The sequence below is a fragment of the Hemicordylus capensis genome, chromosome 1 (genome assembly GCF_027244095.1).
Source record: "Hemicordylus capensis ecotype Gifberg chromosome 1, rHemCap1.1.pri, whole genome shotgun sequence".
NCBI lineage: Eukaryota > Metazoa > Chordata > Lepidosauria > Squamata > Cordylidae > Hemicordylus > Hemicordylus capensis.
Window position 1 is genome coordinate 181,067,140 of NC_069657.1, and position 72,089 is coordinate 181,139,228.

General features: G+C 43.6%; 1 protein-coding gene across 1 annotated transcript; it reads right to left on the reverse strand.

Annotated features, from left to right (window-relative positions):
* Positions 1-27,781: 27,781 nt before the first annotated feature.
* On the reverse strand, positions 27,782-51,555 carry RND3 (Rho family GTPase 3). Its single transcript, XM_053283573.1, has 5 exons — positions 50,945-51,555; positions 49,990-50,077; positions 39,453-39,562; positions 35,063-35,197; positions 27,782-29,727 (listed from the first exon to the last, which is right to left on the reverse strand). Exons 1-5 carry the CDS (start codon positions 51,092-51,094, stop codon positions 29,476-29,478), a joined length of 735 nt encoding a protein of 244 aa, XP_053139548.1. The 5' UTR covers positions 51,095-51,555; the 3' UTR covers positions 27,782-29,475.
* Positions 51,556-72,089: the final 20,534 nt, after the last annotated feature.

The following is a 72,089-nucleotide window of genomic DNA, read 5'->3' on the forward strand; positions in this document are numbered from 1 at the left end:
GGTAGACCTAACAGATGAGGTGCAACCCTGCAATTAGACAGCTGGTGTGCTGTAAGTCCTGCTTTTCATAAGGGATCTCAATTGTTTCTGTTACCTTGTGGTCCCCCATCTGTTGTGTGCACATGTCACCACCTCTTTTTCTGTGTATCTGTTGAAAAGTTGCTTTCTTTAAAAAGAAAAGAAAAATTCTAGACACAAGTTTTGAAGCACATTACCAATGATCATTTTCATTAGCCATCACTTTGTAACTTTAAAAAAGGATTTTCTCCAATCTCTTGCTCCCCCATTCTTTATATATACCTCCAAAAATTGAGCTAAATTAAGACAGGGTAGTAAAATGACAGGATGTGTGTATGAAAAAAATAATACATCTGTCAGAGCCTTTGCAGATAATCATTTGTTTGTGTCAGTGAATAAGCAAGCTAAAAATTGATCCAGATACTTTTCTCCAAGAAGCAGTGTCATTTGGGTGGAATATTTTGTTATCGGCTATATACATGTTCTCCTGACAATGCTTCCATAGAAAAATTGTTGAGTGGCATGCACTATTGCACATGTACCATCACTACCAATAAGAGAAAAACCTCCTTCCTTTTGCCCACATTAGTTTTGACGTTTTCAGATATTAAATATAACTTTAATAGAAACTAGTGCAATTTTAAAAAAATAACTCGAAGTTCTACACATGTGACTGAGTCACCACAGACGATGTTACCTCACACAGTACTCTCCACTGCAACTGTGAGACGAGAAATCAAGTGATGTATTTTGATCCCTCTCATGTGCTCAGATATTCAGTGATCTGAAGTTAAGTGGGTACTATAAAGAAAAAGGCCTTTTCAGTCATAGTGCCCACTCTGCAGCTGTGACCACCAACTAGGGATGTGCACAAACTGATTTTTTTTATTCGATTTTTGCCCGAATTGAATCATCCCTGATTTGTTTTGTATCCGAATCTGGTCTTTAAAAAAATGAAAGCGGGGAATCTGGGGGAATTAATAGAAGGAATCTGAATCTTGAATCGATTCAAATCAAATCTGGCATGATTTGATTTGGACCTGAATCTATCCCAGGGACCACAGGGGTGGTTTGTTCTGTCTCCAAATAGGGATGTACGAACTGGTTTGATGTCGAGCCAGTTTGACGTCGGACCGGTTTGGTTTGACGGTTCAGGGTCGAACTGAACCATCCCCTGTTTGGTTCAATCCCAGACCGAACACCCCCCGACTGTTTGGGGGTTTGCGAGTTGTTGGGTTTCCCCCCTCGGAATTTTTTTTAAGGCACTTAGCCCCTCTGGGGGAGTTGTTGGAGGCAGCAAGGGGGTCCGCAGACGTTCCCCCTCCCCCCGCCGGCCTCAATGCAGCTTAGACCAGCCCATTCGGCCATGGACTGAACTGGGCCAGCCAGTTCCGTGCACATCCCTATCTCCAAATCGCCCGAATCAGCTAGATTCAGGTACAAATCGATTTGTACCCAAATTGATTCACACATCCCTACTGCCAACCTACCTGGTCAGGATGTGTTGACTAGAATCTTTTGGCCACATGCCAGGAAATCAAGGGGCAAGTCCCTTTAAATTCCCTCAGTTTTTAATAAGTTTTCCTAAGGCAGAGACTGGGCCTGGGGTGGAGCCTAATCTAAAAGCTGTCTATTCATGTAGGATGCACAGCTGTTTAAAAGACAGCAGGCAACATCCAGACTAGTCAGTCATTATTAAGCACCACTGAAATCTATTAGACAAGTTAGACCAACTTCAGTCTCATTCATTTCAATGGGACTCTGTCTGGATGTTGCCCACCTTTTGCATTGGGCTGCACTTTCTGCCTTGGCCTTTGCCCTTGGTTTCTGCATGTGGCACCAGAAGAGGGCTGGCTGGCTGGTTCTGTCTCTCTCTCTCTCTCCACTTTCTGCAGGTCTACTTTTATTTATGTTTAACATAAATAAATTTGGCCCAACTCTGCCAATTTTTGAACTTTATTCTATTTGTGCACTAAGAATATAAATTTGTATGCTAATGCCACTGGGTTTCCCAGTGCATTAGCAGAAAACAACAACAACTATATTCCACTATAGACCTATTTATGCTTCCACTCAGATACAAGACCTGTTTACTTCAGTACTGGCCAATCTTACTTGTAGGGCTAAGGCCATAACCACTTTGTGAGTTTTCTTGACTGCCCTGCTGGCAGTACAATGTGGGATATACATTTTCAAGTTAGTGCATACATGTACAAACTGCCCCTAAGAATCAGACGAAATATGGAGGATGGCACAACAATGACACACAAATGACAGCACCTTGCATAATGAGCAGGGAACCACCGATCCAAGCAAGAGGCATCTGTGCTGCTTATGAGCCACTCCAAAGCCTGCTCGTGCTGTTTGCGAAGGTGCTACTAAGGAGTGCATCATCACAATTGCAGTGCTACTCCCATTGAGAATGATGGGAGTCACATCACAACTGTGGTTCCGCATGCTTTAGTAGGCATGAAGCAGCTCTGCCTTCACAAACTGCGCAAGTGGGTTTTGGAATGGCTTGCAAGCAGCATGCGTGCCCCTTGCTTGGATGAGCAGCTCCCCGTGCAGTATATAAGCCAGCGTAGTATAGTGGTTAGAGTGCTGGACTAGGACGAGGGAGACCCGAGTTCCAATCCCCATTCAGCCATGATACTTGCTGGGTGACTTTGGGCCAGTCACTCTCTCTCAGCCTAACCTACTTCACAGGGTTGTTGTGAGGAGGAACTTAAGTATGTAGTGCAGCGCTCTGGGTTCCGTGGAGGAAGAGTGGGATATAAAATGTGAAATAAATAAATAAATAAATAAAGCCACCTCTCTAGCAAAAATATTGACTTGCTGTCTATCATGAACTTGGACGACGGCTAGAACAACGCTGGAGGAAGAGCCGTGCCAAATCCGATCGAACACGGGCTAGAGCCCATTTTAGAGACTACTCTGTGGCGGTGGGGGCAGTGAAGAAATGTTTTTTCTCCGCCTCCATTGCATCTGCTCAGTGCAGACAAACAGAGCTGTTTCGTGTGGTAAAAACCTTGCTCCACACATCCCCCCAGGTAATGGGGGAGGAATCATCTACAGCCCATTGTGATCAGTTTGCTTGCCACTTTGCAGATAAAGTCGCTCGCATCCGTGCTGACCTGGACTCCAGAGTTTGGACTCCAGTTCCGGTAGACGTGCCTCTGGTACCATCTGGTCCTGTTGTGTTGGATTCTTTTCAGTTGGTGCAACCTGAGGATGTGGACAAGATCCTGTGCTGTGTGCGGGCGACATCATGCTCTCTTGACCCTTGCCCTTCATGGTTAATAAAAGCTGCTAGGGAGGGTACAGGCAGATGGTTGGAGGTGATCATTAATGCTTCATTAAGGGAGGGCAGGATGCCATTGTGCCTCAAGGAGGCGGTGGTAAGACCATTATTTAAAAAGCCCTCCCTTGATCCCTCCAACCTGGACAACTATAGACCTGTGTCTAACCTTCCCTTTTGGGGCAAGGTGATAGAGCGTGTGGTGGCATCCCAGCTGCAGAGGGTCTTGGATGATACGGATTATCTGGACCCTTTTCAATCTGGCCTTCACCCCAGATATGGAACTGAAACTGCCTTGGTCGCTCTAGTGGATGACCTTCGCCAGGAGCTAGACAGGGGGAGTGCGTCCCTGTTGGTTCTGCTGGACCTCTCAGCAGCATTCGATACCATCGACCATGGTATCCTTCTGGACCACCTCTTGAGTATGGGAAGTGGATGTACTGTGTTGGAATGGCTCCATTCCTTTCTTGAGGGGAGGGTCCAGAAGGTGGTGCTGGGAGACTACTGCTCGGCCCCGTGACCATTGGCCTGTGGGGTCCCGCAGGGTTTGATTCTGTCTCTCATGCTGTTTAACATCTACATGAAGCCGCTGGGAGAGGTCATCCAGAGACTTGGACTGAGTTGTCAACAATATGCGGATGACACTCAGCTCTATCTCTCCTTGTCACCGGATCCTAGGGAGGCAGTGGATGTCCTGAATCGGGGATTGGAGGCCATGATGGGCTGGATGTGGGCTAATAAACTGAGATTGAATCCAGACAAGACGGAGGTAATGTTGGTCAGTAGGAGAGCCAATCAGGATGAGGAGATTTTACCGGTTATGGATGGGGTTGCACTCCCCTTGAAGGAGCAAGTACGCAGCTTGGGGGTACTACTGGACCCAGCTCTGCTTTTGGAAGCTCAGGTGGAGGTGGTGGCCAGGGGTGCCTTTGCATGGCTTTGGCTAGTGTGCCAGCTACGTCTCTTTCTCGAGAAGGCAGATCTGGCCACAGTTACCCATGCCTTAGTCACATCACGGCTGGATTACTGCAATGCGCTCTACGTGGGGCTGCCCTTGAAGAATATCCAGAAACTGCAGATTCTACAAAATGCGGCAGCTAGGGTTCTATCTGGAGCTGCCCGGTGTGATCACATCACACCTATTTTGAAAGAGCTGCACTGGTTACCAGTGTATTTCCGGGTCCAATTCAAGATGCTGGTTTTGACCTTTAAAACCCTTAATGGTTTGGGCCCGGGATACCTGAGGGACCGCCTGCTCCCAAGGGTTTCTGGAGATCATCTGATGGGGCTCTGCTCGGGGTGCCAACAATGAGAGAGGCTAGGTTGTTGTGCACTCGGGACAGGGTCTTCTCTGTTGCTGTCCCCAGCCTTTGGAATGCTCTCCCAGTAGCCATTCGCTCCTCAGACTCCGTCACAGTTTTTAGGAAGCTGGTTAAATCTTGGCTCTTTATCCAGGCCTTTACATAATTGTTTTGTTGCTGCTTCTGTGTATTTTTATCCATGTATAGTTTTTGTATTTGTATATTGTATATTTTAATATCAGATTGTTTTTATATTTTTAGCTAAATTACTTTTAATTCATTTTTATTATGTGTTTTAACTTTTGTAAACTGCCTTGTGATTGTTTTTAATGAAAGGTGGTATATAAATCTAACAATAAAATAAATAAAATAAACCTGGCAAACAGCATCCTTGGCATACAGTAGCCTTGTTCACACAATTGTCTGAATCTAGGTTTAATGTGAGGTACCAACACTGAAGTGAATGTGTGAACCCATGCCAAGGTGGGAATCTTGAGCCATAAGCCACCTTGGTATGGGTTCACACAATCACTTCAATGTTGGTAACCCGCAGTAAACCTCAATTCAAACAAGTGTGTGAACAACCCTGCTGAATGAGGTCATTCACACAATCAAAAACTGTGTTCTACCTGGTTTTGGGTGCTGTGTGTGCTCCCAATTTTTGGTTGTATGGAAGCAAGGTAGGAGGAAAAGCTACCCAGGTTTTCCTCCCACTTTGCTTCCACACAATCACTTCTACCCAGGTTCTCATCTGCCTTGCTTCCACACAACAGGAAATTGGGAGCACACACAGCTCCCAAACCCAGGTAGAACACAATTTTTGATTGTGTGAATAACTCAATGAGGCTATTCACACACACGGAGGAAAACGAGTTTAGGGAGCCCAGCACAGTTTCCCCCACGCGTGTGAATCACTGGGAGCTGTATAGCTCCCGGGGGCTATCCCGCCTAATCCACCCCCCACCATTAAACAAGGTTAGCGGAGCGAGCACTCTACTAACCCTGTTTTGTTAGTTGCGAGGCTCCGCGCCACAACAAATCACAAGAAGACCCCTGACCGTGGGGCTAAAGCAAGCCTCCTGGCATGGTGATCTCCCAGAATGCCTCATGCACTCACACGGGTCATGCTGGGACTTCTGGGGGTGCCCCCCAATCCCCACTGCCCCTACCGGCTCCATAACAGAGCCGGTAATCGTGTGAGTGGCCCTGCAGGGTGGGCTAGCCACTCATGTGCAGGGAGAGTGGGCTTGACCCGCTCTCCCTGCCAGATCCCATCTGGCTCTCTGCACTGCTCGTGTGGAGAGAGCCTCTATGTGTTGCCTATCGCTTATGTTACTTAATGCTCCAGGAAGTACTTACAATAATTACAAGGAACACAAATGACTACTTTACTGCCCTAAGAGATTCCTCAGTTTACTGCCCTACCTGCTTACAGAACAAAAGACAATACAGCAGCATCTGATACTAGAACAATACTTGTAAGCCTGTACTTTGCAATTACATCCCCAGTTTTATCTCAGAGGAAATGCTTGAGAAGCTGATGTTTGATTAATTAAGAATGCTTCCTCTCAGAAAAGGAGCAGTTGATAAGCAAACTGATTTTGGCTTCCACCGATCTTAGATTTTGCATGACACAGCACTGTTATTTTTGCTTTCCTTCCGAATACATAATGAAGGCAGCACTCGTGCTGTGCAGGGGTCCTGGAATTCTTTTGACAATTTTTCATTCATCCAAGTGATTAGAATGCTTCAGCACTCCACACAATAGTAAGACCAAGGCAGCGATATAAAATAAACTTTCCCCCCCAATCATCTGCCACCAAGAGAAGATGTGTAAAAAATGAACATTTATCTTGAAATAGTTCATCGGTCATCACTTATGTTGCCCATTTAAAAAATATTTGTTTGTTTGGCACTCTGAATGTAAGCCCATTCACTTGCGGATTAGACCCACTGCTGTACTTTCAATGGTACTTCCTTCCAACTACGTGTGCTTAGAATAATTCATCATAAGAAAATAAAAGGAGCTCTGCTGGGTCAGACCAAAAGTCCATCCAGCCCAGCACCATTTACCATTTTAACAGTGGCAGCCAAATGCCTCGAGGAAGCCTAGAAGCACAGGAACATAACAAGCTACCTTGGCTGCTAAAGCAAAGTTGTGTCGTTGAGTCAGTGTTGACTCCTGGGCGCTTTCCAGACTAGCTGCTGGGACAGCAGCAAAATGCCTCCGTTCAGGCAAGTCACATTTGGAACGTAAACAGCAGGGGCGGGCAGTCTCGCAGCAACTAACAACCAGAAAAACCAGCAACTTTTTCACGCCGGATGTACGACGTCCTTGCTCTATATCACAGCTATTAAATTTGCAACAAGGCATTGGAAACGTGAATGGCACCCTGCTGTCCCTGTAGGGACTGTGGTGTCATGGCGCAGGAAGTGTGGAAGCACACTTCCGAGATATGTCCTGACCCCGTTGTAGGGTCTAGTCTGGAAAGCGCCCTGGCGACCACAGAGCCCTGTGGCTGTCTTTGGTAGAATACAAGAGGGTTTTACCATTGCCATCTCTCACACAGTGTGAGATGATGCCTTTCAGCATCTTCCTATATTGCTGCTGCCCAATATAGATGTTTCCCATAGTCTGGAAAGCGTACCTGCGGGGATTTGAACTGGCAACCTCTTGCCTGATAGGCAAGTTACTTCCCCACTGCGCCATTCGGTGGCTTACACCTTGACTGCTAAGACTGCTATAATGAATCAAACCATTGGTTCATCTAGCACAGTCTTGTCTACACTGACTGGCAACAGCTCTCCAAGGTTTCAGGCAGGAGTTTTCCCCAGCCCTACTTTGAGATGTATCTCAAACAACAGAATTATGATGCAATGATGATACACACCACATTATACTTAGGTTTTTCCTCACAAGCAACAACCCTGTGGAGTTGGCCTGTATCTCAAACAGCAGAATTATGATGCAATGATGATACACACCACATTATACTTAGGTTTTTCCTCACAAGCAACAACCCTGTGGAGTTGGCTTGTATCTCAAACAACAGAATTATGATGCAATGATTGATGATGCACACCACATTATACTTAGGTTTTTCCTCACAAGCAAGAGACAATCTCCAAAGGTCCTGGCATATAACCCCCTCCCCCATTTTTCTTGACAAACTTTGTGTCTTTAGCAGGATACCACAGGCACTTGTTAAAGCTAACACTGCAGGTTTTTCTGAGATGGAGCTCTTTATAGGAGCACTTCAGCGTAAACTGAGATCACAAGGCAAGCTTTCACAGTGCAAAAACGAGCATGCCAGCAAGCAGAACTCATGGTAAAACTCTCTTGAAACACCTTGTAACAATGCACAGGCAGCTATGTTACACTGCTTGAGTCAACTCACACTGCTGTACTACCCAGGCTGTGGGAATTGACTCTCAGTTCTATATACATGCATGCATTTAAGATTGAGTGCCAAAGAATCTTTATGATTGTTTTTCTTTCTTTTGGGGCGGAGAGAGGAGCGTATAATGCAAACATTAACACCTGTTAGGCACCTGAGACCATAGTTGGGCAGCTAAATAAAAGCCTGATTCTTTAATATGTTTCTCCCCCCCCCACATGTGGCTTCTGTAGTTTTTGCAATTCATTCAATTTCTCATTCAATTTCTCACCCTGACACTTGGTCTGCTGCTTCCACCCGCCCGCCGCCGAATCCTTTCATCCATGCGGGTGTCCGTGTGTGTCATCCCTTCAGCAAAACTTCTGAGGTGTGAATTCTCATTCTATCATAGCAAATGAGATTTTTTTCAATTAGACAACTTTCATGACCCCACTTTCACTTTTTCACACTCTCAATTACTATGAATATGAGGAAGTAATCAATTTAGCACACTTCACCTTATGAAGACAAACCTCAGAATTCACCAAAATTCACCCCTCTGCCCAATCACTCTCAAATTGGGGTGGTAGCCTCCACCCATTAGGCACTACCACCCCACCCCACTCTTTGGGGGCAGATCCACTTTCTGCCCCCAAACTTCCCCAAAGTAACTAAAACTTCAAAAATTCTCAAAAAAATCAGCCCTTTGTCCAATCCCCCAGAAATTGGGGTGGTAGTCTCCACCCATTAGGCACTACCACCCCACCCCACTCTTTTGGGGCAGATCCACTTTCTGCCCCCAAACTGCCCCAAAGTCACTAAAACTTCAAAAATTCTCAAAAAATCAGCCCTTTGTCCAATCCCCCTGAAATTGGGGTGGTAGCCTCCACCCATTAGGCACTACCACCCCACCCCACTATTCTGCCCCAGTCCCCACTTTCTGCCCCAATCTGCCCCAAAGACATGAAAACTTCAGAAATTCACCAAAAACCAGCCCTTTGCCCAATCCCCCTGAAATTGGGGTGGTAGCCTGCACCCATTAGGCACTACCACCCCACCCCACTCTTTTTGCCCAGATCCCATTCTATGCCCCCAAACTGCCCCAAAGTCACTAAAACTTCAAAAAATCCCCCCAAATCAACCATGAACCGAATCACCCGAATTTTTCATGCTCAAAATTCGGGTGATTCGGCTCGGGCACAAAAAATATCAGGGGACATTGGGGGTGATTCGGTTCAGCCCCGAATCACCTGAAATTGCTCATTTCGGGCACAGATCATTCTGTGCCCGAAATTTTTTGCACATCCCTACTTTTGTGTTCACATATATCCTTCTCTTGATCTATCATATATACCTTTTCAAAATGATGCTAATCGATGAGATGCTTCACACAACTGGTGTGAAGCACCAGATGGGGTTTGTGCAGGGAGAGTGGGAGAGTGGGTTTAGCCCGCTCTCTCCCCACACACAAGCAGTCACTCTTTGCTGGGCGGCTGGATCGGCCACCCAGATGAGCAGCTGCTCTGGTTGGGTGCTTCCATGCTGGGCTGCAGCTCCATCAGAAGCTTTGGGGGTTGGGGGAAGGGAAGCACTACCACGTGGTGCCCCGGCCCCCTGAACTCCCCCTTCCGTCTCCCCCCCAGTGGGTCAGCCCCTTTAGCCTACCTTGAAATGATTAAGAAATCTTGTTTTTAATACTAGTTTTGTTGTCATAGCAAAAAAGAAAAGAAAAGTGAAATCATAAATTCCTTATTCAGAATTTCTGTGAGGTCTAAGAACAAACTGAAGATACTTTGGGATGAAGTGAAGTTTGAATGCATGAACTGCCATTTTTAATAAGAAATATTTTTTTTAAAAAAAAAAGTCATGAGTAATACGAGAAATAAAAGCAAGGAACCTGTGTGCCTTTGCTTTTGAAAATGGTTATGCTAAAACTGATTTATTTCCCGTTATAGAAGGTAAAAAAAGATAGTGTAGGAACCACTGATTACCAAATACGTGTTAGCAGGAATCTTTTAATTAGAATTTAATATGCCACTTCCATGTAACAGAAACCTATGCAAAACACACTCATATGTTTTGGTTTAATGGCTTTTTGAATATTCCTATAAATGAGAATAATCCCACACTATGTAGCACTTCCAGCCATGTGATTAGCTTGGATTTTACATGTTTAGCTTCCTGATAGGCCATAAGAGGGTATCGATGGGTGAAAAGACTTAATATTTTCTTAAGCACTGAGCAATTTTTTTTTTAAAAAGTGAATGGGCAGTTGGATTTATGATGGACTTTCCCCCTTCAAATGTAAAGGCAGTAACCTTTAACTTCAAGGTGAAGGGAAGCTGGCCTCTTACAAGGATCTGTGTGGCACAAAAACGTATTGTCTGAGCAATGCATTCTAATGTAGGGGACACTAGAGCAATTAATAAAATGAAAGGACCGTTTCTCACAGATGGATATGCAGGGGAATAATGGAACAGCAACACTACACTGAGCTGTCATGCATCAGATACTACATCTGTTATGGAAATCAGTGGTCGCAGGGGCCTTTTGTTCAGGCTAAAGCCCTCCCAACAGGGATTTGGCTGCAGTCGATTTTCTTGTTATTAAACATGATTTCAGGCTAGTTGAGAGCAGATGCTACTACAGCATTTGGTACGACTAATAACCAACGTTCAACTGTGCAACATCCTTTAGGATGCTTGGTATGATCTGAAAGACTCGTCTTGGTTAAAAGATAGTGTGTTCTGCTCATTTTTGGTTTTGCACATGAATGCAGCTGACAGGAAAGCAGCCTGTGGTCTTCCCTCTCTAGCCAGAGTGAGAAAAAACAATGGCCTGGACAGTGTCTCTCAGCAGAGATCAAGACAAATACCCATTTTAGGATATCTAGAAAGCATGCCTAGCCAGGCCCCTTCTCTCTAAAGAATGACACACTCAGGGTATATATGCATTCTTAAATTAGGATTATTAGGAACATTACCAGTAAGAAGAACAAGAATCTGCATTGAACTTGGCAGGCCCTTCAGACCGCATTGAGATTCATATGGCACTGGCTTTTCCTGCTGTGAGTTCCGTTGAAAAGACTTCCCCCTCGCAGGATTCCACTACTTATTGACACATGGAAAGCCTCCTTGTCCTTTTTTTGAAACGCAAGAGAGAGAAAGGACCACCTGGATTCATGCAGTGCTGCCATTCATTCATGTGTGTCTGCATGTGTGTTTTACACGCACATACACACAATGCCATTTTTAGATTTCTCCATACTGTGGTTGAAATGACGATGATGATGGGGGAAATTAGCAAGGGAAAAAATTACATTATTCATGTATTACATTTATATCCCATCCTTCCTCCAAGGAACTAAGAGTGGCATATATGTTCTGCCCCCACACTTTATTTTCACAACAGCTATATGAGGGAGATTAGGCTGAGAGACTGTGAGAGAGCCAAGGTCACCTAGTGAGCTTCATGGATGGGTGGGGATTTCTCTTCACTTCAATACAAATATAAATCTCCTCACTTCAATATTAAAAAAACAAGAATCCAACTCCAGCAGTGCAATACATCAGGCTAGATCATGCACTGGAACTCTAGTATCCTAAAGCGATGGTGGACAGGGCCAGTGTCCATATTCCATAAGGCAGAAAATGGATAGAGAGATGTGTGTGGCATGGGCAGGATAGGGATATAGGACTGGAGAAGATTTAAGGTCAAATTGCATGTTAAGTAAAACATATCATTAGAGCTGTTGTGCATAGGTTTTCTCAATAGCATCAGCAATGGACCAATCCTAACTCGAGCCGGGACACAGGGGAGGAGGACTTTAACCATGTGTCCTGCCATGGTCCCAATCTGGGTGCCCCTACCTCCCATGGCTGCTATTTGTTCCAGGAAAAAATCTATTGGTGCCAAATCTGTTTCCTGTATCTGGTGATCCCAGATACGGTGGAACTTCAGTTTGCTTACTGGGGTTCTTCTGGTGGTCATCTATCCATTCACACAAATGGGCTTCATGCTGTTGTGAAGTGGAATCCAGAACTTTCCAAGCTTTATTCTCTCCAGATTTGCATAGAGGCCCCTCCCTTTATCTCCCTAGGTCTTGTGCTCTGCATCCTCTTTCTCAGTTCCGGAGACTGCCACTACATAGCTCTGCAGTGGGGAACAGCGGGTGGGTCTGTGAATGGTCAGATGACCACCAGCAGAACCCCAGTTACAGGCAAGCAACCTGAAATTCTTCTGAGACAGATGGGCACATCACAAGCTTCTGTCACCACAGGAGGAGAGAAGCAGAGCTTAGAGGCCCACTGACAGTTTGAATGGACAGTCAGCTGAGTTGTCTCAGTATGTTAGTGGAACAGAGACTGCAAAACGGACCTCCTGAAGGCTGAGTTCTTCCATGCACAAACATCTAGAGCATAATGTCTTATGAACAATGTTGGGGATGACCAAGTCGCCACTTGACATACGGATTCCAGTGGCTCAGTCGAAGGCTGTGGATGTAGCCCTGGCTTTGGTAGTACGGGCCTGAATGTTACCCAGGGGTTCCAAACCTACCACCTGATAAGCGAGTTTGATAGTCTGAACTATCCAGGCCAAAAGGATTGTGCAGAGGCCCTGTGGCCCTTATGTGGTTCCCCATAGGTCACAAACAATGCAGGGGATTGTCTAAAGGGAGCTGTGCATTGAATATAGAAGGCCAATGTCCATCTGACATTCAGCGTGTGCTATACACATTCTCCGTTGGATGCAGGATTGGGGAAGAACACAGGCAGGGAAATCAGCTGGGACCTATGGAAGGTAGAAACTATCTTAGGCAGGAAGGAAACCTTCTCCTTTGGAAAGATTAGATAGTGGGTCTGAGTGTAGTGCCCGTAACTCTCCTACTCTATGGGCAAGTTATAGCCATGAAGAACACTGTCTTAAGTGTTAGAAGATGGTCACAAGTAGACAGTGTTTCGAATAGCTTGCCCGTAAGAGTGGATAAGACCAGGGGCAGGTCTCACGCTGGTGCAATTGTTGGGACAATGTAAGTACTCCAGTCTCTTCAGGAACTGTTTGACCAGTGCCATGGTAAATAGGGAAGTCAATGAAGGCGGGGTCCAAAAGGCTGCGATGGCTGCGAGGTGTACCCGTATAGAATGTATCGACAACCCCTCCTTCTTCAGTTGTAACGTGTGTGTGTATAAATAGAATACATTTTCTCCTGAAGCATGATCTGTTTTGAAACAAAGGGAGTGTGAAATCCTTAGAGACGTATGAGGCTCATATTTTCCGTTGTTGTTTTTTAAGATAGCTCATTTTTCTTTTCATGAGAAGAGCAGTTCATCAACAGCATGCTATATGCTCTTGTTGACAAACTTTAATTTCAGCCTGAAGTACCCCAATGTTTTTGTAAAGAGAATTTCTGTCCAGAGGCTGACTACTGTCATATTCCTGGCAATCCACTCCGGGAAAGGCTGAAACCAAAGAATCATTTGCACTTGTATCATGGGAGAGTGAAATATGAAGTCAAATATCCAGAGATGAAAAAGCTAATGCATTAACTCACTGGTACTCCACCTAGCCTCTGAACTCTTCAATGGAAAGGAAATTATCCAGAAACATTTTTTTTTAAGTTCATGAACTAACTTACCAGTTTTAAGTTGCTTTCATTTTTATTTCATTCAGTTTGGCTTCTAGCCAATTATTGGAACAGGTTTCTACCTCTTGCCAAGCCATTTGTCTGCATTCCATTAGGTTTTGTAGTAGCTTAGTTATATCAAGTTCAAATAAATGTTAAATCCTAAATTTGTGGGGTCCAGATCTACAGGCAAGTGTAATAATATTCCAGATCTACAGACAGGTGTAATAATATTAGGTCTAATAATAGGTGTGATAATAATATTACCACTTGTGTAATAATATTAGAACACTGGGAACTTTAATTCTGTGTTCAAGGCTGGGGATCTTCAGCAAAGAGTCTTCAGCATCCTCATACAAAATGCCGTTCCCAGGATGCTTTGGTAGAGGCTATGACATCTAAACTTATGTAAAACTCTGTCAGTTCAGATGATATTTTCCATCCAGTCCCACTCTCTAGTGATGAAGAGCGTGCACATCTCTTTCCACAATGCATTGTTCCTTAATCACTTGGGGGATTGATTCATTTGAACTTTCCCTCTATACACTCTACAAGTACTCCTTTAAAGTAGCATATGGCACCATTTAGACAGACCACCCACCATGTGATCAAGGACTGTTGCAATGGAGGAGGAGACCCTCGCAGGCCCCATCCAAGTCCTGACCCTGTTGCATCCAGTGCCTGGGCAAGCTGCTGCCCCCCAACTACCCCCTGCCCCCCAGTCCCATGTGGCTTGCCGAGAGTGCCATGTATCAATTGCCTTCCCCTCAAGTAAATAATAACGTTAAAAAACCTTAACAGAGTAAGGTTTTGTTGTTATATCTTAGCAGTTGGACCTATTATTATGTCGTTTGTTGTGCACTAAATGCTTTGAATGGTTTTAGGGAAGTCAGATAGAATCAGATAAGCTCTCTAGCAAGTCTTAGGTATATGATTACCACACATAGCCCCATCTGAAATAGACTTGTCAGTCAGCATTATTAAGAGAGGTATTATTTTGCAAGAGTGGCATTTCCTTAAACACATTCTGCGATGCTGTGCGTGCTGTAAACTTACTTTGGGTGCTGACTGGTACCCAGTTTCTAAAAGTGAATGAAGAACACTGGCCATACTATTGAGCAGACTGATACTGATACTGTATTCTTGCCATTTTTCTTGCCATCTTATTCTTGCCATCTTATTTATTTATTATTTCTCTGTGTAAACCACCCTGAGCCATTTTTTGAAGGGCGGTATAGAAATTGAATGAATGAATGAATGAATTTTTCACTTACATTAATTGGAATATTTCTATTTTATTTTATTTTATTTTATTTTATTTTATTTTATTTTAGAATTCTATTTAAAATAAAATAGAAACAGAATAAAACCAACTATTAAACAACAATTAAAATTTTAAACATTCAAAGATTAGAGCAATTAAAAAATTTAAAACATTCAGAGATTACTAAAAGCCTGGCTTAAAAAGTGTGTCTTAAGTGTGTGTCTCTCTCCCCACACCCCTTCATTACCAAAGATTAAAGTTATTGCTAGTACTGTACTTCTCTGTCTTGGTCCTATAGTGGTCGCCAGTGCTCTTTACTGAGCAATCATGGTTATTAGTTCCATAATAATGACGTGCTATACCAGAAAATTCACATATTTCCCTTCGGTTCCGTATTTTAAAAATTGTGCTGTCAGGCAGTTTCAGGCTACAGCAGCAGCAGGGTAGAAAGAAGGAGCAATTTCTCCTTAAATGGATTCCAGAAAGGGCATCAGAAGGCTCAGACACCATTGATATATTTCAAATGTGCAATGCTAGCCAGGCTATTCCAAGCTATTATTCACCGATAGAAGTGATTTCCAGGCTGATAAAATTAAATGTAGCTCACACATGGTGCATAAAGACAAAAAAATGCACAAGGCCACATCCTCAATCTGAGTAGTTGCATTGGAAAAGCCAATTTAACACTTGCTGAGCAGCTGGGCTGGCGGAGTTTAATCTTGAAATAAAACCCCATGTACTTAGATTTGCATTTTGCCAGCCGTTCTCTTCTCCTATGACATTTTCTACAAGATTGCGCTCCAGGCTTTTCTGATGCTGAGCCACTTGCAAGCACTCTGTCACATTCAGCTCCCATTGAGAGGTTTCACTGGCATTTGGAGCAGAAAGACATACAACCTGACCCGTATGCATGCTTTTTCTCACGGTGTTCCACAGGGCTTAGTGGTCCAAAATAAGGGTATATGGAGAGCCTTGGAAACTGTAACACACAAGTACTTCTGCTTTATCATTACTATAATGCAGAATAATATTATTTCTCTAATAATATAACAGCTTTCTAGTAATACAGGCTGTCCATGTAGAATACTGGCTAGAGTGTTAGATTTCAGAGCAAATGAAACATGACATTGAACACATCATTATTTGAGGTTTATTTTTTATGTCAAAATAGAAAGAAAAAAAACAACCCACCAAAAATACAACAACAACAACAACAACAAAACCCACTCATCTGGCCCAAACTAGACTGAGACTGCAGAGGTGAGGGATGTTTAACCCTTTCTCTCCACGGCATTTCCACACTGAAACATCCCTCACATAGAAGCCTCCCAAGGTGCCACTTGCTACAATGGCACCTTCAAGGGCCCACTGCACCTTTGGGGGTGGGGAGTCAGTGGGACATCAGTGTGGAGGCAAATATGTAAAATTAAATTAATTAATTAATTAATTAATTAATGGGTTACATTCTCTACCTCTGTGCTGTGGTCCTGATCCAGATTAGGACAGTGTTTACTCTGGTATGTTTCCCAGACTATGGGAAACATCCATATTGGGCAGCAACGATATAGGAAGATGCTGAAAGGCATCATCATCTCATACTGTGCAGGAGATAGCAATGATAACCCCCTCCTATATTCTACCGACGACAGCCATAGGACTCTGTGGTCACCAGAAGCTGACATCGACTTAACGGCACACTTTACTTTACTATTTAAAAGTTGAAATGAATCCCAAACTAGACAATGATGTATTCCATGTATGGAGACCCAGATTCCAATCCTTGCTCTATCATCATGAAGTTTACTGGGTGACCTTAGGCTAATCATAATCTCTCAGAGCAGGTTCATCCAGGCTCATTTGTTGAGGGTGGGGACATGATGAGACAGCACCCACCCAGACATCATTAAAGGATGTCAACACTCTTCTGGAATATCTTTTAATCACATGAGAGGGGTGTTCACCCAAATCGCCCCTCTACAAGCACTCCAAAACCCTGTTTAAACATAGTGTTCTTCAAAATAATTAAGCTGCCTATTATTTTACACATGACCTACCTCCTGAACACTTCTGAATCGGAACTTTCCCTCTACTTTTATTTCCTAGATTTCTTTGCAAGCTAAACCTTATTTTATATATATTGTAGTAATGCTACAAAAGTGCTGCAAAAAGGGCTATTATTTGGGTTTCCAATACAATGGTTTTTGATCACTGAGGAAAAATGTCACGAGCTTTGTATAACTTCCTAAATGACACTGGCTATATAACAGGGAACTAGCATTCAATGCAGTTATAAAGAATCAGCCTGCTGTAACTGAATGTTTGAAACCTGCATTTAAAGTGTTAGGAGAAAAATGTAATTGTGAGTTATATGATTTTTAAAAAATTAAAAAGCTACTCCACTTTTCATATGAAAATTCTTTTAATATATTTCCAAGCTTAAAAGTTATTTCCTTATTACAATATCTCAGAGACTGTTAATCTCTTATTAGTCCCATGACCTACAATTTTGCTAGAACATAATAGAAGCCATTACTAGAATTTCTATTACACTTCTGTTTTGTTACATGCACACAGTGACGTTATTCCTGGTGTATAACATTTAATCAGTCTATTTATTTTGTCAGTATTAAGTAGCCTGGGCCATTGTTCTGTAATTCATGTATCCAGGCAATGTATCTATTCCAGGTTTGACTGAAATCACCAAAGGATTCGTTGAGGCTATTCTCACGATCTCCCAAAAACGGGCTAAGGGAGCCTAGCCCACTTTGGGGCAATCGTGTGCTGCAACGGAAGCCGTGCGGCTCCCAGAAGCAAACCTCGCTAAGTACCCCTCCCCTTAGACGAGGTTAATGGAGCGAGTGCTCTGTTAACCTCATCATTTTGCTCATGTATTGCCGTGGTGCGCAGCGACACGCAAGTAGACCCCCAACTGGGAGTCTGCAAGCAGCCTCCCGGGCTTGGGGGTCTCTCCAGGATGCCCAGTACACTCTAGGGTTGTGCGTTTTGGTGTCCCCCCCCCTGTTTTGGTCAAAATCTGAAACACCCCCATTTTGTTCTTTGTTCAAAATTGCAAAATCCGAATCTGAAACGTTTTTGGTTTTTTTTAAAATGCCCCCAGGGAAAAACTAGTGTGTGGGGGTGGTAGTTCCCAATGGTGGAAGCTACCACCCAAATTTCAGAGGAATTGGGTGAAGGGCTGATATTTGGTGAATTTTCCCCATAGGAAATAATGGAGGTTTCAGCAAAAGTATAGCTTCATGTCGGGGGGAAAGGGGTGGCCCAAAGCACAATAGGGTGGGTGGTAGTGCCCAGTGGGAGCAAGGAAGCTGCCAAAACTATTTCAAAGGAATTGGGCAGAGGGCTGGTTTTTTAAAGATTTAATTGAGTTTACACGTCTTTAAGGTTCTTCCTCATAGGGAATGATGGGGTTTTTAGCAGCACCATAACTGCATTTTGGGAGCACTGGGGTGGCCCAGAGTGAGTGGTGGTGTAGAGCACATAGGGTGCCAACCACCTTCATGAGTTGCTAATCCATAGGGTACTGGGTTCTATTGTTTCTGAGATGTTTTGAGTGTGGATTCTCTGGTAGCATATGAGGGTGGATTCATGGTTTGTCATTGAAAATCTCATATGCTACCAGAGAATCTACCCTCAGAACACCTCAGAAACAACAGAACCCAGCACCTCATGGGTTAGCAACCCATGGGGGTAGTTGGCACCCTATGTGCACTACACCACCACTCGCTCTGGGCCACCATGGTACCCCCCAAGTGGAGCTATGGGCCTGGTGAAACTTCCATTATTCCCTATGGGGAAAATCTTAAAGACTCGTAAACTTCAATAAATCACAAATAATGAGCCCTTTGCCCAATTCCTTTGGAATCTGGGTTGTGGCAGCCTGGTAGGCACCCTCAGGGGCACTACCACCCAACCCACTCTTCTGCCCCTGAATCCATTCCCAGGCTGGCATGCAGTAGCCATAGCAGGCTGGGCTCAGGCTGGCAACAAGGCAGGCATAGGCAATGGCATGGCATCATGGCAACTTGAGGAATGCAATGCTGCAAACTAGTTCTCTCTCTCTCTCCATTGAGGCAGAAAGGCAGAATGGCAACTAATAACTTGCTGAATGAATTGAAAACTCCTCCTTGAACTGCCCCCCACCCTTGCCCCTTCTTCGACCCTTCCCCTGGCCAATGTGGGGTCAGTAAAGAGTGGCAAGAGGCAAAAGAGCCATTGGATAACAAGGAGGGAATCGTCAGCAGGTCAGCCCATGCTTTATGTCACCAATTGGAAGGCTGGAAGGGCGGGAAATTCAAAGAGATGTCAGACACAAAATGGAGACTGACTCAGAGATTGCCATAAAATTGAGGTCCGAAACAACAAAACATTTTGTAGCCGAAACAGGGACGTTTTATTTTGTATACAAAACATTTGGATCTGGAAAACGGGTGTTTTGTTTTGTCTACAAAACACCCGAAACAGGCTGTTTTGGGTACAAAACGTTTTGTATCCAAAACGTTTCGCACATCCCTAGTGCACTCGTGCGGGGCATCCTGGAACCTCCGGCGGCCATGCGGCCCCCGATCCCCACAGCACCCACCAGCTCTGTGACGGAGCCGGCAGTCATGTGGGTGGCCAATCCAGCCACCCAGGGTTGCCTTTGGATCATCTGTGGGGAGAGCGGGCTAAGCCCGCTCTCCCTGCAACCCCCCTTATGGCTCGTCACACGAATCGTGTGAAGAGCCTCGCTACCTGCTTGGCGTGGTGATTTTCGGTGTTTTGGGTGATTTTCAGGGGTTCCCCTTCACTCCTATTACTGACTCGTGGTGAATTGGGGGTTCCCCCCATTTTTTTAACTGTATTTTGAGGTCCTTTTGTGACCACAATTCACCTAACACCCTGTTTGCCATTGATTTCAATGGCTCGCCAACCACGAATTTGCCAACCACAAGGTTTTGCCAGAATGGAACCCTCACAGTTTGCAAGAGATGACTGTGTACTCTGGATATGATGATGCAGTGGAAACCTTCACATGTAGGCTCCTTCCATACACATTGCTTGCTAGAGAAATGTCATTGGATAATGTGCGAGTTTCCACTGCTGACAAAAATTAATTATACACATTGAGCAATGAATGAGAGAAGGATGAAATAGTCCAGTACACTCACTGACAAATTCTTGGGCCTAACATTAAGACCGTCTCATACATCATTTCATCCATTGTATATATCATAAAATGTATTTCAAGGCATATTCACCATCTATCCATTCACTATTAATGGCTCAGAAGGGTGCAGCATGACTAATGTAGTTAGGTGACTGTGTGAAGTGAATTAGGTGGTAAATGAGGAGCACATTATGATGAGTGTGCTGCTAATACGTCACACTGATATATATGGGCATCAGGATTCCAGGACTAAATCTATTTCATGCATATGCTGATAAAGCATAGACGTCATATCCATATGGGAGGAATAATTGGATCAAATGTCCATTAGAAAGTCATTAACCTCCTGTTAGGAGGCACCTCAGCCATCCTCAGGCTAACCCTTGAAGGATCTTAGTGACAGTCTAAAAAAATAAAAATAAAAAAATTGAAAAATAATTGAAACTATTTATTTATTTATTGCATTTTCATATTGCCCTGCCTCCAGGAAACTCAAGATAGCATACAAAGTTCCTCCCACAACCACCCTGTGAGGAAGAAACCCCTAACAGATACTAGGGTTGTTCACACATGCCCAGCCAGAGTAGGAGAGCCATGCACACTCTCGATCAGTGGTCATGTGAACTCAAAGATCAAAGTAGAAGGAGGGGAGAGTGGTCATGTGGGCGCTGGGAACTGGGTAGGATGCGTGTGACCAACCCACATTCTTTCCCCAGCATTTTATCAAGGGTGGACAAAAAGCTGTCCTACACACTCCCAGTAGGGGTATACACAGAACCAGTTTGGTCAGGCCAGTTCGGTTCAAATCTGGACCGGATTTGAACAGGGCCAAACTGGTTCATGGGCCAGTTTGGGGATATACTTGTAAAGAGGAATCTGGTGAGGATTCCCCTTTACAAGTAATGGGCTATTTTCTATCATAAGGCCGGGGTGGGGAGGGGGACGACAAAAGTGTACTTAGTACCTTCTATTTTCAGGCAAGGCGGTGGCAGTCTCTGGAATATAGAAGGGACCTGAAAATGGAAGGTACTAAGTATCCTTTTGTGTCCCCCCTCCTCCAACGCCCACCACTTTATGACAGGGATTTCCATTTACAAGTATATTCCTGAACTGGTTCAGACTGGGTTTTTTAGAACCAGGGTTGGTCCAGTTTGAACTCAGACCAGCCGAACCAGCCTGGTTCTATTCAAACTGCAGTTCAAATTGAGCCAGCTCACACATCCTAGCTCCCACCACTTACATGATTACTCTCCCCTTCTTGATCCTTGAATCCACACATAAACTTATTGGGACTGTGCATTACTCTCCTACCTTAGCTAGGCATTCCTCTGACCCTGTTTAGGGTTGTGTGAACAACAGATCTAATGCCTGGCCCAAGGTCACACAGTTGACTAGGAACTGCTCTCCTGGTTTCAGATGGCTGAACCTCATTTAATGGGCACTGATTAGAAATCTGAATGTGTTCAAGATGTTTGGAGATGAAGCTCTGAACAATAGCAAACTCATGGAATTTCTGTCCTCTAAGGGGTTCCAACCAATATAAAAGAGAGCAAGGGAAAGTTTTTCACATTCTCGGAACAAATTTATCTTTCATATGTAGCAACACTGGTTTTTTGGCCAGAAAACTCAAATGTTTCTTCTAGCCAAAGACACAACAGATGAGAAAGGGGTAGGCCATGTCTCCCAGCCCTGATGGGAAGCCTGAATCTCACTGACAACTTTGAGACTGGCACAAAAAGAGAACTACTGCGGCTGGAACATCAAAGCCAAGCTTTAATTTCAAGAAAGACATGCTGGGCCGCAACTTCAAGTCTGTCTGCCAGCACCACCTCTGATCTGGAAGCATTTCCTCCTAAGCTCCAGGGCTGCTTTTTAAAAAATGTGCAACCAGACCCAAAATGTGCAGTTCCAGAAAAATAAAAAGTACAGTACTAAAAGATGTGTGCAGTTCCAAAATTCAAGTTATTACAAATGGTGTTATGGTGTTATGTTAGGTGATATTAAAAATGGGTGATAACAATGAGAAAAATTAAGTGAGTTGTCCAGACTGCTCATGAACTGGTCTAGTGTCCCCATTTCTCCAAAGCTGCCTTTGGGCTTCATGACTACTCCCCACTCTCTTCTGCAATAGTGATGTCAAATTCCTAGTTCTTTCTCCCATTCTATGTAGGTTTCTAAATGTCATGGAATGTGATTCTAGGGGCACACACAAAAAGGTTGTGTGTACAGAAAAGGAAAATGGCCAGGTGTTATAGCACAGCATGATATGCATCTAATTACATTCACATGCAATTGTGCAGGTCTGAATTTTCCTTTTTTTAAAAAACTGTGCTAAGCTCTGATATGAGAGGACTCTATGTAGGGACGAGGGAAATTTCCTTCCACCAGCTATCTGCTCAGGGGAATTTTCATTTCTGTAATTTCTTCATATCTTCCAGAGTTATTTCTCCACCCCTTGTTGCAGAGAAAAAGATATAGTAGCTAGTGGCTGCTTATATATCTGCAGTCCAAGGAAGAAAAGACCTGCCTCTTTACAAGTATATCCCCAAACTGGTCCATGAACCAGTTTGGCCCTGTTCAAATCCAGTCCAGATTTGAACCAAACTGGCCCGGCCAAACTGGTTCTGTGTAAAGCCTGTGAAACAGTGCAGGAGCAGTAATGGCGATGAAAACTGTTTGATTAGGATTGGTTCAAAGAAGTGAGATATCATTTTCCACTGGCCTTGGGACTCCTAATTCCCTATCCTCTGAGCTTGTACACTGAAGTTTAAGTTCTTAGACACAGTCAGGAGGGGATTAAACAAATTGGAGACAAAGGCTGCAATCCTATGCACATTTGTTCAGGAGTGAGTTCTTTTGCATTTAGTGAGACTTCCTCACATAGGTCAGCGCCAATCAGATATGACAACTAAGAATAGAAACTCCATCTTCTTAGGCTTCTGGCAGCAACTACGGTTTGGGGGTGGGGATGGGGGTGGGGGACCAGCCATTTTGAAGAAGGGATGACAGTTGGTGGGTCAGGGTTCCTTTCTCCTCAGTTTGAGCCACCATCAACTTCTGTTGCCACGGTCACAACTGCTTCTCGTGCCTCTTGTCTCAGTTTTGGCACTGGAGAAATAGCAGATAGTACTTGAGGGGCTAGATTAAGTCCTGGGGCCTCTGGTTACCAATTTCTATGTTAGATCCAGTCCTGCATAAGGATGCCAAGTAGCTTAGGTAGCCAGAAGTGTTCCTCAATTCTGGTTGGTGTATTGACTGTGGCTCCTCGGGCAGGGGTGGGGGGAAGGTCTTGTCAGTTATCCATAGGCTGTATAGCTCTGGATCCTGGGGACAACCATCAGGTGGTAACTGACTACACCATACCCTGCGTGGGAACTTCTCAAGGCATCCAGTTGGCTACTATTGAAGATGAAGTGCTGGGCTAGATGTACTTTGGTCTGATCCAGCAAAACACTCAAGGCACAAAGAGTGGTGGTTGTGTGAGGATGCATTCAAAACACAGTTGTCCTCCCATTAAGGAGAAAAACAAAGTCTTTATAACACGTCCAAGACTAAAGTCAGCAGTGGGAATTCTATATATACAAACAGCTTTTCAAGTTCTTACAGTAAAGAGGGCTAAGCCATCTCTTTCTTTCCAGGATTGCACAAGAGTCTTGGAAACAGTCAAGTTCCCCACTTTCAAAATAAAGATGTTCTGCCAAGCATTTCTTTCCTCTCTTCTAAATATAGATGTTTCAAGAAATGTATCAGACAGTCCAGTGGGGAGGGGAGTGTTTAAAACTTTAAATAAAGAGAAACTCTTACTGACTTCAGGTAAGCCTGGGAGTGGAGAACTCAAAAACAAAGCTGAAATGCATTTGCCTTTCGGCATTCACCAGGTGACTGAAAGCCTTCGTGTGTTTCAACAGGCACACACTTCCACGGAAGGTCTTTTCAGGGATTCATTCACAGATAATAGACAACTGTAGCAAGGTGGCATTTCAGCAGCTGTCTCCTCCCTCAGTCTACACATCTGTATAGAGTCCCAATTTACACAACTGCCCGCCCCCCTGCACCAAGAACTGTTCATTCTTGATTGAATGAAAGACTATTTCAGCTATTGGTTACTTCTGTGATCTGATCATATAAACAATTTAGCCTGTCAGCAACATCATTAACAGTTTGATCACTTTAGGAAGTTCCAACTTTTTAATACTGTCAGTGTCGTACTCCTTTGTTAGGTTTTTTTCTTTTTAAAATGATTGAAAGAAGGTATAAACAAATCCTAACAATGTAAAATTAACTGCTCATTTCTGTGTGTGATACTATGCATAAATTCTATCGGACTTACTCCCAAGTAACCTGCAACACTAAGTTGTTCTTAGCTAAAGAAACAATATTCTGTTCCACCATATCCTGCCTTACAGATATTGAGCCAGCATCCAAGCCTTCCACATACCCGTTTTCCCCATATGTTGTATTTTCAGATCTCCTCCCCCTCCTTGGCAAAATATCACTGCCTCAACTTCTTCATTTGGCTACTGTCTTTAGTTACTGAGTTGATAACTGCGCCTCAAGTGTGGAATTAAAAAAAAGGAGATAAGCCAAGTGGAAGAAAGTATATTTGGGAAGAGGCTAAGAGCCCCCCCTCCAAAAAAAACCCACCAAGTACACACACACCCAACCAGCATTTGAGGGTAACCTTTAAAAAAAATGCTTCCCATATTTTGATCGAATAGACACATGCTATTGATGGTGTGTTATCTGTTCTGACTTCACTTGAGGCATCCTAGGATTAGTAAGTGAAGAAATGTCTCACCAGCTGTGATTACCTGCCAGCTGCAATCCCATTATAAATAGGTCCTATTAATTTAGTACCATGCAACTGGTTTATCTGATACTGCATCTGGCAATTGAGGCTTCTACTGTTGTAGCAGTGCCAACCAACACCACTGCCTTGGCATGACATACTGGCAAGATGCTTATTGCTATCCTAGGCCTTTGAGTGACAATATTCTGCCTCAAGAGAATTGGCTTGAACAGGCTAACCCACTCACTTCAAAATAAACTGGAAGCAAATTCCATTGAAAAACAAGATTTAGTGTCGGGATTGTTTTTCTTCCTCTCTAGTTCAAAGCCATTGACTTTCTAAATTGTACCTTTTTAGTCTAGCAAAAAGAAGTGTTTAAATTATTTAACTTCGTGGGAATTCCTGTTGATATATATCAACTGCATTCAATAGCACCCAACTGCCTCATGTTTGAGGTATGGTATTACTTATTCCATCAAGAATTGCCTACTAATTGTCAGTCATATTTAGTACAAGTTATAATTTTTGCTATGGGAAGATAAGGAATGGATAAGGCAAGTTAGCTCTGAGTAATCTTTTTTTCTTTTTTGGGGATGAACAATAAGGTTGTTAAAGGAATGACTTTGTTTAATGGGGTGATTAAAATCAACTTTAACACCATGTTTTTGGAAGAATAACTCAAGGTCATTGAACTAGCAAGATACCTTATTCATCTGGACTTGAAGACTGGGCCTTCCTAGACAACTACACAAGAGAAAGTGAGAAAGTGATGCACATTGGGGCAAAAAACACCAACTTCACATATACGCTGACGGGATCTGAGCTGTTGGTGACTGACCAGGAGAGAGATCTTGGGTCCTGGTGGACAGCTCATTGAAAGTGTCATCTCAGTGCATGGCAGCTGTGAAAAAAAGCTAATTCCATACTAGGAATCATTAGGAAGGGGATTGCTCTTATACAAATCTATGGTGTGGCCACATCTGGAGTACTGCGTGCAGCTTTGGTCACTTATCTTAAGAAGGATGTTGTAGAACTGGAGAAGGTGCAGAAGAGGGCAACCAAAATGATCAGGGGCCTGGAACATGTTCCTTATGAGGCTAGGCTGCAGCATCTGGGGCTCTTTACCTGGGAAAAGAGGCAACTAAGGGTAGACATGATTGAAGTGTATACAATTATGCATGGAGTTGAGAGAGTGGACAGAGAGAAATTTTTCTCCCTCTCTCACAACACTAGAACCAGGGGTCACCCCATGACACTGAAGGCTGAGAAATTTAGGACCAACAAGCAGAAGTATTTTTTCACACAGCACATAATTAATCTGTGGAATTCCTTGCCATGGGATGTGGTGATGGCCACCAGCTTGGATGGCTTTAAAAGGGGCTTAGACAGATTCATGTTGGACAGGCCTATTAGTGGCTACTAGTCTGATGGTTGTGGGCCGTCTCCAGCCTCAAAGGCACAATGCCTCTCAATACCAGTTGCAGGGGAGCAACAGCAGGAGAGAAGGCATGCACCTACCTCTTGCCTGTGGGCTTCCCAGAGGCATCTGGTGGGCCACTGTGTCAAACTGGTTGGGCTTTGTGCCTGATCCAGCAGGGCTGTTATGTTAAGAATAAGCAATGCCACTCATATTGCCATACTCTCAAAATGGGACTGGGAAGAAAGGATCCCATCAGAAATAAGTCATTCCCTTCTTCTGAACAGTTTGCCTATATTCTTCCACATGCCCTTGCATGTAGTCTGGCTGGCACTCACAGCTGCACTTGTATACATTTGTCAGTTGGAACAAGTGTCAACCCTGGGTTTTGGGGGGCAGGGGAAAGGAAGTTCTGAGTAGGGGGAAAAAAATCATAGGAGCAGAAGTGGTTAACCCTCTTCCATTCCAAGCCAATTTGGATCTGGGTAACCACTTGGTTACTTTTTATTAACAAGCTGTTCTAGTAAGAGCTATTCAGCCTACTCTCCTTTCACTGTCTCTACATATGGACTATATTTGATGCAAATTGAGGTCCACAAGTTAGATCTCTTTTGCTTCAAATTTTCATGTCTGCCATCTTGGATTGGGGTGGATGCCATAGTTACAAACTGCATCATTGAGGTGTCCCTGTGTGTCACTCACTACAGCTGTTCCAAATTTCATTCAAATCAGTCCTCAAGTTAGTGCACTTGCACCTCAAAAGTTTATGCATCCACTATTTTGGATTGGGGTGGATGACATCACAAACTAAACCATTAGGGCATCCCTATGTGTCCATTCAGCTGTAGTAAATTTGGTTCAAATTGGTTAGACTGTCCACAAGTTAGTGCATTTGCACCTCAAACATTCACACATCTGCCATCTTGGATGGGGTGGATGACATCACAAACTACGATGCTGAGGTGTCCCTACAACTGTACCAAATTTGGCTCATACTGGACCAGGTGTTGTAAAATTGATGGGGAGCGGGGGACACACAGAACGCTGGGTAATCCCATAAGCCTACTGGAAAGTTGGCTAAAAAAGTAGTGTGGCAAATCTTTTGCAACCATACATCTAGTTTGGCCCAAATCCATCCTCAGGAAGCCTATAAAAGCACCATTAATTAGCATGAGCGAGCCTCCCCACAGCCCATCTCCCCCCACATTCTGAACAAGTCATTGCATGAATCAGCTTCTCAGAATATAGAACAGGAAGTCAAAGAGAAAAAGTGTTCTTGGAAATGTGAATGAATACATACTGATTTTGCTGCAAGACAATTTCAGAGTCAAAAGTAATATGTGAATTGACGTTCTTAAAAGAAAGCCCCAAATCCTGGATGCAGAAGTGAGCTAAATCTAAGAAAGCAGGCTGCAAGGCTATGCACAGTTACCTGTGATTGAGGTAAATATGGATAAGGCTGGGGGGGGGGCAGTTCAGGAATAATTGGCAGTCAGTGGGCACTTCAAAAAGTACACAGGTCAGAGATTTACCTGACTAAACTTTTTTATTCAAAAGAAAAATAAATACTGCAGGAACAAATAACCAAACATACAAAGTGACTGACGTTTGTTAAAAAGTGATGGATGTTCTGTTGAAACAGTTAACTTATTTTTCTTTTTACAATACTTAAATACAGAAAGCACTTGCCAGCTATTTTCTTTTAATACTGCCTTAAGCATACCATTGCATCAATCATAAGCATATCATGGTGGCAATATATCTGGAATTTTTGTGGAAATAAAAATTACTTCAAAAATGAAGCATTTGAGAAAATGCTTGCATTCAACAAGCCGTAGAGCTGCTCTAGGCAGAGAGTCTACTGTGTCCTCTAAAGCTTAACAACATCTGCAAACTATTTTCAAGATTGGCTTAGTGGATGTAACAATAGTCATCAGTCAGTGAAAAGGAATTTGACAGAATCTGGGTCACACAAGTAATGTTTAATGATCACTGTCTGGATATGCTTGCATTAGACCTTTAGGATTAATGCAATATCCAATTTCCACATGGGACCCCTTAAAGGCTCCGCTGTTCTTCAGGCCCCTTCTCCCCCCTATTTCCTCAGCATGCTCATTACATGTAAACAGGAGTGTGTAATAAGAGATGGTCATCCATATGCAGCCATTTTAGAGATGCATCATAATAGAGATAATTGGGCATGTTGGCTCATGTGCTAGCTTTAAAAAACAACAAAACAAAACATCCAGTATAGAATTGTAGAAAAGTCAAATAGCAGAACAGCACTTATTCCCATACACAGTGCTGAGGTTTTGTGCCTCCTTCATACCAAAGGAGCCGATTAGAAGGGCAATAAGACTAACATTCCTTTCTAATTAAGGACCTTTTATAACTAACTCTTAGCACCATTCATTCGGCTTTGTAATTCAACCGAAGACATCCAAACAGTATACAATGTCTTTATAGAGAAGCCATCAAAATTTAGCTTTCAGACCACTCCCAACTTTTTCATCACTGTCACAATGATGAAGAGGAAGAGTCTGACTGAAAACTGCTCTTAACAGAGTAAGTTACTTCCTTCCTTTTCTTCTTGGGCAATTTGTTTCTATATTAGAAGTCCTTGAAGCTTTCTAAATTCCTGACTTGCTTACATTTTCTCCTCTCTAGTCCTTTTTATAAAGTGATACTTTAAAGCCTCTTAACAGTGTTTCCTGGATAACCCATGACACATTTCCTATGTTAAAGATAAACTAAAAGGAAAAGCAATCCTATTCTTTGGAAAAAAACAAAACAATGGTGTCATTTGGGGGCAAGAGATAGGAATATTGTGAATTTATTTAAAAGCAACGTTTTAGCATGTAATTGAAATCAACGTCTGTATTCAAAAATAGATCAAAAAATAAGCATATTCCAGGACATCATTTCTTCAGGTGCTACCAATCCTCTCACTTCTTTAGCACATTCAAATAGTTTCCTTCGTATTTGGTATTTTATCCAAGTAACAAGACATCCTTCAAAATCCATCTCTCCCACTGCTTCCTCTACATACAGACTCCTCAAATACAGTTTCTTGACTACAGAAGGTGAATCGCAGCTGTTAAGCATTGACATTTCTTTGCCCATACAAACAGACCATTTTCACTGGGCACTTCTCCTTGGGTTTTCGGCCTGTCCCACCCATATACATGGTCCTTGCCATCTCCATTAGGAAACCAAATCCTTTACATCACTGTACAGCTCTTAGCTTTGTCCTTTCTCAGATCTGTAGTGACTGTAGAAAGTTCTGGCCTGCCTGGCATGTGTGAAATGCGTTTTGTTGCTCGCTGTGACTTGTTCCGCTTAACATTTTTGTTTGTTTTGTTCACACATGCCAAGGTAGCAACATGAAAAATGTCTCTGACGCTGTTTTCCGATTGCAAGGCTGAACATTCAATATAAGTGGCTGCTCCAATCTGCTTGGCCATGTTTGCACCCTAAGAGAAAAAGACATAGAAGATCACCATCAGTAGAAATCCATACACTTACTTGATTGCTGTTTTTATACATAACAGGCTGTATCCAAACAAGGAGTTATGTTGTGACTTAGATACCACTAACTTGCCACATTGATTTCAATGGTCCATACTCATGACCAGCTTTCTTTGGGTACAACTCAATGTTTTGTAGAAAGAGGCAACACTACAAATATATCGCTCTTTAATATCCCTTCAAAAATGCAGAAATAAATCTACAACCATGGCCTTACTCTTTATGTTACAGTTTTACTTTCTGCACTGAATCTGGAAACTGGCATCTTAGATGTAAACATGCTCCATACCAACTCATAGAAAGGTAACCATACAAAGGAAGAACTGAGGAATACAACTATGAAGTGCTTCACACGAGGAGGAGATTTGCAGGGAGAGCTTGTTTGACCCACTCTCTCTAGAGATTATCACTTACTCATGCCCGGGCAGGCACACTGCCTGCCCAGATGAGGAGTGGCTCTCCTGCAGGCCACCCGTGCCTTGCCTGGCAGCTCCAGGGGTCGGGTGAAGGAAAGTGCCGCTGTGCTGTGCCCCGCCCCCCCCGGAGCCCCAGTAACACAAAAGAGTGGTGCATTCCTGGGATCCCCCCTCCCTGGCAGATATACAACCAGAAAAACGAGGTTAACGGAGAGCTCGCTCCACCCAGTTGCCTGAGCGTGCAGAGAATCCTATGGGCAGTGTACCTAGCACAGGAGCAGCGGTTGCCTGCAGGGAAGGCAAGTCTAATCTGCTTTCCCTACAGGCTGCTCTGGAGCCCTTCTCACTGGCCGTGAGAAAGGGCTCGGTGACGTTTACCTAGGATCTCTTCCCATGAACTGTGAAATTGGCTTGTATTTAACTGTCAGTACATGAGTTACAAGGGGATGCTGCCTACACTTTGAGTGGCTGCCATCTTGAAACATGATGGATCAGCAAACATATATCCTCAGAATTCCCTAGGACCCCTCTCATATGTTGTGAATTTGGTTTGTATCCAATTGTAAACAGAAGTCAGAGGAGGTATGATGCAGAAACCAATCTCATTAGCATGCCATTTGGACAGTAGGATAAAGACCAGCCAAAGGCTACCCAATGAGCTACACTGCCAAATGGAAATTTGGTCTTTCTAGACCTAGACTGAAACTAACCACTGTGGCTCTAACAAGCCATTTAACAGGACCATAAGGGCTTTCAAAGTATAAAGGATGCCCACTAGGTTTCTGAACACAAGCTTGTGACTACAAAAGCCTTCTGCCTTTCCATTGCAGCAGCACCAAAACCAACTTGCTCAGATTTTGAGGGGGGAAAGTGCTGCCTGACTGGAACCGAGACAGTGGATTCAAGTTGTACAAATGCAATTTTGGCACCAACACCAGGAAACACCTCATGCACTTTGTCACTGCAGAGAATCCTGCCCAATTGGAATAATCTGGAGGGAATCCAGGAACTGGTTACTGGATGTTCAGATCAGCAGACTTGGCCAGGGGCAATACTGGGATTACGGCTGGGTTCAGACATAATGTGAAGCCATTGTCTCAGTTCCCAAATAAAACACATGATAATTTAGAGGGGCTTGTCTGCTTTAGTTTTCCATCTGCTCAGGAGTCACCTTCATCAGGCCATAAGTTCACTCTTGTTGCCATGGCGCAGCAGCCTCTTGAGGCAGAGCAATGGCTCCAACTGTGATTGATTAATCATTTGTGAATGCAGACGTAATGCAAGACCACAGTTCATGCCAAGTGTAGCTTGCAAACCAGCTTCAAACCATGGATCAGATGGTGGTTTGTCAGCCTGAAATAAGCAACCGTATGTTGACTGGTGTGGGTTCAGACACGCTAGCCACAGTGAATCAAAAAGCTGTGGGCCTGCATAATGTCTGAACAGCCCAGCAGTTTGGGGCAAATGTGCACTTTTGAAAAAGATCAGTCAAAATCCATTAGGAAAACCTGTCTCCTAATGACTGAGGATTTTGAAAGGCAGTCAATTAATCCCCAATTAGCAGACTTAACCTCACAATCATTACAATGGAAACCACCAGGAAGGAGGAGGGGAATTCTCACACTTCATGTGTTTTCAGAAAGAGCTGAATTATCATCCATAATATACAGCCCTCCAGGGCCCATGGCTGCAACCATACAGCATACCCTAGTAGCCCCAACACTGTACTATTCTGAAGCCTCTCCCAGCAGCAGCATTATTCTATAGCCTCTCTTGTCTCCATATATATTTCAATATTTTAAAAAGTGATTCTGTAGGACCTTGTGGTAGAGGTTGCTATTATTTTATAGGAGTATTAGTAATGCCTCAGGCATGATCCAATTGGGAACAATTCAGTGGAGCACAGTAGCAGCCGGTGAGGGCGCCGGTAGAGGAGCAGCGAGAGGCCTTTTAAGAGTAAAAGTATTGGTGCTTCCCTCCGCTCTCGCCGCACTGAACGCTGTTAGGAGAAGCAGCATGCCACCCAGCACCCCCTGTGGTGGGGCATCAGCTCTGCCACTCACCTGGCCGTGGGTGGGGGATCAGGTCGGTAGAAGCCAGGTGAGTGGCGGAGCTGATCCCTCACCACAGGGGGTGCTGGGTGGCACGCTGCTTCTCCTAACAGCATTCAGGTGCGGCGAGAGTGGAGGGAAGCACCAATACTTTTACTCTTAAAGGTGCCTCTCGCCGCTCCTCCACCAGCCGCGACTGGTGGAGTGGCCCAGAGGAGTTAGTGGGTGGGGTGTTCCTCTTTTTACAGCACTAATCCCAAGGAGACATATTTGTATTTTGGGCAAAAAATTAAGGAGTCAGCTGGACAGGTCCCAATACAAACACTAGACCTTTTCAGCAATTTTTATTCTCATGTGTTTAGTTTTAATTTGGGGGACTGGAAGTTGTTTATTGCCCTCCCTTTAAACACCCACATACAGTTCAAGCTGAAAAATAAAGACTAAGTACCTAGATGTCCTAAAGCACATTCCAGTGCCTTTATTAAGATGTGTTCAGTCAAGTCCCTAAACAGAAGCCTTCTACTACCTTTATTCTCTGCCACCACTTGTGTCTGCCAACCATCTTTGAGGTGCCAACTCCCTTTTCTCCCTTTCATGTACCAAGAACAAAAAAAAGGGGAGTGAGGGAGTGGGTGAGCAGGCAGGCAGGCAGGCAAAGAAGGCCTTGCTGTTTTAGGATGTAAATCTTGACTGAACCTTCATCCCAGGACTCTTTGTAAACTGCATCAAGGACAAAAGGAAAAACAGTTCCCTTTCCTACAGTGAAATCCCAAGCATGTTTACTCAGAAAAATATTGAATTAAAATGGGACCTAATCCTAGTAAGTGTGTTTAGGACTACCGTCTTAAATGTAAAAGCCATAGCCTGAACCAAGACAGGTTTAATGGTGCCTATGGTCAGTATTTCCACTAGTGCAAAGGGGGAAATATAATGGCTTGCTGACAGTACAGCTATGTAGAAATGGCTCTGAAGTCCTTATGTGGGTCAAAATGCTTTGCATGGATGCAGTTAAAGTACAACTAGTTCTATGGATGCCAGCTGGTAGTAACAAGGGCCAAACTGTTTGGCTTTGGCCTGGGGGAGAAGGGAAAGAGCAAATTTCACTGCATGGACTTGATTTTCATTCTTTTTTGCAATCAGATTGCTTTTCAAGTTTCAGTGGACAAAAGTGTACTGATGGCCAGGCGCGGCTTGTGAACACGCCTCCAGGGGGCGCGGCGGGCGGATTCTTTAAGGTAAACGGAGCTGGTGCTCCATGACGCCCAGCAGCCCCCGCGGCGGGGAATCACCTCCGCCACTCACCTGGCTCCCGCAGAGGCAAGCCCCCACCAGCGGCCAGGTGAGTGGAGGAGGCGATTTCCCGCCACGGGGGGGCGCTGGGCGGCACGGAGCACCAGCTCCATTTACCTTAAAGAAGCCACCCACCAATCCCCCCGGAGGAGAGTTCACGAGCTGCGCCTGCTGATGGCTGAAGTGCACAGAATTAAAGTCCTGATCCTCATGAAATGCAAGAGTGGAGATAAAACAGAATTACTTCATCTTAGTGTTAAAAAGTGTTGTATACAAAATATACTTGCACCATGATCCTGATCAAGTTCACATGAAAGTAAGCCCATTTTCAGACATTTTCTTCTAAGCGAGTCTGTATGGGATGGCCTTAGACCACCGTTTGACAGTTTCTTATACAGGATTTGTTTACAGAGCTTAATAATAATAAATAAGACATCAAGTATATTATAATCCCATAGGGAGAAGAGAAGTTGCAACTGGTTTCACATAAACCTTCAGCTCACTGTTTGAATTACTGCATGTACAGATCACACTGTTGATTTTTTGTAGGAAACCAGTGTACTCTGTTTTATTGCTTAGCAGTACAAAGGGCAATGGAAATTTGGCTCTCTTCTTCTATTGTAGGGAAGGAGAACATGTGAAGTCTGATGGACCTATGCCCAGTTTATACAGTTTGAACACGAGGATAAAAGGGATAGCAGACCATGTAAAACTGTCAGGTATGGGTGGAGTATAAACCACAGGATATACTTTGCTATATGCAGCACACTCATTTTCCTATTGTGGAGAATTCTGGTTTACAACTGTGGCCCAGAATTGGACTTCACATAACAGAAGTATGTGCTCCTTCCCTCCAACATGCCGTAAATCACTTGTGAGCTGAGTGCACCATATGAAGGGCTGATTAGTGTCACTATTTGAGTGACTCTTCGCCCTCAAAAGCCCTGTTCACATATTATGTTCAACACAAGTACAGTCAGTGTATAGTGGACATATGTATCTATGTGTATACATGCACAGTTATTTTAAACATTATGTTCAACACATGGTGCACCCGTGAGGGGTCCTGTTCCCAGGTTCACTTTTAAAATGAACACATATATTGTCATACACACAAACACATGTACATATGTACAGACTCCTGTACAATACAATGTTTAAATGGTGCTACGCAAGATCTGAGTTACTCCTCCACCATGTAAAGCGTGCCACCATCTCAAGTTTGATCTGGATCTACGTAACAAGGGCACTGTTCAAGCAAAACATTTTACAGCAGCCAATTTCCCAACCATGACTAAACGGCCAAATCTGCGACCTGTTGTGCTGAGTAGGCAGTTTATCCAAGTTCTCTTGGATAAGGATCTCTTATGCCAGATTCTAATGACTGACCAGTGGCAGTGACTGACAGTGGTAAGCTGCATAAGGTAATCATTACACATTGTGATACTATACACCAAGAGAATGAATGAATCAATGCAAGTGTATACCATTCCTTAAAGAGCAAAGCACGATAGAGCACTTACCTGATCGTAGGATACTGGTGTTTGCCTGTGATTGGACAGCTCTACTAAAGTACTAACATCTGTGCGCAGGTCAGATTTGCAGCCAACCAGAAGCATTTTGGTGTTGGGACAGAACTCCTGGATTTCACCTTTCCACTGTAAAATTATAGCTTTGTTAGTTTCATGGTGCAATAAAATGACAGAGATGAGCATCTGCTCACTAAGGTGCTTTAATGTTTTTTTATTACTATTAGTGTATAATAGAAGTTTTACAGTCAATGCAATGGAACAAAGCATTTGGTGTTTTTACCACCTGTTGAACGTTAAGAGTATTTAGAAGAAAGAACCTCAGATCCCTAGAGTTGGGCTTATTTACCTCCACTCTATCAAATTTACAAAAGCTTGAGAAAGATAAGAATTCAACCTTTGACAAGATCTCTTTTGCCAACTGGTGTCCTCAGGCACAGATATGCAAGAGACTGATGTTGCTGATCTCTGGACAACGACTTTCTGGATTTTTCACTGCTACTTCTCTGCGGCAGAGTTGCCAGAAGCTAAGGGGTATACTTGTGGGTCAAATGGGCTGTAAGCCAGAATTTGGCTTTTTAAAAGCCAAATCTGGCCACCTAGCTTTGCGGGGAAGATTTGCTGCAGTCATAGAAACTGCTTTCTACTGAATCCGACCACTGGTCCAACTAGCTCAGTGGTGTCTACACAGACTGGCAGTAGCTTCTCCAAGGTTGCAGGCAGGAGTCTCTCTCAGCCCTATCTTGGAGATGCTGCCAGGGAAGGAACCTGGAACCTTCTGCATGCAAGCACGCAAATGCTCTTCCTAGAGTGGCCCATAGGGAATATCTTATAGTGCTTACACATGTAGTCTTCTATTCAAATTCAAACCAGGGCAGACTCTGCTTAGCAAAGTGGAAAATTCATGCTTTCTACCACAAGACGAGCTCTCCTCCCTGGGCCAGGTCATACACTCAAGTGACCAAAGGCCCTTTTTGACATCGTGGTGGAACAAGGAATTCACTTGTAAGGCCTGATTTGCCTCAAAGAAAGGTGACGTTCCTACATATCAACTCTTCCACGACATGAAAAAGGACCTCCAGACTGGCAAGTGTGTGAACTGTTCCTTAGCATTTTCTACCTTTGTGGGGAGAAAGGGAACTGCTCCCTGTCATAATACATGTTATAATTTATGTACTGCTAATAGAGACTCAAAGCCTCAAAATATTAAGCCCTTCCTATCCTCAGAGGCCAAGGAGAAGGGAGGACAAAGCCAAGGACAAGACAGGAGGTTCAGCATTCCCTATAGATATGCCAGCTGCCACGCACAAACTCTCCCTCCCTATGACTCAACCAGCAGAACAATAGATATAATCAAAGGGTGTTGCTAGAAGTATAAACAGCTTTTCAAATGCCAAGTTACAAGAGCTCTTATACAAACAAATACCTATATTTAGATAAAATATAGTCTTCAGCTAGGTCTCACACATACACAGTGTATAGTCTGCTCTGTGTGAAGCTTGTATTTAAGTACAAAGCTTAATCCTTGACCACAAACACTAACTATATTCTCTCCAGTTGAAAGAGACCCATGTAAAAACCATCGCATTTGCCAAAGTGTCATATCAACAGCAATCCTAGTGTCCAATATCAGATTTGTTACTAGTGGTATACAAGAACTGGATGAAATGCAGCTAACCCACTAAAGACAATGGGATTCAAGTACACACAGGCCCTATCAGCACAGTCCATTGTTATGGAAAGACAGGGAACAAGAGCCTTTCCAAATTCCACTGAAGGCCTGTAAGAGCCTACAGCTGTCCATGAGCAAGAGGCTCTGAGTGCTCAAACACCCCACTTTCTAATGGTCTTAATCATGAGAGAGTATTGCCTGCATGCAGCCTATGTGCAGTCCTTCAACTGAATATGAAAGTCAGGAATGGGAACAGGGCTCCTCAACTTCGGCCCTCCTGCAGATGTTGGCCTACAACTCCAATCATCCCTGGCTATTGGTCACTGTGGCTGGGGAGTATGGGAGCTGTAGTCCAAAAACAGCTGGGGGAGCCTATGTTGAGCAGGCCCAGTGTACATGACCCTGCTCCTCTCCCCCATGCGTTGGAAGAACACCTGCAGCAGCCTACTGCTAAATGCTCAAGTCCCATTGAATTAGTTGAGGCTTAAGGATGAGTTGTGCAGAGTCACTGGGTACACCGCCAGTTCTGACTGGTGGGCTGTGAGCCCACAAGTGCATTATGATTAGACTGAGCAGAGCCATAAACCTCTTTTGGAAAGAAATAAGAATGAAAAGGACAGCTAATGGGAGCATAAGGGCAGATAGCCATAATATAGGTTTACACAGCACTCCACTCAACACAGTCAGCCCGAGCTTCCCCAAAAGCTTGCTGAGGGAGCCTTCATGACGACACGGGCTACAGTATAGGCAGCTGCCAAGGAGAGCTGGGCAGAGACACCTGCTTAGCTAATGGAACTCTACCTGGTTTCCAGGCTTTCTCCCCTCCTGCCTGCTACCACCCATGTTGCAGCCCATAGCACTTTTGATAAACTCATGGGACTGCCCAGAAAGGAGAAGACTGTGGATTCTATATCCCTATTCAGACATTATGTCTATGCACGAGTACATGTTTGTGTGTGAATGACTGTGCCTGCTCTCATTTTAAGAGTGAAGCTGGGTACAGACCTTTTCAAATGCATGCCACAGAAGTAAATTGTACGGTTGGACCTGCACTCAACAAAAAGTTGTTAGCAGTAGCTGTGTACAGGTCTGTACCCATCTACACTGTACACAGATTGTATGAGTGTTGAACATAGTGTGTTAATAGGGCTTATGTTCTAGCATCTCCTGTATACAAGCCATTACATTTAAATCAAAAATTAAGATGTGGGTCGGTGTTGCAGGTAGGGGCGAGGCAAGTTATGGGAGTGGAGAGGCAGAAGGCCACCAAGTTACATCAGTTTAAAAACACCACTACTAAATGTTTGTGGTTGACTGTCAAGAACACAATAGCCAAAGCTGACAGAGAGATTTGCCTGCTGCTCTGCGAGTCAAGATAGTTGATGCAGAATCTGGATTTGTCTTGCATCTCCCCTACTCTACTGGGCCATCCCTTGTAGGTCATGCTAGGTTTCCAAAGTTTTGTTGACACAGTGGCAGTGATGAGTAATATTATTTTAACCTCACTGAACCAGGCAGCAGGAAGTCAGAGTAGAAAGGGAATTAGTAGCTGGTCTATTTAGTAATTTCTCTTGGAAGAAATATTGCATAGAGGTAATGTGGTAAAATTGGGGTTTCAGAAGCTAGACTAATGGCATCTACTTCTCTGGATCAATTTTAGATTGGACCCTAGCCCTGACCAAGTCTGGGCTGATCCAAACAAGCCACAGACTTTCCTTGAAGCTCCTTCTACCATCCCTCCCCCAAACATGCTTACAAGGAGGAAGCAGGGAGATTTCTGACAAGTCCTAGTGCTTGAGGCCATTAATGTGTTACAAAGACATGTGTCTAAAGGCCTTTGAGAACCATACGAAGTGTTCTCGAGACTTGAGGCTTCAGCACCCAGGGCCTCCATCTGCACACAACACCTTTCAGCTCCCTTCTCTGCCATTCCCTCAGCCTCCTGTGAGTAATATGAAGCATTCTTGTTGGAAAGGCACTGCAAGTAGAGACCTTTGGGCATGGCTGTATCAAAAGGATTCAGAACAGATCCTTTTAAAGAACTGGATCAAGGAAAGACTGCCTTTAGAAGTTAGGTGTGGAAATCTTCTTCTGTTGTGACTGCATATCAGTGCCCATTTCAACAATGGCTTTTGTCTTACCACAAAGTAATCATGTTGCTGAGCAAATCAGTATAATGAAGTGTATTGAGGCAGCATGCCCATTAAGTGTGAGATTTCCCTAGTGCCATCTTGATCTAATAAAAAGAAATATATATACACAGAGCAAGTCCTCTCTCTTATACACAGAGCAAGTCCACATAGCCCAAAATTGTTCACTCCCAACTGGCAGTGGCTCTCCAAGGCCTTGGGCAAGAGAGATACCTTCTTGATGCAAAGCATGTGCATCACTAAAAAATGGCCCTCCAAGTATCAGAGCCCAGGTTTGCTTTAGCAAAACAGGCTGAAGGGTCCAAACTCACAACCCTAGTGGAGGATTTCAAGTGAAAGCACTATTTAACTCACAGAGTCACACTTTCCTGGGCCAACATACTTGAAGCTTAGGGAGAAAATAAACCGGTATTTATTTTATCTGAAGGTCACTGCCCACTTTTTAAGCTAGCCATGGCTTTGTATAATGCCTATAGTGCTGCAGTAGTCAGTCTAGTTTTCAGAAGCACATACACTGACATTTCATAGCTATGTACAAATTTATAGTTCTGAACACACTTACCTTTTTTAATACACTGTCAAGTGTTTCTGGACGACTAATGTCAAAACAAATTAAGACGGCATCAGAATCTGGATAGGAAAGTGGGCGGACATTATCATAGTAAGGAGACCCTGTTAAAATAAGTGAAATCTGTTAGGATAACAAGAATGGGAAAGAATCACTTTGCTATCAAAAGATGCTGCAGAAACAAGAGCTTTGGCTGTGGCATATGTCATTGCAGTCTCAGATTTCTCCCTCACTTCCTCTCACCCCTAGTTTCACACTAGAATTAGTACAGTTCCTTCTCCTTGGTTAAAGTGAATTATGACCACACATACCATCTCCACATTGCTACAAAGCTTTATTGCTGGCAATCGGCAGGAGCGGATTCATGAGGGCTATTGCCAATGTAAGGTCAAGTGAATAAGGCTTATGCTGTAAGTGAGCGTCCCTTAAGGAGGAGAAGATTATGAACCCCTTTCAATTAGTCCAGAAGAGTATTCAGTTTGGCATCTCTGGATATTTAAGCTCACTGCTTCTGAAGCCTCCCAACTTTAAACCAAGGTAATCTAGCTGATCTCTTTAAAACGACTCTCTGCCTTCATTGAGGATGGACTATGGTAGCCTTATAAGTAGTGCAGGGACTTCACCTCTAACATTTATCCAAGTATTAGGAAAAAACAGAGTCCTGTTCATGATGCGTAGAGAGTCTATTCTGTGCTCAGATTAGCTAACCCCTGCCAGAAGTTAAGCTATCAGGACATTGTAGGCACACCTAGCCTACCAAGTTCTTCCTACGCACCTCTTTGCTGCTGCACGGCAACATTCCTTCAGAATGATTGTTCTTCAGGTAAATTGCCTCCCCATGCCCTGAGCTGTCTTTGAAGTTGCCCAAGTATAGAAAACAGGTTTGCACAACTTGTGACCCAAAAGTCAAATGCAGCCCACTATTGACAAAAAACTCCAATTTTTTGTCCTCTGCCAAAGAGTGCAAACACAAGGGCTTTGACAAGCATGTGGCAGATCCACAATATATGGTTGGTGGGCTACATTCAGCATGGTTTGGTATAACTAATCTGGAACTCTTAAGATTTTCTCTAACTACTGCCATAGAAGCTGCCTTATACTAAGTCAGACCATTGGTCCTTCCAGTCTGTGTAGACAGTACAGAGCTAGAAGAGGCCTTCCAAGGTTTCAGGCAGAAGTCTCTCCCAGCCCTACCTGAAGATGCTAGGAATTGAAACTGGGACTTTCTGCATGCAAAGCAGATGCTCAACCAGTGAGGTATGGCCCCATACTTCTCTAAACCCCATTAAGTATGGCACAGACACAGGGTGGTTGCATGTACAGTTGTTAATAGGTTCAGACTGTTGAGCAACATCCAGACTAAATTAGTCATGACTAACAATCACTGAAATAAATGGGACAAGTTAGTCAAGACTAATTTAAGTCACATCAGTTTCAATGGGGCTTAATTATAACTAATGTAGTCTGGATGTTACCCATTATATTACTACCATCATTTACACCATCTCAATTAAATAAGTCTCTGCAGCACCCACAGTTAAATGAATGGCTGGAATCTATAATAATTCATCACATGAACATTTCTCTTCTAGTATGTAGGTTCAGCATTGCTCTAGATTCACTGTCATTTTGGCTGGCTCCAGAGAGACTAACAGACTTCCTAGAAAGTCTAGGACTTCCTTTAAGAATCTGAAGGAATAGAGCACAACCTTCTAGACATGTTCACTACTTAATATTTGTATTAAGTACAAATATCAGTACATTTTAGGTTAGGGAACTAGTTCTACTCAAAATTTCCAGGATTAGATTGATGAGACAACTGCCATATTTAAGGCTGTATTGAAATTGTGATTTAATAGGATCAGAAACCTTGTGTGCATAATGTCCTCCTTCCAAAACAGGGCCTGCTGCTTCAGAGTGCACTAAGGTAAACAAAAAAGGAACTCCTCAAAAGCAGTCCAGCTAAAGACCACAAGGAAAGAATTCAAGGAATGTCACTTTTAAAGGAAACAGGAACATAGGAATGAAGCTTAGCTAATAGAAGATAGTTGGCTCAGTCCGAGGCTTTCTGCCAAGTTTTCCACAGCCTCCAATCGTGTGCCTGTGCTTTGCTTCAGAAATGTTTTTCTAAGAGTTGCCACAGTAGACAAGCCAGGGTAATACTCGTCTCAGCATAAAAGAGGAAGAGCAACTGGCTATACAAACCTCCCCAGAGGAAATGGCAATTTCCTCTTTCCTAGCACAATACCAGATTTTGCTAGTCCCAAATAAATGCAGGCATGAGTAATGGGTAAGAGATGGTATAAACCTCTCATGGCAGTTTTGTATGAAAACTCTAGCCTTTGAATTAGAAACAGAGACCACACATTTGGAAGGAGATTCTCTAAGCATTAGATCTCTCATACCTTCCCATGGAAATTATGAGATTAGACTGATGGCTGCTTCACTGACAACTGCTGGGAAATGGCCAAAGTCAACCCAGCACTTCAAGCTGAGCAGAGATTTCAAGAGATTCCAACAGCCAATTCCAGTGCTCTATCTGCTGCTCCAAACTGAGCCACAGTATAGCACTTCATGTTCTTTAATATTGATTGATTGATTTCTATACCGCCCTTCCAAGAATGGCTCAGGGTGGTTGAAGATGTCATACTCTTAGCTCAGGACTGACATACTCACATGAGATAGGCACACCTACTAGAATTTCCATCCACAGCTATCATTTAATTTTGGGTATGGGTGCCACCTTCCCTTCTCATCAGAAGTCTGAGACAGGTGTGGGCAAGATTAGCCTCTTCACTTTTAACGTTCATTAAAATTTGGACAGAGACACCGCTTACTCAACAGAAGAACCAAGAGCCTCACCCCAAAAATATAATGCCTTAGACACATACCTAAGTGCTCAGTCACCACTCTTCAAGCAAGCATACCATATATGTACATACACAGGTGCACATGTCAGATCTGATATTTAGTAAGCCAAAGTATGGAGAAGTTTCTTATGATTATAAGTCTTGCATGCTAGAACAAGCACACATTTTTTACTTGAATTACATCCTAAGATGATGAGCAGGCATTCTTCTCTGGGAAAGTATGTGAGGGAATCAATGAGAAGCTGTAAATGCACCCTTTAAGAGCGCATCAAAATTGCATGCTTCCAAAGAAATGCATTTTCTTGTTTCTTTCAAAAGCAATAGTGAAATCCTTTATCACTGCCCAAATAAGAGGGCAGCAGTAGGAACAAAGCTGAGAGAGTGAATTCAATAGGGCATTTCATCATTCCAATCTCCTTACCCGAACAAGATCTGAGGAATCTTGGGAATGTGTATCAAGTCTAAACAGACCCTTTTCAATGCAGCTCAATAGCACTCTGTTCAATTTCTTTCCCCAAGCTGGTTTAAGAAAGTCTGAAACCATGCCCAAACAGAAAGGATGCCCAGACTGATATAATCACTGTAATGCCAAAGCTTCAGATCCAGATTGGGTTTTCTTTTGGTTTTTTGCCAAGAGAAAAAGAGTCAACAGGGTTTTTAAATATGCTTACAACACAGATAAGAGAGTTGTGACCCCCACAAAAGTGTTTCTAGTCAGCTTCGTTCTATAGAAAGCTTGCTTCATGTATTTTATTAGCCTTATTCAATATACCCATTAAAACCAGCTAAACACCTAAAGAAAGTTATGATCACAAAGTATTACATGAGCAAAGCTTGTTACTATGTGTTCTACTACAGCTGCCAAAACAAAGGTTTCAAGAAGTGAAGGACTGAAAGAAAAAGCGACTAGTGTCTTCTGCGAAGCTGGTGTATTCTGAAGAAGTAGCCACTATGCTTTGTGATAGTGTTAATACTAGCCTCAAAACTTAGTGCTGAGTATGTATAACCTGAAGTACTGGCTTATATTTTGGTGCATGTGCCTTTTCATTAAGCAAAAACATGAAGTCCTCTCTAATGTTCTTAGAGTATATATACACTATAGATTTGCAGCCCAATCCTGTGCATGTTTACTTGGAAGTAAGTACCACCAAGTTCAATATAGCTTACTCCCAAGTGAGTATGTAAAGCATTGCCTCCTTGGATTAATCATTTCCCCTCCCCGAAGAAACCCTGGGAGCTGTACTTGTGTGCTCTTAGCACCCCTCAGACTGCTCTTCCCAGGATTCTTTGGAGGCTTGGAATGCTACGACCACTAAACTGCCATAAAATAAGATGTACATTGCCATGTAGTTAAGTCCCCTATTAGTATGGTAACCAAAGCTCAGTTACCCTTTTATGCACTGAAATAACTTCAAACAGATGTACTATCATGGTGCCCAAAGTAGCTGATTGTACCCTTCACCCTCACTCTTGCAGGAAAGTCCAAGAAAGAAACACTCCTTTCTGCGCTCCCTGCCCTGGCATGCAGATTTTAGCTTCGATGTAGAGGCCAATAGCCATACATTATCAGTATCAGCTGGTTCTATTTCCATTTATTCCATGGGAGCACATCACACCCATCCTGAAAGAGCTGCACTGGCTGCCAGTTCGTTTCCGGGTCCAATTCAAGGTGCTGGTTTTGACCTTTAAAGCCCTTAACGGTTTGGGCCCAGGATACCTGAAGGACCGCCTGCTCCCAAGGGTTGCTGCCCGCTTGACAAGGTCATCTGAGGGGGCTCAGTTCCGAGTGCCTACAATGAAGGAGGCTCGGCTGTTGTGCACTCGGGACAGGGCCTTCTCTGTTGCTGCCCCCGGACTCTGGAATGCTCTCCCAGTGGCCATTCGCTCCTAAGACTCCATCACAGTTTTTAGAAAGCTTCTTAAATCTTGGCTTTTTACCCAGGCTTTTACATGACTGTTTCTATTGCTGCTTCTATGTGTTTTTACTCATTTATAATTTTATGCTTGTATTTTATAGTTTTTAAATTAGATTTGTTTTATATTTTTAGCTTAATATTTTAATTGTCATTTTTATTGTATGTTTTTTAACTTTTGTAAACCGCCTTGGGGTTGTTTTTAATGAAAGGCGGTATATAAATTCAACAAACAAAACAAATAAATGACTTACAGTATATTGCTGATAGTAATATAGCTTGTGGTCACTGTTTGGGTTTTAGGGCAAGTATATGTCAGTGACCTAGAAGTGAAAGGTTGCCTCATCATTCCTATTATCTGTTCTCTAAGCTGACCAATCACCACTTCATTGGTTACAGCAGTGCTCCTCTTTAAGTCTAATTAAGCTCTGCTGGCTTGCTTTTAAATCAACTATTTTGGCAGGCATAATGTCAATGTTATTGATTATTTAAGCAGAACCAGGTGATTTTTACAATTTAAGAGGTGGAAATAAGTTACTATTCAGACCTTCATAGATCTCAACCTCTTTCTCATGTCCCAAGACACAGATATTTAAGGAGCTTAATCTTCTTGCATGTAGAGACTGAACAATGACAGTTTTAAAGCTTGAAAATTTGGGATTTTCAGTCTATCACTGAAGAGCGTTGCTTTCAGTGACCAACAGCTAAAGGCTATGAGGGAAGAGTGTGATTAGGAGTTATGAAATCCAATGTCTAATTGGTTCTCCAATAATAAACATCCCATTTCAGAGGGCACATCAACATTCTGGAATTTCTACAGAAATTCTCATGGGACAAACCTGTTTCTGTGATCTATGATCCATTCCACACAGAATGAATAATACAGTGAGCATCAGAATCACAGCAGAGCACATTTGTTTGGAAGTTATAATAAGATGCTAATCCATACCACTGTAAGTATGTTAGCCTGGGCTGAGACATTCTGTTGAGAACTCCTTTTAGCTTTCCTCAGTATTCTACGATTTACAAAACCTAGTGAGGATATCTAGTTAAATCCACAGATGGCTACTGTTGCTATACAAGTTTACTGTGCACCATTAAAATGTGAATGCTTAAAGCAAGTCAATGTTAAATTAGAAGACAAAAACACATGCTTCAGCTTTGATAGGATATAGAACAGGTAGATTGTCATTATGGCTTCCACAAGATGGATGTTTGAGTTGTGAAATGAAATATTACTCTGAAATAATATTCCTAAAAATGAGCTCATTTATTGATATATTATGCTACATAGGGATGATAAAATCCCACAGTAATTAGTTCAGCTACTACAAGAGGGGAAACTGGCAGCAGAACAGCCAATTTGAGGAATTCTTTGGAAAGTGAATTAAAAATCTTTATTAAGATCGAAGTCATGCCCTATCCAATTTTGTTAGCGTGTAATGCACAACTGTCCAATCTTAAGATTCTAATCATAGTACTAGAATTCCCTTCCTGGAAAAAATGTACCTTACTGTGGAATGTAGGGTGGCCATTCTACATATCCTTTTTTAAATAACTGAGAGCTGGTAGAATGGAGTACTTATGGAGACAGAACTATGAAACTCTGTTTCAATTTACCTCTGCTATTAATTTACTGGATGCCCATCAGCAAAACACTCCTTCTCAGCTGCAGCCTCCCATTTACAATGCAGAGATAATAGCCACGTATCTTACAAAACTGTTTACAAGATATCTTGTTTATAAGTATTATCTTGATGTAATCTTGTAAAGTGCTTTGAGTATGAGGGAGTGTCATACAAATGCTATGTTTCACAGTTGTCTGACTATAAAGCATACAGTAGGTGGTCAATCTGTGGCATGGGTGTATATAACATGCGCAGCAGGAGTTTGTAGTGCACCTAGTTATGGTTATAAGGTTCCTTGGGCTTAGCTATAGCCTAGAGAGAAACCAACACCATTCTTGCTTGTCCCTCCCATGCTGCACTGCTCCCTGGCCTAGAGGTAAAAACTGAACACTCTAGGGACTGTCTATCCACAGTGGAATGGTACCATCTCAGAACTTAAATTTGTTGCATGCTTGCCAGAGGAGGCTAGCCAACAGTGCAACAAGATGTTTAAATGGATTAAATGTCTTGCTAAAATGTCTCTGGAATACTGCTATCAAAATCATGTAGCATCTTGGGAGATTATATATCAAGCGGCATCATTAAATGTGAACTATTTCTTCATGTGGATTTTCCAGTACAGCACACAGTAGATTTGTTCCAACAGTGGCCAAAATGTATGAATTCCCATGAGATGCAGCTGATGAATTCCAATAATAATACTTCATGTGTTTCAGTCACACTTTGTTCCACATTCTAAACAGTGCAATGATGCTGCCAATAATCAAAAGCACATCTTCCATACAATCAGGATGAAGAAAATCTTGCTAAGTTTTCAGTACTAGAAAGTGATAGAGTGGTTTTGTCATCTTTATTCTGATTTGCTGTCCCATTATAGTTGATCCCAATGACAGGTAAGCAGGCAAGAATCAGAAATATATGCCTATGGCCACAAATGACTTTTACCCCTCACTTGTTGCCACTGTCACCTATTTAAGCAGAGTTAAATGCCATAGGAATGTATGTGCGTACCACACAGTTGAGGCCAAGCCAACTCAAACAAATAGAGCCACAATCTCAAGTGTGGAGAACCTACCATGTCAGTGAGAGTCAGCCACTGTACTCATACCTTGAGATAACTCTGCAATGAGTAATCTGACTCAGTGTCAAATTTCAGCAGTAATTATAGCTCAGTTAGAACCAGAAAAGCACTAGGGATGATAGTGTGGGGGAAGATAAGATAACAAAAGAGAACCTTAAAATCCCGTTACCAGTTGGACAAAACTCCACATTTTCACAGATAAGGCAAGTTTCCCTAAGGCCTGTTTGAGGTAACTTCTGCCTAGTATGCAGAGGATGCCTCAGCAAGAATGAAGAGCTCTGTTTGAAGCACAACATGTGTGAAGGCAGGTTATAAGAGTGTGCGTACACACACGTACTACAACTCTTAACCAATTTCTAACACCTGCAGGAATGCAGTGCTTATGCCAACTGTGACCTAATCCCAAACACGGTTACTGTGAACAATTCTCACCAAAGTCAATGTTACTCAATTCCTTGTTATTTTGCCTGAGGTTGCAGCTTAAAAATCTAACAGTATGTGCATGTCCCAATATTAAAGACTGCATTGAGAGAATACCAGTTTCGAAGCACAACTCAGGCAACATGTACAAAACCACAGATATCTGTTAATTAGAGCCATGTTGGTCTTTCTCCTCTTACAGTAATGGAATGGGGTGAGGCGGGCTCAGGGGAAAAGTTTTATCACCCCAGAGAGAGAAAGTAAGCAAGTATTCTCTGTAGCAAGAGAAGAAAAATGAACCAGAACGGCAAGCCTCACAGCTGTCATCCACATCTGGAAACAAACATTCCAATGATGCCAACAGCAGTAATGTGCTCAAGACTGCTAAAGCAGAAAGAACTTAATTGTGTTTTCTTCAAAAGAGCTGGACAAGTGTTGCCAGATTTACAAGACAAGCTGAGTCTTGCCATTTCTGCCTTTTATTGCCTTTGACTTCCCTACAGCACAGCCCTTTGTGCCATAAACCAAGTTCATGCTTTGGCTGTGGCTATGACTCTCAGGCAAAAATCCTGCCCGATTCCTTAAGTTAATGCAAAGCCATAAAAGGATTCAAGTGTACTTTTGATTCTACTGTAGAACAGCAGCATCTTCTTCCACTAAATTTGGCTTCTCTGTCCTTGGATGGCTGGTTTATCACTCTGGGTGGTCTTTGCTCTTAATGCATTTTCAGTCTTTCGTCGATGAGAGCCAGGACTCACATTCCCTTGTTGGTTGCTCTCACCACCCTGCACATTCCTTTGTTTCCCTCTCATGGGGAAACATTCTTCTATGCAGTGCTCTTTAATCTGCCATTACTCCAGCGAACAGTACATTTTAACTCTTCTCTATTAAGCATGGAATTTTATAGCCCACATTTCTGTCACTGGATTTCTCTCTGCAGGAGCCAAGAAGGGTGACTATTGTATCTCCATACAATACAGCACAGGGATTCTTTACATCCCCAAGACAGACATCTTACGAAGACCCTAATACATTCTGGGTCTTTCCTTCAGGAGGAAACGCTTCATACCATTTCTGCTCATTCATCTCATTTTCACTAATCTAGTTACATAGCAACATAGTTACATGCCTTATACAGAGTCAAACCACTGGCCAATCGAGCTCAGTATTATCTACTCTGACTGGCAGCAGCTCTCCAAGGTTTCAGGCCGGAGTCTACCCTTCCTGTAGAAGCTGCCAGGGACTGAACCTGCAGAGCAGATGTTCTATGGCCCCATCCCCATTTACCTCATACATAAGATGTCTACCAGAAACCAAGCACCACCCAGAGCTAGCTTCTTTTAAGAACAGGGATGGCCAATTAGCAACCCCTATGTGGTTCCAAAGCTTTAAAAACCAGACTCCAGTGAGCCTATACAAATTATTTTCAAGTTCAGTGACGTACAGCTCTTTTGTATTTTCCATGCAGTGCTATTCCTTAGCACATATGCTGCATTCTGTAGGAATGCCTTACTGCTAGGTGGTGCAAACTGGATTATGGAGATCTGACCTCTGGGAGCCACAGTGCTTCAGGTAATAGAAGTTGCTCACCCATGCTTTTTTTTTTTTTTTAAATTGTATTTTTCTCCCTCCCCACTTCAGTTACCCAAGCTGTGCCTTTATTTGGTTTCCCCCTGCTCTTCTTGCTGCTGCCACGAGGAAAGCATGATACTAGGAGGCGTGGCTAAGATCTGAACATTAGATTACAGCACCTCCTGGAAGGGGGAAGCAAAAAGAGATGCCTCAAATACGGGGCAGGGAATTGCATTCAGAAGGATGCAGGATGGAATGTTAGTGGACGGTATCTGAAAGTGGTAGTAAAAAAACCTATTGTCTCCACTTCTGTAACCCAAAGAGGGGGAAGGAAAAGGAACCCGCCCTCCAAAGAATCCAGTTATGCATGGATTACTTATCACAGCCCCCAAATTCCCACTTTCTTTTTCATCTTTATCTTCTTATGGTCTGTTCTGAAAACTTTTCCACCCCCTGCTGGCTTAACAGTCAATGACTATGCATGCAATTTAGCCTATGGACATGTATAGGCTTACTAAATCTCACTACTTCCAGCTAGGGTCTTCCTACACATGGATTTTGGATATTTGGGAACACACAGGATTAGGCCCTTAGTGATGGTTTTAAAAAAATTTCAGAAAAGCCCTCCAACACACTCAAGACATTTGTATAGCTACTAATCTTGTTTCTGTATAATCAAGCATTAGTAAAAGGAGAACACATGCTGGTTTTCACAGCAGTAGTGAAAAATATTGAACGGTTCATGATATTTCATAATAACTCTCTCCCATCTGTTCAGCTAATTATCCCAAGAACCTTTGGGGGTGTGAATCAGGTAAACATGATTGTCTCAATCACCACACTGTAAAAATCATTCCTTCTGTGAGCAAGTGTGTGTGGCAGCCCTCTATATGGAAGTCTAAGGAAAACTCTTTAGGCAAATAGTTACTTCATCCACAGGGTAACAGAGGTTTTAGCAATGGCCGATAATTACACACAACCCAATGTGAGTCACCAGAATGGCATGGAAACAGAACAGGAATTCCTGTAACACCGCAAACCCCTTACCAGAAGTATCCCAGAGACTGAGTTCTATCCTTTGTGTGTCAATTTCAAAACTGGCCGTGTAATTTTCAAACACAGTGGGTACATAGTTCTGGGCAGCAAGAGAAAGAAACACAGTGTTACCATCTCTGAAAACTTATCACATCATGACATTTTTCTTGTACATTTAATAAGGGTGGTTGAAGAGCTCAGAACAAAAAAGCAGAGACATTTTTCCTTCACCACTCCTACTATTTAGAGAGTTTCCTATCCATTGAGGAGTTAGACCGCTTTAATAAGTACCAATTAAAGCAAGGCTTATATTTCCTGCATCCTGAAATTCAAATACAAAACCTATACTGGCTGAGATGTACACCCCATTTTAAGTTTTTGCTCTCTACGTTCACACATTCATTCCATGTTAAAAGGATTTTTAAGACATTTCCCACAAGTGCATTCTCATAATGGACTGAGAGGATGGGGCAACTGCTTTAAAGGCAACATGCCTGAAAGTGTCCTATCAGTTCCGAGAAAGATGTGAAGCACCTTAGTCTTAAGACAGCAAGCAAATTCGGAACTTAAGTTCCAGTGAAATAAATGTGGTGTATACTCTAAAAACCGTACACCAACTTGCCTCATGCCCCAAATAATTGAGGGTTACAGTATAAGGTTACAGGTTCTCCTCCCCGCCACTCACAGGAGAGGCTTAGACTGACATTGTTAGATTGGTCTGTGATGCAGATGCAGGATATATAATCTATTCTCTTTCACGGTCCATCTCAGTTTAACTATTTACCTCTGGCGCAAATGGCACCAGAGAGGCGCTTCTTAGTGTCTCGTGTGAACACGATCTAAGCAGCTTTAAATAATTTAACAGATCTTGCTGAAACAAGGTTAACTGAAATCAAAATGCTTCCTTTAAAGAAGAAGTCTCAAGACTAAGAAGTGCCTCTAAAGAGTCAAGCTAGTCCAGACGTACCTCAGGGAAGCAGTCCTTCGCGAAAACGTGTAGCAGAGCGGTCTTCCCACACTGGGTATCCCCAACCACCACTATTTTGCACTTTACGTTCTGATTAGGATCCATGATCGATTTGCTGGATAATTTTTGGCTCGCTCTTCTTTCCTTCATTGAGATGTCCTTGATCTTTTTTCCCTTTTCTCAAATAAAAACAATTACTTTGTCGATTTGGGGAGGGAACAAGAAGAAGAAACTAAGAAATGGTTAAAAAAAAAAACACAAAAAACACAAAAAAAACCCGCAGTGCAAAGACGGGTCTCAAGCGGGCTCCAGATGAGAGTCCTTGTAACTCCAAGTTGTCCTCACCCTCTCCTTCCAGATCCAGTTGCTTGCAAACTGCTTTGTTTCACTCCGCCCTGCCTGAATTTATAGGCCCCGCCGCCTTCCAATCCCGTGCTCAAAGAGGGAAAGTGAGCGATCCGCCCCCTGCCCTTTTATGGGAGCGTGTAAAACGCTGCCGGAGCGGCTGCTCCGCGCCCTCTAGGGGAGAAGCGGCCTTAAGCAACGCTGCGAAGGAGGAAAAGCTCCTAAAGAGAGGACGGAGGAAGCTGTCCATTGTCGCCTGAAATCTGCGGCAAGGACATGTGTCCGTGAAATCGCAGAATCCTTCCCACCGAGCCCTCTTTACTCGAGAGCAAAAGCCATTGATTCCAATGGGACTCACTTCGGTATGTCTCGGGATATGCCTTGCTGGACTGCGGTCTAGAAAGGCCGTACAAAGATACCCGACTAAATTACTCACTGGAAACCCTATTGAAAGTAAGTAGAGTAACTCCTGAGTGGGACTATTGAGTAACTTAGCCGGGACGTCAGCCACTGTTTAATAAGCACCAGGATTCACAACTGTTTTTCAGTGCTGTGCTGCAATATCTTAGGCAATCATAAGGAAGAGAGTCTCTGGCCATGTGCAGAGGGCCGTCTTCCCCCTCACTTGTGGGAAACCACGGAACTCCTCTAAGGATCAAAAGCTTCCAGGAGACACGGCGCGGTTCCCCGCGAGATTTGAGCGCCACCGTCGCTCTTAAAAAAAACAAAAAACCCAACAGAAATGAAATGTGTGTTAAAAATTAAGTTTGCCCTCCCGCCATGGCCTCCCCTCACCTCCCAGGCAGAAGCAGCTGCGTACTGAAGGGCTTAGAGCCAAGCGTGCTTCGTGGAGTTTAGCCAGGTCTAGAAGCGGCGGGCGGGGACGGGGGAAGGCGGAGGAGAGGATCGATACATTGCTCTGTCTGGGAAAGGAGTTATGCGTTCAGTCGAACACGCTCGTCTGCGGCCAAGCCGCATCACCGTGGGAGGGAATACAGGAGAAGTGTTGATGGGCTCTCTGGACGGGCACTCTTCCCGGCACGGCAGGCAGAAATTCAACAGGCTGGGCTTTTGTGTCCGCAAGGAAATGCAGCACGGGAAGAGCTGGAGCCATTTGATTTCTGCCTGTTGGGCAGCAGTTCCAAGCACAGGAATCCTCTCACGAGGAAAGAGAGAGAACAAGCCAAAGAACACAAGACTGTGAGAGGGTATTGAGACAGCCAGTCTCGCTAAAGGAGCGATGGCCAGCTTGCTACCACTCCTCTAAAGTAGCCAGACTTCAGTGGCAGCAACAGGAAAACAAGAATATTAGGGGCACCAAAAGGGGCAGAGTGCATTTTGTGGGCAGGGAGAAGGTGAGTTCTGTCCTACATATTAGATTTCAGAAAGAGAACAGTATATTTCACATTTATGCATCCCTCCGCCCTAACCATAATTTCTCTGGAGTAGGTCATAGGATTTTAATGGGGTAAACTATCAAGCCACCTAACGGTGCAGCAGGGAAATGACTTCATTAGCAAGCCAGAGGTTGCCGGTTCAAATCTGTGCTGGTATGTTTCCCAGACTGTGTTTCCCAGACATAGGGAAACATCTATATCAGGCAGTAGCAATATAGGAAGATGCTGAAAGCCATAATCTCATACTGCATGGAGATGGCAATGGTAAACCCCTACTATCAAAGAGCTGGTCTTGTGGTAACAAGCATGACTTGTCCCCTTAGCTGAATGGGAGACTTGCTGTGTGAGCACTGTAAGATATTCCCCTCAGGGGGATGGAGCCGCTCTGGGAAGAGCAGAAGGTTCCAAGTTCCCTCCCAGGAATCTCCAAGATAGGACAAGATTTTTATTATTTTTTTAGGACAAGATTTTTTTTTATTGAACCAACAAACTACCAAAGCATACAGTACGTTGCCAAAGCACAATTATATACAAAGTGGTTGCTTGTACATCATATATCTACAAAGATTTACACACAAGGATTTGGAAACCCACAGAGTTATAAAGTATATGCAGGCAGTACTGTAACTCAGGGATGGGGGATTACAAGGTACATCAGGTAATGGGGGCGGGTTTACATCCAACGTCCATTTCCATAATTTGTTCCATTGCTGTTTAGAAGAGATACTCATGTTTTTTTGCACATAACCATACAAACTTTTCCAGAAGAGATTTACTGTCTCATCCTCTTGGTTGCATCTTCCCTCCCTATTCCTATGCAGGAGCATTGCATAAATGAGAGATTCCTGCCTGCAACCGTGGAGAAGCCTCTGCCAGTCTGGGTAGACAATACTGAGCTAGATGGACCGATGGTCTGACTCAGTAGAAGGCAGGTTTCATATGTTCCTAACTGCAGGGCTCTGTGGTCACCAGGAGTCAACACGGACTCAACGGCACACTTTACCTTTACACCTGCTAAGGACTGCAGGTTTATTTTCATCTCCAGTTGATGATTCAGCGCTCCTAAGTGGAGGGGCAAGCTTCTTCTCTGGAGAGCACTTGCCTCTCACCCCACCCTCTGCTGTCACTGTGCGGTAAGCTGTACAGGAAGTGTGGCTGCAGAAAGAAGGAAGTTATGAACTAGACTTTGGTATCCCTTTAACAGCTGTCCCATAGTATGTGCGAGTCTGCACACGTTGTGGTAGCAAACTGGGGCAGCTGAATCTGAGAACGGGGTTATGGATATTGGAGGTGCTGTCTTTGGAGGAAGGCTATGTCCCAGGGGCGGGGTAAAGGGAAGGGTGAATCTGTGTGTTGTTGGGATGTGGTTTTGCCACATTTGGACAAAGTGGGGCAGGGGGTTGTATCATGGTGGGTGATTATTTGAATAGTATTGCTTTCCTACTGCCTTGTGTGAATTCCCTGCTTTTGGTTCTGTGTTACAGCACAGATCAAACAGTGCATGTTACATCCACAGTGAACCAGCACCAGGCAATCATCTATCTATATATTTACTTCTCTAAGGCGCACGTGTGGCTAATCCCATGTGTAGCAGTTCTTGTGAGAGTTCGCAAGCAGCTGCCAGATAGCCACGGGTGTGGGCAAGAAAGTGGCGGCAGCTGGCCGGCCAGTGAGGAAAGAACAGTAGTGAATGGCTGCTGCCACCAGGCAGAAAAAGCGGGCGGCAGCAGGCGAGAAATTTATGGTGGCGGGCAGGCAGCGGAGAGGGCAGTGCACTCTCTGGTCTGCCTGCAAGCCAAAAGGAAAGATGGCCCAGCCCGCCAGGCAGAAGAAGGCGGCCGGCCAGTGGGCAGCTGAAACCGATAGGTGGATGGCGGAGAGGGCAGTGCACTCCCTCTCTGGCCCGCCTGCCAGCCAAAATGAAGGATGGCCTGGCCGCCGGGAAAAGCGGCAGAGCGGAGAAGCGGCGGGGGAATATGGGGCAGGGGAGGATTAAATAGGGTGGGGGAGGACGAAATGTGGCTGTGGGGGAAGAGAGAGGGAGAACTAGGGGCACAGATGCTCTGTACCAGGTCAGCTAGTATATAGTAAATATTCCAACCACTTTATTCAAGCAACGTTTAACCAGGATGTAGGAAAGCAAGTACCCACACAGATTATACCACTCCGCTTTAAATATCCCCACACTATCCTAAAGATAAAGTGTGCCATCAAGTTGATTTTGACTCCTGGCGCCCACAGAGCCCTTTGGTTTTCTTTGGTAGAATACAGGGGGGGTTTACCATTGCCTCGTCCCGCGCAGTGTGTGATGATGCCTTTCAGCATTTTCCTAAATCGCTGCTGCCCGATATAGTACCAGCGGGTATTTGAACCATCAATCTTCTGCTTGTTAGTCAAGCATTACCCTGCTGCGCCACTTAAGGTGACTAGCACACTATCCTACTCGGCCATATAACTACATTTCCCAACAGACCTCCTTCTACTTCACTGTAAACACCACAGTGCATCACTAATATAATGTATCATTATCATTTATAACTTAATGTATCATTTATAAACAGATTAATAAGCATGTTCCTTTTTCATGATAATTCACCATATAGTCTGAACAAACAACATCTAGCTCTTTGCTGTTTGTTTGTAAAGTGTAATCAGTCATCAAGATTGCATCATCATGTTTCTACTTCATTGGATGATTAAGCTATTTCAAGTTAAAAATAACAAAGCCACAAGTCCGCAGAACTGTTATAGGGTAAATAGCCCTACTGCATATTTGAACATATATGTATAAAAAATGGTAGGTATTCTGTCAAAGATGTGTCAACAACAGCATTAGTCATAGAGTGACCAAACTCCCAGGGTGAGAGATTACAGTGCTGTGGGACCTGCTTTTGTCTTGAAAATCTACTAGGCATTTAAAGACATGTTTATTGTTGTTTTTGTTTTCATTCTATGCAGGAGCTTTTTTTAAATTGCCTCAGGGAGGGATGGGACCATAACTCAGTGGTAGAGCATCTGCTCTGTGTGCAACCCTTGGCCTCTCCAGGTACGGCTGGGAAAGACTCAGATGTGTGGCTGCCATGGAGCATGGTGGGGGGAGAACTTTCCTCAGGCTGCCACCCAGCCCAAGCTTTTCCAGGGGCAGCCAGAGGCTCGCCCCTTCTCCCCAGCACCCCCAGGGACTGCCAGAGGCGATGAGTCCTCCCGCTCACTCACTTCACTCCAGAGGTTACAGAACTCATCCATCTTCCTTCCCACTTGTGGCCACGAGCGGGAGAAGTGGCCAAGCAGGCCACCTCACTGCTCCCAGTTGAGAGGCTTTGTTCCAATGCTGCTGGGTGCTTCTTTCTTTGCCTCGCTCGGGGCAGAGAAAGAACACACCCCATCAGCGCTTGAAGGAAGGGCAGCACAGTCCATCTTGCCTATTGTGGTCACGTCCCCTGCATATGACATGTGCAGGGGCAAGGCCTGCATGTACTGATGCATGCACACAAAACAAACAATGGGGAGAAGGGAGACACCGCCAGGAGCTCGTCCCAGAGCTGCCAGTGAGCTCCCTACATCCTGGAATGACTCTTGCCTGAAATCTTGGTGAGCCACTGCCAGTCAGTGTAAACAGTACTGACCTAGATGGTCCAACGGTCTGACTCTGTATTAGGCAGCTTCTCATATTCCTAAAGAATAGTCTATCTATCTATCTATGATTGATAAAATAAATAAATACGAGCTGGGCCGGGTGCAGAGCATCTGCAGCTCTAGTTCGCCTTCCCACCCATTACTGTTTTCTTTCTCCGCCCTCCCGCCACCACCGTTTTCCTCCCTGCCTGGCCACTGCCGCCATTTTCTTTCCCGCCTCATTCACAAGCCTGTTCACCAACGCCAGCGCTTTCCTCTCCCCCTGCCGGCAGCTCCCTCGCGAACTCTCGTGAGAGCTGCCACACATGGGATTAGCAACGAGTACGCCTTAGAGAAATGTTTAGATAGATAGAAGATTGACAAGGGTAAGATCCAAAGCTGACATAGCAGTACACAGAGCTAAGGGTCAGACTTGTGATGTTGGAGTTCTGTGACTGGAACTTGCCAAAGCCTTTTTCAAAAAGAAGCTGCACATGCTGCCTGACTGGGATCATGGTGCAAGGGGAGCAGGTCTAGCCTTTTGTTCCTATGCCAGTTCACTAGCGTAAATAGCCTCCCTGAAACTGCCAGTAACCATGAAGGGTAACAGCTTCGGTGGGGATTCGGATTGACATAGTATGAAACCCCCTTTACCATAGCCTCAATCCTAATTGGAGGAGGAGGCTTGTCAGTGCTTTTTTGCAAAAGAAACAAGAGTGGGAGAAAGACTTTGGGAGTTCCACTTACAAATTCCCACATCATGCTTCCCCCCCCCCGCTTTTTTGGCCCTTAGAATGTGAGCAGAGGACATCCAGGTTCAATCTCCTCTCTACAATGAATGTGCTCGTAGCCTTAGGCAAGCTACTGTTCTCTCAGCTTCCACTCTTCCGTGAAATATGGATATAATAATACTGACCTGTCTTAGAAGGTTGAAGCAGGAATTACTGAGATAATGTATGTAAAGTGCTTTGACTGCTTTCAAGAGCCATATAAATGGCAAGTATTCTTATAGAGGCATCTAGTCTGCTATCCAAAGAGACACTGTGGTCAGTCACGAATAAGTGTAGGGCCTCATTGGGTCTTTCTTGGAAGGTCCATCACCTTCGCTTACTATAATGCCAGTTGTTCTGTAGATTTTTTACCAGTATAAGCTGAAACATTTTCTCCACAGAACAAAATGCTAGCAGAAGACATCCCTTGGTCTTTTAAATCTCAATTAAGTCATAACTTCAGGAGTCCCAATGTCATTTTCAGCATACCTCAAGTGCAGGGCATGTTTGGCATTCAGGGCATCGTTCACACACAAGTAGAGGAAGGATATGCAGTCAGATGTTTGAATTGGCATGTGACTATTTCTTGGACTTGGTTCAGTTTTCCATTTGAGAATGTACAGGGCCCAGGCAAGTGTGACCTGAGAAGGAAAGAATGTTCAGGTATTGCATTACCAGATCTGTCTGGTGATTTTTTGAGTTATGTAAATGACATGAGGGGGAAAATGTTGGCACTAAATTGTGTGAAGGAATGTGTAAAGGTGATGCATATATGGGACACTTTATTTTCTTTGATTTATTTAAAGGTTTAAAAAGCCTAAATGGTATTGAGATGTTAACAGGAGGGCTGTATAAACATAATTTCATGTTTAGTTTCTAGTTATAACACTACCAGGCAATGCATGTATTTTGCATTTTCTTGAAATACACTGTTTAAAACAGTATGGAAATTGTGCTCTCTGCCCCTTGTAAGAGAGTGTGTGTGTGTGTGTGTGTGTGTGTGTGTGTGTGTGTGTGTGAGAGAGAGAGAGAGAGAGAGAGAGAATAGGAATAGACATAAAGCTAGCAGAGTGATAAAAGGCATTTGTGGAAATATGTAATCTCTGAGGGGGAAGGTTAATTGGAATGTGTGTGTGCTTGGACTGCAGACATTTATGTATTTGTTTAAAATATTTGTATCTCACCACTTAGCCCAAAGTCTCACAAGGTGGCTAACAATTATGAGATAAAACAATAAACAATAAATTGTTTATTTATTTATCACCCAATAAAATCATACAATGATAAAACACATTGGAAAAACAACAGAAATAAAACAAGAGGCTAAAAATAGATTCACTTACAACAAAATTCCTATTCAAACATTATGTTCAACACTTGTATAACAAGTGTACAGTGCACACTGGAGCCGTTAGTCACAGGTGTGTTCAACATAGACACAGCAGTACACTTCCTATCTGGATTGTGCATTTGAGGAACCTGTACTCACTTTTAAAATGAACTCATTCATTCATACAAAAATGTACATACAGGTCTACAGACATCTGAATGCAGGTACAACATAATGTGTGAATAATACAAATGCTAAAGACTCTCAGCATTTCATGTTCATGCAAAGAAGTTCATGGAGGACAGGTCTATCAATGGCTAATAGTCTGATGATTTTATATGAAGCCACCTCCAGCTTCAGAGGCAAGATGCCTCAAAATACCAGTAGCAGGGGAGTAGCAGCAGGAGACAGGGCATGCCCTCACCACTGTGGGAAAATGCCTTCCCAGAGGCATTTGGTGGGCCACTGAGAGAAACAGGATGGTGGATTAGATGGGCTTGGGCCTGATCCAGCAGGACTGTTCTTATGTTCTTAACCTTCAGTCCCCAGATGTCTTTGGACTACAACTCCCATCATCTCCCACCACAATGGCCTCTGGGAATGATGGGAGTTGTAGTCCAGCAACATCTGGAGACCCAGCATTGGGAACCCCTAAGATACAGCCTTCTGAAACAAAAATATTTTAACAGCTCACTTAAAGCAGTCAAGATGAGGGTCTGCTGAGCCTCCCCAGATACAGAAAGCATTCTGTAACAGAAGTGCACCATAGAAGCAGCCCTGTCCCTGGTTCACGGCACCAACTGAATGCAGGTGAATGGTGGGCTAGAGAGCAGGACTTGTGAAGCGGAGCCTAAAGCTTGAGCAGACTCATTTGGGTGAAGATGGTCCTTAGGTGTTCTGGCCCCAGACCATGTAAAGCTTTGAGGGCCAAACCAGCATTTTAAGTTAGGTCTAGAAACAAACTGATAACCAGGGGAATTGACACAGAATTGGTGTCACAGGATCATGCCGCTTTGCTCCTAGGAGCATCTGAACCTCAACATTTTTCACCAGCTGCAGTGTTCAAGCCATTTCCAAAGAACAGGAATCCTGCTCTATCAGTAGCATGTTCTTCTAATCTTCATGGCACACTTCGGGGAGGCCACCACAGAGAAAACTACATGCCAGAGTGTTCTTCTGGGAATATTGTCTTATTATAAGACTTGATTTAGGTAGAGAGCTCCTATTTTTCCCCATCAGAAGACTTTCTCTTCCATTCCATCCCCACTAGAGAAGTCCCTGCCAAACAGGACACACTCTGTCTTAAGATGACATATGGGATGCGTGTGTGTGTGTGTGTGTGTGTGTGTGTGTGTGTGTGTGTGTGTGTGTGGTTTGCCTTATAACATCACAGAAGGACACTTATTATTCCACCACTTTTCTAGAAGGCTGCAAAGAATTTTTCCCCTCCTCTGCCTGCTTCACTCTGTGGTTAAACCTTTGTTATATTGCACCACAGCACAATTTTAGGGATTTTTTTAAAATAGTGCTCCTTCCCCCACTTACAGTGGATCCTATGAGCTATTGTGTGTGTCCTGGTTAAGCTCACTGTTTATCTGACTTTTTGACACTTGGCAAGAATATTGTAAAGGAGTTCGCCTCTTAGTGCAGTATTACCAGATATGAGCACTCTGTACTATACCAGAAATGTGGAATTTTATAGCTTTATGAGGATGAGTCCAGACAAGCTGTTTCTTCATACAACCGGCTACAGGATAGGAAGAGCAAGTGTTGAGTTTGCTCTGCATTCTAAGAACCGGCTCTGTGTTTTTTCACATGAAAATTTGTTCCTCATTTACAGAGTCAAGATCTTCCCGTAACTCTGGACCAAAGTCTCACACTATCTCACTGCTCCCTGCCCCACATTATTTGAGCACTGGTGCAGTATATTTTTAATTGGTCCTGCATGGTTCAGTATATTTCTGTGCACAGAATCAAGGCAAATTGTGCCTCTCCTATGGTCCCTGCAGTATCAGGGCCCTCTATCCATTACCACTCTCCTCGCTTACGTATTATTAAACGACAAAAGAGATTTATTGTTTGTTTCATAGGCAAGGAAAGCTGGTCTTGTGGTATCAAGCATGAATTGTCCACTTTCCTGAGCAGTGTCTGCCCTGGTTTTCATTTGAATGGGAGTCTACATGTGTGAGCTCTGTAAGATATTCCCCTCAGGGGATGGGGCCATTCTGGGAAGAGCAATTGCCTGCTTGCATGCAGAAGGTTCCAAGTTCCTTCCCAGGCATCTCCAGAGAGGACTGAGAGAGACTCCTGCCTGTAACCTTGAAGAAGCCACTGTGAGTCTGCGTAGACAATACAGAACTAGATGGCCAATGGTCTGACCCGGTATAAGGCAGCACCTTATGTTTCTATTTATGTTATATAAGAGAACATCTTCTTTATGAGCTCTGCCACCTATTGAGATCATCCAGGGAGGTTGAGCTGGTCTTGTGGTAGAAAGCATGACTTGTCCCCTTAGCTAAGCAGGGGGACAAGCCCTGGTTGCATATGAAAGGGAGACTAGAAGTGTGAGCACTGTAAGATATTCCCCTTAGGGGATGGAGCCACTCTGGGAAGAGCATCTAGGTTCTAATTACCCTCTCTAGCATCTCCAAGATAGGGCTGAGAGAGATTCCTGCCTGCAACTTTGGAGAAGCCCCTGCCAGTCTGTGTAGGCAATACTGAGCTAGATGGACCAGTGGTCTATCTAGCTATGTTCTTATGTTGTGTCCATCTGTAGTTGCCACCAGTTTATCTAATGCCCATTCAGGGGTGGGCCTTCTCTTTGCCACTCTAGAGCTTTGGAATGTGCTCCCTGCTGAAATAAGAACCTTCTCATCTCTGAGAACTTTATTAAAAAACTCTTAAGATACAATTATTCACCTACATGTTTTAACTAGAATTGTGGTTTTAAACTGTGTCCTAGCACCCCCTGGGAATCCTGCCCCTTTGTTGTGAGGCCTCAGAGTTTAGGAGGAGAGGAGGTTGGTTCTCACCTGATTCTTCCTCCTCCTGGCTTGGGGTGCACTGTGGTCTGATCTCTTACCCTTCCAGAGCTCTCCACTTTCCCAACAGACACCTCCTTATCACTGACAACTAACTCCCTAAATAGTCCTTGACTGGTGAGGCAGCCACTGCCCTGCTTTATTAGCCTCGTCTCCCCCTGAGCATGTACAGCTGGATCTCCCTTTCCCAATCTCCCTTCTTCCTCCTGGCCCCACCTGTCACTCCCTGTTGCCTCTCTCACATCATTGAGAGGTGACTCCCTTCCTCTTGATGCTAGTGGAAGCCTGGCTGGAGCCACCTGTCCCCCCAGCAACCTGGTCAGCCGTTCCCCTGAGCGTGCCCAACCCCAAACATGGTTTCTTGGCGTGGTGTCCTCCTTTGCGTCTGTGCCTCAGCTGAAGCCGGTAAGACCAGCGGCGCTTCTCACAGGGTCACACGCTGGACAAACTGTTTTAATGTTTTGATTTCTGTCTTAATTGGTTTTATGTTTGTTATAAATTGCCCAGAGACATAAGTTTGGGGCAGTGTACAAATATACTAAATAAAATAAATAGATAAGAACATAAGAACAGGCCCTGCTGGATCAGGTCCAAGGCCCATCTAGTCCAGCATCCTATTTCACACAGTGGCCCACCAGATGCCTCTGAGAAGCCCACAGGCAGGAGTTGAGGGCATGCCCTCTCTCCTGCTGTTACTCACCTGCAACTGGTTCTCAGAGGCATCCTGCCTTTGAGGCTGGAGGTGGTCCTCCAACTAGTAGCTGTTGATAAGCCGTCGATAAAAAATACCACGATGAGAGGAACAAAAAGACATGCTCAAAAATGGATTTCTTTAGGGTAAAAATGTTTTTACAATCAGTTAAAAGTCTATCGTCATAAATTTTTCATGTGATGTGCAGCTGGAGGAATTGTTTTTTTCAGAAACTCACATTCTGAGTGAAGAAATGAAATCAATTTTTCTCTCTCTCTGCTTGAGGGCCCCATTGTGTGGGAAATAATCCGCAGAGCTGACGGCCTATTCGTATAACAGTCTGCAAGACTCAACTTTCCCCTACCCCCACCCCACTCTTAGTAATTTGTGTGAAGATTACTTGTAAAGTCTAATAAACTCACTGATAATAGTGCCTGTAGTATGAGACCGACTCCCTCTTGATTTGCAACTAAAATTAGCATAATCAGTTCTGCCTATATCCACCCAGTGCCAATCACAAACCCATTCAAGTGGAAAGTATTTTTAAGAAAAACATTGCACTTATTCATTATTACACTTATTTCCCCCATATCATTTAAGTTAAATAATGAAGGGGCTATAGTCGTTCTGCAAGAAAGAACGTTACCTGGGTGTCACTGTAAGCCTAATTTTAGTTCTGAAATTTGCAGACAAAGGACTATCAGCCTTGTGCTTTCCCATATAGATGTATTTATGAAGATAATGAGCACAATCCACCAGGAATTTGTGTGGAAGAACAGTTAAAGCAATTAAAACTATTTGCTTGGGAAAGTATTTGCTAAATAGGCGGTCCTGATAGGGTACAAAATAATTATTTTGTTTCAAAATGCTGTGAAAAATAATAGAATGTTTACATCTTAAATGCTGTCTTCCTAGACATTCCTGTTCAAAAGGATTGTTTTTTGTACAGTCACCAGATCATCCCTGTTTCACCTTTGGTTTTTTTTTGTTAATTACTGTTATTCAGTTAAAGTTAATTGAAAAGAATGATGAACCACGGAGAGTACAGTCCACAAAGTACTGAAAACATCCATTGCTTTAGTCCCCATTGCAACCATTGCATTCACAAGAAAACTTTGCTTTGAAACTGATGAATAAGTTACAGTTTGGGATTACACAAACAGCCATTCACAGTAAAGGAACTATTTTGTTAGTAAGGAGCTACTGGCTTGGGTCTGGCAGCTTAGTAAGTGGAATCCAATGCCCTTTGCATGCGTGACCAGCAGTATGTGAAAATTTCAGCATAGTGTAACCCCACACTGAAGGACACGTAAATGTTTCCCATAGATGTTTTACACCTTGCTTTCTAGCAGTGTGCCTATTCAATAAGAAAAAACTCATACAATCAGCTCTGCCCATCTGCCCCGAACCAGGCCAGACTGAACCGGACTGCTGCTGGCCCTGGATAGTCTGGGGGAGGCCAGTGGGGGGGAGCTACTCCCACCCCCCTGTGGCTGCTACCACTCATGATTATACTTGTAAATACTGACTCCCCTCCCACCCCCTCTAGGCTAAGGGAAGCTCTCCTGCTCCTTTACTGGTAAAGGAGAATCCTCACTGGTTTCCCCTTTACCAGTAGAACATCAAACCAGTCCAGCAGTCAAACCGGGTCCAGTTCGACTGGAACCAAAGCTAGGCCGAGTCAGTTCAAATCTGGTTCAGATTCGAACTGAACTGAGAAAAACGGTTCCATGCACATCTCTAATTGCCACATTCACCCAAGATAATTCCTGTTAACAGCCGTCAAAAGTGAGGGGTGGGGTGCAGATTTTACACACACACCCCTTTTTAACAGATTGGACAAAGTGATTGAAAGTGAAGCATCGTGATTGTCAGTGCTCATGTTTTCTTGCAGTGTTCTTTGCACAGGAGAGAGCAACTCATATAGTTCTGGGAACAGAAGCTGGGGGTGGAGCTTCTGCAGAGTTTCATCTTTCATGTTGTAACCGTAAAGGGCAGTTGTGTTTTAAGGCCTGTTGCTGCTTGCATTTCTTCCTCCTGCTCCACAAAGGAGATACTTGCTGTTGGCGAAGAGGAATCCTCACAAGATTTCAGGTGCTGCATCAGGCAATGAGTGTTCTAGAGAGAAATGGGACCCCCCCAAAATGGCACTATAGAAAAGGGGACTCTATACGTAAGAGTCACTACTACCCTCACTGACTCTAGCAAGGATCCAGAAATGAGAGGAAGGGGATTACTGAACCATATGGAAAGAGCCAACCTAGGCAGTGTGCAGCACTGGTGGTCGAAAAAGGGTAAGAATATGGGGCTTTTAAACATTGGCATAATGTAGCTACAATGCCTGAAGAGAAGCACCAGAAAAGTGGGTAAAATTAATTAAAGCATTCTTCCTGCTCAGATGCCTGGACGTTTCATATCCAGGATGACACATTCTGGAAAAGATGTCCAGTTCCTGGAACGTACAGGCCAATCCTGGACATATGGCAACCCAAGTCAGAACCCACCCAAAGGACGCCCTTTTGGAAGAGGAAGATGACAAAGCCCAGCAGATGGAAAAAAACAACAACTCAGATCCAACGGACTCAGAGCTAGAGGTGTGCTCAAATCACAATTTGAGCTCTGGTCCAAGCCCTGGTTGGAAGCAGGAGCGCTCTGCTGCCCCATGCAGCTTCCTGCTGGGATGGTGCTTGGCCAAAGTACCCCTGCACAGTGCCTTCACGCACATGGTGTATGGTAAGCCAAACATTCTCTCCTACTGCCTCTATGTTCTGGATGCCATATTCAAAATGAACATGACTGTGATTGGCATGATAGACCCTTTGCTGCTTTTAGGGCTCTGGCAAACACCTGTCCTGAGCTCATCATCCTCTGCACTGGCATCAGAAGCATATCAGTCTCCTTGAGGGGTGATTGATCAGTTGCTTATTCTGTCTCCAAGCCCAGGTTGCAAGCTTCTGAGCTCCCTCAGGTGAGACGCCCTGAAATTGTCTTGAGTCAAAGGAACTGTAAAGGCCAGTAGAGTGCTGGCTTAAATTATCTCTGTGGTCTAGGCCAGGACTTTATTAACCACTAATCTGAACAATAATCAGGTACTATTCAATACAGTACCTGATGGCACTTTTCACTAGGAATGATTCTGATGAAAAATGTCCCTGATATCGATCATTGATTTGATGTAATGCTGCATCATATTAGCTTTGCATCAAATATTATCAGGTTGTGGGAGGGCTTATCTTTCTTCCAGATCTGGCTGTTCCTGAAGAAATGAAGCAGCCAGAAAAGCAGCCATAGCCCAGAAGCAGCCACAATTGTGGCCTTTCAGATGGCTGCTTTTTCCTCCACTGCCTCATCCTAGAGTGCAGCAGAGCAGGAAGAAATGTCATGTTGTTGCATCCTTTACGTGGTTATTTCTGGGGAAAGGTGGCTGCACTCTACCATTTTTTGCTACCCAAGTAATAGGTAAAGGGGGCCATTTGAGATGTTGCTATTGCAGCTGCCTTCTTTCTTTGTGAACAGCTGGATTTGCAAGAAAAGTAAGCCTGCCCACTCCAGTGTATCAAATTGATAATGATTATCAGCTCGATGTGATCCAGGGCCTGATATGATATGATGCTCCGGATATGTAGTGCACCAGTCGATCATTAACAGTCTGAGATTATTGGGATTGATCCTGATCCCAATAATTACTACCATGCACATCACTAACATTTGGTTATGTTGGATGAGTCCCAGGGTCTGCAGTTTGTATCCTTGAAGCTCTGCTATCATGCTCATATTTCTCCCCCACCCGCCCACCGACCCTGCAACCACCACCACTAAGTTTTACTTAGCATCTGGCCTAAAGAAGAGTCCTGGAGAACTTGAAGGCTTACTAGTTTGTGATACTAGGAACAACTAAGGTATTACCCTGCCTTGACTCTGGAAGTATGCATTTAATTCCCTCCCATAAGGGAATTAAGTAAATGGGATTTAATAGTGCTTAGCTTTGGCTGGATCTTGCCCATTATTTCAAGGTACACCAAAATTTTACCATAATAATGAACTGAAAAGACTTTGGCCTTCTCTGTGGTGCTGTCTGATTTGTGGAATGCTTTCTTAGAAATGTTTACTTGGTATCAAGTTTGTTTTCTTTTTGTACTAAGTGAAAACTTTTTTATTTAGACTGTTTTGGTTTTAATTGGCCTTTAGATTGTTTCAGCTTTAGCTGGCTTTTGTGTTCTGCTACTGAGACTGTTTTTAATGCATTTTTTAGAGATTGTCATTTTTCAGTTATTGTAAGCCACCATGAGAGGCTTTTAACCTGAAGGGGAGGATAGAAATATAATAAATGAATAGATATGGAAAAGTTAACTGGAAAAGAAAACTTTAATGAGGAGCAATTGCTTTACAAAATTAGAAGCTCCTCGAGCACTTTTTAAAAGACCTTCTCTTGTTTTGAAGGAATTGCAGAGAAATGTATGAGCTTCTGTAAAGCAAAGCACTCCTGAGGCTGTAGCAGTACACAGACTGTATCAGGTTTGGATATGCCCATAACAACCATAATGATTACTGGCAACGCAAATGAGTGGGATCTGCAAGTTGTTACTCACATCTTATTACACTTACCTTAGTTTTGTTTTTCTAATATGATTCTCTTCAAAATTTATGCACTCAAAGACAATATCCATCCATTTTTATTGAATCAAGAGCTCACAATGTGATCTCCAAATCCTGGAGACTATCTTGAGAAATCATTGATTTTGATTAAATGAAACGTTGATTTTTATCAATAAAGTGAAATGCTTTAAACCATTTTTTAAATGTTTAAAAATCTAGCATGGTGAGCATGATATGCAGAATGTTTTCAGTAAAGTTCATTAGAGATCTTCTGTACAAAAATGATCAGATTCGGAATTTTTGTAAGAAAACCATTGGGCAGCATGACTTTTTCCTCTCATCAACTTATTGCCAGACTTCATATATGCACTTACTAGTATGTTGAATTTACAAAATGTTGTCAAATGCAGCCAAGTCATTGCTCATATAGTGTGTGCAACTTATTTATTTATTTATCATGAACATTCATTCTGATTCCTAGGAACATAGGATGTAGGAAGCTGCCTTCTACCAAGTCAGACACTGGCCCATCTAGCTCAGTACTGTCTACCTAGACTGGCAGCAGCTTCTCCAATGTTACATGAAATAGCTTCTCCTAGCCCTATCTTGGAAATGCCAGGGAGGGAACTTGGAACCTTCTGCATACAAGCATGCAGGTGCTTTTCCCAGAAAGGCCCCATCCCCTAAAGGGAATATCTTACAGTGTCACACATGTGCTGTCCCATTCAAATGCAAACCAGGGCTGACCCTGCTTAGCAAAGTTGGCAATTCATGCTTGTTACCACAAGACCAGCAATCTTCCCAATTGGTTGGTCACTGTACCAAATATTAAAAATGGTTGTTAATATACTGATGCCTGCCATCCAGCTCTGTTTTTCTTCCACATCTCATCTGGAGCAATAGCCTTAGTTCTTTATCAGTGTCTTAAGGCTGTAAAGGTAAAATGTGCTGCTGAGTCCATTTCAACTCCTGGAGCTCACGGAATCCTGTGTTTTTCTTTGGTAGACTACAGGAGGGGTTTACCGTTGCCTCCTCCCATGCAGTATGATCAGGGGCATATCTAGGGTGAGGCAGGCAGGGCACGTGCCCCGAGCGCCACTTGAAGGGGGGCGCCATTTCTTAAAATTTAAAATTTTTTAAAAATGGCCACCAAAAACAAAATGGCCACTGGACATGCTCAAATGGCCTCTGTGGGGCCCTAGACCATGCCAGGCCCTGCAGAGGCCATTTGAGCAAGTGTGGTGGCCATTTTGTTTTCAGCGGCCATTTTAAAAAAACAATTATTTTTAAAAATGACCACCGCACATACTCAAATGGTGCCTTAGAGGCCAGTGGGAGGAGGGCAAAACTTTGCAGAACCCCCCCAGCAGACCCCCGAAGAGGCTACAGGTAATTTTTTTTTAAAAAAAAATTTTTAATATAATATAGGTCACTGTACACATATTCAGATTGGCACTATGTACAGAGAATCAGGACTTGTAAATACTGTGCTGAAGTTTATGAGCTAAGATTGTATTCATTTGCTCTTACTTTGCTTCTTGTGATAAGTGAGTTAAATGTGATGTCTTAATAATATGGCTATTAATGGTGAGTTTGTCTTTGAATCAGTGTGAAATCCTTAGTATTAAGGCCCACTGGGAGTTTCTTGCTCTTGCTCTCATTTTAACTGTCTTTCTGAAATACTAGAATATATTCCAAGCATTGAAACAGTTTACTCTGCATATCGTTTAATTATTTTCAGAGTATCTGGTAAAAGTCAAATTCTCGATTTATTTTTAAAACTTATGTAATCGTGATGCTACAATGTATAGCAGAGAATTAGACAGGCACTTCTATTTAGTTTTTCCAAGTATACCTCCGCATGATATTTAGGTATTTCATGAGCCCCAGCATACTGAAATTTGTAGTTTTCCAGCATTTTCTTGGTCTGCCTACGTCCACTGCTAAATAGTTTTTGAAAGATTAAAAGATTAACGAGCTTGACTCGTATTTTTCAGTTGATATTATGGTAAAGTTATCTGAAAGATGGGTGTCAGATGTTTGGACAGGGGGTGCAATTTCAGTGCTTGCCCTAGGCGCTATTTTCCCTAGATACGCCTCTGAGTATGATGCCTTTCAGCATCTTCCTATATCGCTGCTGCCCGATATAGTACCAGTGGAGATTCAAACTGGCAACCTTCTGCTTGTTAGCCAAGCATTTCCCCGCTGCACCACTTAAGGCTGTAGTTGGCTGGGAAAACGTCAACAAGCTGAAATGGAATCCAGTCAAGATGAGAGTGATATGATGCTGAGCCTTCTGGTAACTGATGATATAAGTGACCCTTGGGGTAAACCAAACCTACAATCTCAGCATACTTTTGGTTCCTTCCTAGATTCCTAGGGCATCAGTGGCCAGGAATACATTTTCTCTTACACCTCATTCGTCAGTCCTGGCTCTTTCTGAAGAATCATGATCTAGCAACAACAAGCCATGCGTTTGTCATCTCCAGTCTAGAATCCTGCAAGAGCGGCTCTCCTGTGAATAGGGATGTGCACGGAACCAGCAGAGAACGGGGGCCAGCTTGAAGGCAGGGGGAAGTAACTTTAAGGGCGGGGGAGGGTGCACTTACCCCCTCACCGTGCCTCCCCTGCTGGCTCTTGATTAAAAACCGGTCCGGTGGTGCGGCAGCATACCTCCCTGCCACCCTGTCTGCTCCTAAGACCGGAAGTGACCAGAAGTAGCATGTGCGCATGTGCCCATTGGCGTGTGCACACACCCATCGCAGACATGCCTGACGTGTGTGCATGCAAGTGTGACGTGTGCATGCACTCACCCGATGTGCACATGTACATGCGCTACTTCCAGTCACTTCTGGTCCTAGGAGCAGACAGGGCAGCAGGGAGGTACACTGCTGCCCCACTGGACCAGTTTTTAAGTGAGTGCTGGCGGGGGAAACTCAGTGTGTGGGGGGATGTAAGTGCACCCGCCCCCACCCTTAAAGTTATCCCCCCTGCCTTTGAACCGCCCAGTGTTCGGACCTGTTCAGAGGCCCGTAATAGGGCCTCTGAACAGGTTTGCACACATCCATACTAGTGAGGCACGGTGAGGCAACAGCCTCAGGTGGTGAGTGTGGCCACCATACTCTACTTTCTGATGGCTCGCCCTCCTCACCAGTGAGTTTTCCCCCTCACTGGCCCTGAATCCAGAACAAGCACAGACTTCTCCCTATCCTCCTCACAGGCCTTGTGTCACCTTTGCCCTGTGCTGGCCTCAGCTTTAGCATGCTCTTCCCTCATCACTTTTTACAGCTCCAGACCATCCCTCAGGCTGGCCTCGCCTCATTGTTGCTGGTCACTTCAAAGATGCTGAAGTCATCAAAAAGCAAAGTGGATTCAGCAAGCCTGAAGATTCCCGGCCTCTTAGAATACAGGTATAAACAACTTGGACTTTCACCGGTTCAACTAATCAGGTGATGAAATTCCTCAGGTTAGGATGTCAATGAAACACTTACAGTAATCTAAAATCAAGTAAGATATCAAGTAAGTTATCCCAGAAATACATAGAATTAAGTAGTCTTTCTTGAGTCCACTGCTATAACTGTCTCATTTTTACATTATGTATGATCTGTCAGTGCTGATAGGAAGGACACATTGTATACTGGTATTCTACCGTCACTAAAATCACAGACATCTTAAGGGTATTTCTGATTTTCAGAAGCAATTCACATCTTTCCAGTGCAGAAGAAAAGATGCCTCAGAGGCAAGAAGATGCTCAAAATTGGGAATATTCATACTATTGAAAATTGTATCCTGTATCTAATACCTCAGGGTTATATCTCGGAAAATATCTCATTCATATATAGAGATTTTCACCTAATATGTACTGAATCATTCCCATGATACTCCCCAAGATTTGAAGATCACATAGGAGCTCTTGACTTAATAAAATGAAGAAGAAAAAGCCTGTTGTTTTGAGTGTATAATATAATGGAAAGTCATATTATAAAGCCAACCTAGGATCAGCAGTATCCACTGGTGTGAGTAAGAACGTGCACATTTTTCTCATTTGTTTTCTTAATCATCACTAAGATTGTTGTGGGTGAATCCAATGTGTGTTACAGTTTGTGTGTTTGTACATCTACTGTTGAACTGAAGGCATGAATAGTAAGATTCCAGGAATTGCTCCCCCATGGCAACCCAATTTTCGGGAAACATTTTAGGACATTCATGGTAGGACATGCTTTGGCTACCTCAAGATTGGACTATTGCAATACACTGTATGTGGGGCTGCCCTTGAAGATTGTTCAAAAACTTCAGCTAGTGCAGAACTTGACAGCTAGTCTGTCAGTGGAGTGGAGGCCACGTGGCTGAGTGGAGCTGATCTGTTGGACTACATAACATGTTTTGCTATAGCTGTGCTGGCTACTAATTCATTTCTGGGCCCAATTCAAGGTGCTGGTGATGTCCTTTAAAGCCATAAGGAACTTGGGTCCAAAGTATCTGAACGACCACATTCTCTGCACGAGCCTGCCCCTAAGAAGACAGCTGACAAGCATGTGAGAGAATACCTTCTCTTTGGCAGCACTCAGGCTGTGGAGCTCCCTGCCCTGGGAGCTCTGTCTTGTACCCTCTGTCGCTTTCCTTCCTCCCACTGTTGCTTGTTTCAGGCACCTTTCAAAAATGTATGTTAAGTGGCCTTTAATTTGCATTAATTACCCTACAAGCCGACCCCGCACAGAGCATCTAAAACGTCCAACAGAGCAGATCTGGCACATTTCAGCTGGGAAGGAATTCCACAACTGAGGACCATCATCTATACACCCTATTTCTAGGTCAATACCCCATGTGAAGATTGGGAGATTTCCCTGATTTTCCAGGTGTTCCAGGAGATTTAACAATGGGAGGCCTAGTTTCAAAAGTGTGTTCTGCCATGAACTCATTTGGTGACCTTGGAGGGACTGACATCTTTCAATTTCACAAATCATCTTTGCATTTCTTGTCAATGGAAACAATTGATCAATCTGGAATTTTAGCCTCTCCCTTTCTAAGACTCACAGCATTGTACAAACTAAAATGTTTTATAAATTCCAAAGGGCCCTTCCAGATACCCATTCACTGTTACTATACAGCCATAAGCCCTATACAGGGCTTAGTAAGGGCTTAGTATGCCCTATACAGGGCTTAGTGTCAGTTACATTAAGTGGTTGACATCCTGGCTAATGATGCACTGGAGCAAAGGGAGAAGCACCAAAGCTTCTGAATACTTGCACTGGTGTGTGTGTGTGTGTGTGTGTGTGTGTGTGTGTGTGTGTGTGTAATTTTCCCCAGAAACCCTCTGAAAATATGTGACATATGTGAAAATATGTGACATACTTTGGGTG

Bases quoted from the DNA above. Each gene is read 5' to 3' on its own strand.
- RND3 (XM_053283573.1), bottom strand. From the start codon at position 51,094: ATGAAGGAAAGAAGAGCGAGCCAAAAATTATCCAGCAAATCGATCATG. The intron at 39,563-49,989 runs GTAAGGGGTTTG...TTATTTTAACAG, and splicing joins CAGTCTCTGGGATACTTCTG to GGTCTCCTTACTATGATAAT. The intron at 35,198-39,452 runs GTAAGTGTGTTC...ATAATTTTACAG, and splicing joins TTGACAGTGTATTAAAAAAG to TGGAAAGGTGAAATCCAGGA.